The 72,089-nt window shown below is 38.0% G+C and overlaps 1 protein-coding gene and 1 long non-coding RNA gene across 2 annotated transcripts; one reads left to right on the top strand and one right to left on the bottom strand.

Moving 5' to 3' along the window:
• The first annotated feature begins 33,863 nt into the window (after window positions 1–33,863).
• LOC122049141 (arabinogalactan protein 22-like) lies at window positions 33,864–34,419 on the top strand. The gene is made up of 2 exons (XM_042610581.1): window positions 33,864–34,020; window positions 34,173–34,419. The coding sequence occupies exons 1-2, from the start codon at window positions 33,903–33,905 to the stop codon at window positions 34,268–34,270; spliced, it is 216 nt and encodes a 71-aa protein (XP_042466515.1). The 5' UTR covers window positions 33,864–33,902; the 3' UTR covers window positions 34,271–34,419.
• A 12,957-nt stretch (window positions 34,420–47,376) lies between these two features.
• LOC122049140 lies at window positions 47,377–47,990 on the bottom strand. The gene is made up of 3 exons (XR_006130853.1): window positions 47,930–47,990; window positions 47,659–47,854; window positions 47,377–47,486 (listed from the first exon to the last, which is right to left on the bottom strand). It is a non-coding gene; the product is annotated as an uncharacterized LOC122049140 (long non-coding RNA).
• Between the last annotated feature and the right edge of the window lie 24,099 nt (window positions 47,991–72,089).

The following is a 72,089-nucleotide window of genomic DNA, read 5'->3' as shown; positions in this document are numbered from 1 at the left end:
CAGCTCCACCCGATCGGTCAGACCTTCTCGATCGGTCTTGGGACCGATCAGGACCTATGCCGATCGGTCCTCGATCGATCACGCAGAGTTGCCCAACTCTCGATCGATCTGTGGACCGATCAGGACTGTGGATCGGTCCACGCACCGATCCCTCTTTCTTCTCCCGATCTTCTTCACTTCTGATCGGTCACCGGCACCAATGAGTAATTCACGAAACACTTGTTTGGTTACCTTGATCGTTATGATCGATCACCAATCTGTGATTGATCACCGATCGATCCAGTTTAGAGCTCGGCCCTAAACCCTACGGTCCCGAGCGAGCTACCGAGCCCTCTCGACCTAGTCGTGAGAACGAGCTGCCGAGCCCTCTCCGACTTCGTCCGGTCCAGAGAACGAGCTACCGAGCCCTCTCTGACCTAGTCCGGAGAACGAGCTGCCGAGCCCTCTCCGACTTCGTCCGGTCCAGAGAACGAGCTACCGAGCCCTCTCTGACTTAGTCCGGAGAACGAGCTACCGAGCCCTCTCTGACTTAGTCCGGAGAACGAGCTACCGAGCCCTCTCCGCTTCATCCGGTCCAGAGAACGAGCTACCGAGCCCTCTCTGACCTAGTCCGGAGAACGAGCTACCGAGCCCTCTCCGACTTCCCATGCCAAGTTTCCATACTTAGACTTTTCCCGTGCCAAGCTCCCTGCTTGGACTTTTCCGTGCCAAGTCTCCATACTTGGACTTTTCCGTGCCAAGTCTCCATACTTGGACTTTTCCCGTGCCAAGCTCCCTGCTTGGACTTTTCCGTGCCAAGTCTCCATACTTGGACTTTTCTCGTGCCAAGCTCCCTGCTTGGACTTTTCACCAGATGTCTGGTCAACCTTGACCTATCTGGATTTCCCTTGCCTGGCTTCACTCACCAGAACTTTCTAACTGCCTGGCTTCACTCACCAGGACTTTCCCTTGCCTGGCTTCACTCACCAGGACTTTCACCTGGCTTCACTCACCAGGATTTCCCGAATCAGGTCGACTCACCTTGGGTCAACTAGGTCAACCTTGACCAAAGATTGCACCCACAATCTCCCAAGTTTGTATTCTGTCAAACATCATAATACAACTTTTCTACTCTCGTCAAACATCAGAATAGAACTTTTCTATTCTCGTCAAACATCAAAATACAACTCGAGTCAGGTCAACTCGAGTCAGGTCAACCAGGTCAACCTTGACCTAAGGTTGCACCAACACTTTGAACTTGAGTGCACCACTTAACATCTCAAAAGTCGAGCTCCACCTAGTTTTGCAATCACGAATCAACTTTTTATCCTTCAATTGCAATTGTTGCACACACTTTGCAAATTGCACACGTCTTACCTCTGAACGGTTTACATATTCTACACTTTCCCTTATATTACTAATAATATCTTCAATCTCCCTCAACCCATCTTGAATGCACAAGTTCAAGATATGTGCATAACAACGAACATGAAATAAGTTTCCTTCACATGCCAATGTTCTAGATCTTCGAATGGTATCTTTCATGTACCGAATAGCCAAATCATTACTTGTAGCATTATCAACTGTAATAGTGAAAACCTTGTTTTCAATGCCCCACTCTTTCATGCACTTGAAAATGGCATCGGCAATTTGAAGACCTCCCCTTGGTGGTGGAATGTTAATGAAACTTAAAACTCTCTTTTGTAAATTCCAACAAGAATCAATCCAATGCCCAGTGACAACCATGTATTCAATCTTTTGAGTCTTTGACTTCCAACAATCTGTTGTCAAACTTATTTTATCAACGCACTCAAGACTTTTCTTCAACCTCTTTTTCTCAACCTCATAAATTTTCATACAATCTGCTCTACATGTCGTCCTACTAATTTTTTGTCATTCTGGCATTCCACACCTCATCATTAAATTGAACCCCTCTTCATCAAGAATGGTGAACGGATGTTCATGCATCATAATCCAATGAGCAGTTGCCTCCCTTATTTGTTCCATGTCAAATTTTCCAGAATGCAAAGCAAGAATGGATGGTGAAGCTGAATCAATGGCAGAAAATTCAACTTTGTTTGTTGTTCAGCTGCTCGCAAATGAATTTTTCTCTTTACACAATTTAATCTATGCCTCAAAAGACTTGATGTGACCCCTTATTTATCCAATGTAAAAAGAGATTGACAATGTTTACATTTTGCTTTCTTTGATCCATCCACTATGTCAAAATCATTCCAAACTTCTAAATTTTTTTTCCTTTTCTTTGTTTCGAACCTCTCTTCCTCTTTTTCTTCAGCATTTGCTTATGTTTCTTGACTAGCTGTGCCAATTTCCTTGTTGATGTCAAGATTAACCTCATTACTTTCAGCTATGACACTATTTATGGTAATTTGAACATATGACTCTTCTATAGACACAATTGATCAAGAGATAAATAATTGTCAAATAAATTATAAAAAGCTCAAACAATAATAAGAAGAGAAAATACAATCTACAAAGAACTCCATGTAAGTACTTATGAGAAAAAAAATAAGCTCCAAACTTCCAAGGTCAAATCTTTGAAATCAATGAAGGAAACAAACCACAGCACATCAGTTTATTACAACTTCCATATATTGCAAGCACACATATTTTAAAGGTCAGTCATATTACATCTAACAGAAGATTATGAAAACGTGTTAAAAGTTAAATCTTTAGGCTAAGAATTCTAATATAGCCACAACAATAGATAAGATAAAGGAATAATAGGAACAACAGTTATAATAGTAGGATATAAACTAAACATCCTTCAGAATTATAAAGAAGATGAAATCGCATGTCAGAAAATTAAATGAAAAAATCATGAACGATTGGCCTAACCAATAAAGAGATGAACAAAGGAGGCTTAGATCCATTGGAAATTAAAGGGCAAAGAGGGGCAGACAACGCCATGGTTCAAAAAAAAAAGAAAACTAACCTTTGAGGAACCCTAATCTTAGTCTGGTTGCAAAAAAGAAAGAGGGAAACATTGAAGGTTGAGTTGAACGGCAGCAGGGCAGCGTGTTGAGTCTGCTGAATCAATCTCTGTTAGGGGACTTAGGGCTGCGACCGCCACCTTAGGGGTGATTCAGGTGAAGGCTTGAAGGTGTGAAGGTGAACGAAGAGAAATAGGACCGAGAGAAATTGAGAGACCAACAATGAGGGATTTTGACTTTTATCCTTTTATAATTTTGAAAAAACTTTCAAATATTATGATTTTACTTAATATTAATTAGTAAATATTTAATGTACTAAATTATCAATATTTACCTGAATAAATAAAAAGAATATATAATATATTAAAATCCGGCTTGATAGGCTCGACAAGCCCTCAAGCCAGTATTATCTGGGCTCGAGCTTGTCTTGAATAATAAACAAGTCGGCTTGAGCTCGGCTCGAGCTTGGTCAACTCCGAACTCGAGTCGAGCTTTGACTGAGTTGCTCGCAAGCGGCTCGCGAGCGGCTCGCAAGCGGCTCGCGAGCGGCTCGCGAGCAGCTTGACTCATTTACACCCATAGTCCTAACTGGAGGTTAGGTAACGAAAAGTTCTAATTGGAAGCTAGGCAACGAGAAGCCCTAAATGGAGGTTAGGCAACAGAAAATCCCTAGCGAATGAAACTGGGCAGTGGAAGGCTTAATTGGAGATTAGGTAACAGAAAGTCCTAACCGGATGTTAGACAACGGAAAAGTCCTAGTGAGTGAAGCTAGTCAGTGGAAGTCCTAACTAGAGGTTAGGTAACGAAAAGGCCCTAGTGAGTAAAGTTAGATAGTGGAAGTCCTGGCAGGGCTAAGCAGGGAAGACCTAGTTGAAAACTATGTAGTGAAAACCTAGTTGAAAACTAGGCAATGGAAGTCCTAGCAGAGTTAGGCAAGGGAAAAGTCAAGTGGATCAAAGGTTGATTGGACACTTGGTGATCGGAAGTTCAACAGGAGTTGGCACAATATGAAAGTCCAAGTGGATCAAAGGTTGACCGGACACTTAGTAAAGAATCCCTGGTAGGTCAAGGGTGATCGGATGCTAGGCAATGGAGAGTCCCCATGAGTCACGGATGACTTTAGGGTTGGGAAAAAGAACCCTAAACTCGAGTTCATAATTTAGGATTGGACAATCAATTAGCCCAATCGATTGTCACAAGGCCAATCGATTAGATAGACCCATTCCAATCGATTAGGTTGATTGCCTAATCAATTGGAAGATTTTCACGGAGCATGGTAAGGCTCTGAATTGATTGGCTTATCGATTAGACCTTATGCTAATTGATTAGGACAATTGATTAAGGGAGTTTTCTCATCAGAACAGAAGGGTTTGGAGCAATCGATTCAAGCTTCACCAATCGAGTAGGGTAATCGATTGAAGGTCGTTCGCAAGAGCACAGTAGGTGCTGGAATCTATTGGAAAATATATTGAGAGATTCTTACGAGAATAGAAAGCTTCTAAATTAATTAGAAGCTGCTGAATCAATTGGTATGGCTCACCAATCGATTAGATAGGTGAAAAAGAGTTGTTCTGTAGGTTTTTGAACGGTCATCTAATGTGGCAATCGATTGAGGATAAGCCTAATCAATTAGGAGGCGTTGAACTAACCCTAGAAAAGAGGTTTTGCAAAGATTTGAAGCAAGAGTTGTTTAGCCGGTTCTTGAGGTTTTGGCGACAAGTGTTGCTACACTTTCCAAGCATCAAGAGGCTAACCAAAGTAAGAAAAGAGCCAACAAAACAAGGTTCATTGTTGTAAAGTCATTTTCAATTTCTTGTGTAATCTTGTTTGTGTTTTCTTGTTTGTATTCTCGTATTTAAGCTTGTACGAGACTTCTCCGCCTCCAAAAAGGAGGTTTTTATATGTAGCTGTGAGTGAGGAGTGAACCCTTGGATTAGTCATCTCAAGGGGGTGGATACCAAGTAAAATTCAAGCGTTAGCATTGGTGAGTTTTCGTCTTCAAATTTCCACTACAAATCATCATCGAAGAAGCGAACGAAGCTACAACCCCCTCTCCTTCTAGCTCTCTACATGTCCAAACAGAAATTTTGAACAGTGCTTTGATTTTGTACACTGGGATTTTGCATGCTGATTTGTGCTTATTAGTAGAGTAAGGAGGATGAAGTCTGCTGAATTCCAGGAATGGAAACTCTGTTGCTTATTGGAATTTTGGAAGCACAAGAGGATAAGTGAGAGGAAATAAAAAAAAATACAGAATCTGAATGAATAAAAAAGAAAACTGAGAAAAGCTTAAAGGAGGAATTTTCTGGATTTTGCATAATTCGGTTTAATCCTTCATCCAGTGAAGTCTTGGTGTATTCCTCTGATAATTAAAGGATTAGAATAAAGTTTTGATTACTCAATGTTGCTGGTGTTGTAGTATTCCCAGGTGTTCTATTAGGCCCGGCTCAAGGCATAGGCCTATGCCTAGGGCCCCAATATTATTGGGACTCCTTGATTAAATAATTAAGTAAAGACATTAAAAAAAATTAAATTAAGTCATTAATATTAATTAATGATAGCATACACTTTAATAAATATCATGCTAATCCATTAATGACATCTTATTAATTAATTCATTATTCCTATTTTACACATTACATGTATCCTTATTTCCTCATAATTACAATTAGTCAAGATTTTATTTTATTTAATCTTATTTCCTCATAATTGTACTTAGTCAAGATTTTATTCTATTTAATTATATATCTTATAAAACTAATAAACTCTTTCTTTCTCAATATCTCTAAAAAAACCCTAATTGTTCTTTCACCCATGCTTCATGTCTATTTCTTTTCTCCTCATTAATTTTGTATGTTTATATTCTCTCGTCGGTGTCTTTTTTCTTTTCTCATCAATAATTTTGTACGTTTATGCTCTCTCGTCGGTGATACTCTCAGAGAACGCCCTTCTCCTCCCTCACTGATAATATTTATTTCTCACTCTTTCTTTTTCTTTATCGATAATAACATGAATCAGAGATTTTTTTTATCCATACAACGTAAAGTAAAATGCTTCATAAAAAAATTTAAAATTAAAATTAATAAAATTTTATTTACGTTCAATATCTCAAAAAGATTAAATAATTTAACAGTGTTAAAAAAATTATCTAAATATTAGCGAGAAAACTAAATTTTATATAAAAATAATATTTTATTTTTTAAAAAATAAATCATTTTTTTTTAAACCGGTCATTCTCAATCCCAAATTCAAATGAAAAAAACTTAAGAAAACAAATTAAAAATATATTAAAAGATTTTTTTAAATTTATTTTTACCTAAGGCCTCGAGGAATCTGGAGACGACCCTGTGTTCTATATAGTTGGTACTCTTCAAATGGCAATGAAGATGGCATCCCAATCTGAATGGTCACTATAGGTTACTCAAGACTTTGTTAGACTTTTCACTGATGCAATGTGAAGAAGATTCAGTGAAGGAACTTCATTGGCAAGTAGTTATCCAATCTTTCTAAGTTTGCCATGCCTAAAAAAATTGGAATTTCATGGAATCAGAACCCTCAAAAGCTGTATGTTGAATCTGAATGTCTGAATTGATTCCTGATTTCAAAACCCAAGTGCTCTTGATTCAAATGTGTTCTAATTTGGAAACTATTCACCAGTTAGTGGAAGGCTTATCTGAATAGGAAACAGGATGTTGAATCTTGCATGAAGGTAGGAGTTGAGAACCTGATTCTGAAATTGAAAAAAATTCAGGAAACTATAGTGGATTCAGATTAGTGGAACCTGTTGGTGCCAAATTGTATTGTGATTTCTGATCAGCAGCAATCTCAATTTTAACTTCTATCATTTCAGTGCCAAATGAGACTCTCTTCAAGCTGAATCCTTGGTGATTAAAGCTAGAATGCATTTGAATTCCAAATCCTGAAACTAAAGTTGAAAAAAAAAACAGAATTCAGAATTTAACTATTTGACATGATTTTTGAATCTGATACTTGAATTCATGAATTACAGAGATTAATCCCATTCGAGAAGCTTTCTAGCTGATGTGTTAACATTGCTGAAATTCTGAAATGGAAGAATTCCAGGTTGTTCAGTTAACAAGAAAAAAAAATACAGTGGCGCCAAGAGAAGTGATCCCTGCAGATATTGTTGTAAGTTGAGTGTAAGGGGCTGTTTGTGTTGCATAAATTTTGTTGAGTTTCTTACTGATGCAAGGGACATGCAATCCTCAAGATATGTAGAGATAAGTGTCGGTTGCTGATAGGAAAAAAAGAAGAATAGAAAAGTCTGAGAGGAATTGAGAAGTTGAACTGATGTCCATGTGCCAATGTTTTCACAAACTGTTTCAACAAAAAAAAAATGGAGATTGTTTGGTGCCAATTCCAAATTTGGTCTTTGAGCAGCCATCATTCCATCTCTTGAGATTGCAGCACTTAATGAGAGTTTATGCTAAGCTGAATTCTTCATGTAATAGGCTGAGATGACTTAGACTCTAAGTTTTGAAACTTAAGTCTGGTAGAAATTGAAATTCCAGGAATGAACTGATTTCTGAAATTGGTTGGTGAAAATCTGAAAAGTTAGGTTGTGTATGAATTCTGAACTTGTTTGGTGGAATTTTGAGATGAATCATATAGTGTTTCCTTCTCTTCCAAACCAGAATTGTTGGAATCATCTTAAACATGTTGGAACCTGAGTACTTGGTCCAAGTTCCTGAACTTCTAAACTGCAGTTTGGAATCTAGAATTCCAGGGATTTAACTCCATCTGGAGGTTTGGTCCTAAATTCAAAGATTGTAGAGGTGATTCTACCTTAATGACTTCCTAGAAACCCAGAACTTGGACACCATAACGATTATTTAGTAAGTTGTGTGATTCATATGTATATAAAAAAAAATAGTGACATCATGAAGAGCATCATTGAGGAAATAGGGTATCAAGATTTTTGTGTAGTTATCAAATTGAAAAAGAGGTTGGCCATATTTTTGAGTAGTTACCGAGAGAGGTTGTTTCATGCTTAGTCTATTCAAGTTGTAGGAAGTCACCATGCTTGATTGACTAGTATAAGAATTGGATTTATCAATGTCTCGACCCCTTGCAAATTTGACCGTTTTAGTTAATTACTTTTTAATATCTTTGAGATATTGTTAGGGAATTAATTTAGAGATAAATTTTATTTTGTTTCATAATTTTGTTTACTTGCTCAAGATATACAAAAAATAAGTGTAAAGGATTTTAATAATCATCATTTTATTTAGGCTCCTAAATTTATACTTTTTGATCCTCTTTTATGGTAAATTTGTGTTTATCTCATATTTCATTTCAGGAGTGGATTCGTTTATTTTGGACCTTCATGAAATTTGTGTTATGATTATGGATTTATTTTTTTTTAATATTTGTAGTTAACTTTGTAGTGTAGGTACTCAATGTGGCCATGAACCCGAGTCAAACCACAACCGTTGGATCAGATCTAGGTTCATTTCCACTGTCGATGCAGATCTAGATCAAATGAGATCAAAGGATTGGATTAAATTGAGAACCCTACAGTGTACCCTGGATCGCGATTAAAAGGCGAGGCGCGGAACAGAGGAGCCTTCTTCTTCTTCGCCAACCTTCACCGCCGGCCTTTCGACCGCAACCCAGGCCGGAGGTGGAGGGGTTTCCCTTCCTCCGGCGATCCACTTCCTCCATCTCCACCTCTCATCAAGGTAAGGGGATTCCCTTTCTCCAAGCCGGCGACGCCACCTCTCCTTTTCACCGATCTCACCACCACCGAAAAGGAGTCAAGGGGTTTTCCATCTCCCATCGACCAGAGTAAGGGATTCCCTACTTAGTCTCGACTTCTCCACCGGACACCGCCACACCACCAACCGGCCATCCACCGATCGCAAGCCATCGGAAGAGTAAGGGGATTCCCTACTCAACCGGCCTTCTCAAGCCACCATCCAGTTCAGATCATCATCCGGACCTTGGGTTTCCCATCAGATCTGGTTTCCCTTCCTCCACCGGCGACTTCTTCCAAAGATCCATCCACTTCCCTCTCCGATCATACCCCAGCTTCACACATCCAATCACCATCTGAAGCGAGCTTGGGTTTGATCTCTCCAATATGTTTTTCCTTTATTAATGATTGGCTGTTTGATCGGTTGATTGCTTGTATGAGTTCATTGTTGGTTGAATTGTTTAGGATTGCATTGACTCGGGCTTAGTTAATTCACGCTCATATTATGTTCGATGAAATGTGTCTTATATTGGTTCACTTGAAGTCTTGCAATTTCTTTATGTTAATTTCTTGCTATGTTTTGTTTGAGTGTTAGTGACGATTGATATTTGGCTGGAATTGCACGTAGATTATATTAAGTGGGAATGCTTACTTTATTGTTGCATGAATTCTTTTTCGATTATAGCTGAGTATGTTTACATTTCTTTTAGTCCATTACTTCATGTTGTTTTCATTTTATTCGTGTTTGTAGTTGAGTGAATTTCCATTTTTGTTGATTTTCATTTCCTTCTTAGCATTAGAAATCTAAAACCCAAACTTCAATTCTAAATAAATTGATCTTAAAATTTATTATGCACGGCTATATTCCTTTGAGGGACGACCCAAGTTACTCTATACTCTATTAGTATAGAGAGATTCAGTATTAATTTAAATTGCAATCATCCGTAGTATGATATATGGGTGGTGATCATTACTCACTGCTGATAATCTATCTAAATATCTTCATAATGACTCTCCTAGGCTTCTTAAAAGTCTTAGTCATTGTGGTCTCATTAAAATCAACTCTAGAGATTATCTCCCTTGTAATATTAATTTGACTTCTACACTTAGGATTAGTTCCATAATTATATGAAACTCTATGGTACGAGGGCACACTTTCCTTGAACTTAAGTTTGTATTCGAAACTCATCTTGTCCTTAGATGGTTCTTGTCTACCTAAATCTAGGGTTTGCTTCTTTGACCCTTGAACCTTATTTGTCATTTTCTCAAGGGTCTTTTCTAATTTATGACATGATTTTCTTTCTCCATAGCATTAATCCTTTATTTTTCATTTCCGGCTTGATCATTTCTTTGTCTAGGCATATGTCTAGTCTTCTTAGGTTTTTTTTTTTTTTTTTTGCCTAGATGCTTCTTATCCTTAGATTTGGTAAGTCTACTATGAAATATCCTAAAATTATCCTTAGGTCTATCATGTTTTCTATTTTCATGATAATTAGTACTAAAATGATAAAATTTATTTCTATCATGCTTGTTATCTTGAAATAAAGAAATATCATTAACTAATGGTATCTCAAATCTTGCCTTTGGTGTTCTCTTTAAACTTGAGCTTCCTCCTTTGTTTTTAATTTAAAAGTCTCCTCTTTGGATATTGGTTTTGGTAGTGTCCATTTTGGTTGTAAGAAAATCACATGCTCCTTGCCTTTGCATGTCAACATTTTGGCTTCCCTTGACTTGTTATTGTCCTTGGGTACCATGGTAGGTGTCTTTATCTTGGCCAATCATAGACACTTGCTCTTATAGCGTCCTTTCTTTCTACACGTAAAATAAATTATATAATCTTTATTCTTGATAATTGAAATTGATATACTTTCATGATTTGAGCTCTTTTAACTTATGAAGGTGGCACGATCTTTCTCCTCGTCACTTCCGAAAGTTCAGAGTTCCTCTTACACTAGTGTCACTGACCTCTCCTCCTCATTTCTTGAAGTGGATGCTTATTCAATTTCATCCTTGGATGTTGAGCACTTTTCAACCTCTGAATCCTCAAGTTCTTAAGCCAATGAGTTTCTCTCCGTGGACTCATAATCATTTTGTGTAGGTCCTTGGCATCTTGATATACACCTATTCTACACAAAATGTCATTAGAAGCCAAATTAATAAAAATTTTGATTACATTTCATTTGTATCTAATTTTTAGAGTTGCTCCTCAGTCTATTTCTTCTTCTTAAAAGTTTTCCTTTGTTTTCTATTGGGGCTTCAAATTCTTCTATTAGAGCAAACAATTGTTTTATATCCATTATAAAAAAAAATTCCATCCTTGCCTTCTAATGATCAAAACCTCCTAATCCAAAAAGAGGTGGAACTGTAATGTCGTATCTAAGTCCATCTTTGAACTCCATTTATCTCCTTCAAAATCAGAGACATTATCTTCTACCTTTAGCTTTTATGCTCTAAGGGAGGTTAATCTGATGTAGAGCAGATACCACTTGTTAGGACCGATGCAAGCTAGAGGAGGTGAATAGCTTGATCACTTTGGCTCAATTGCGGGCTTGTCGTTTGAATGCGTAGGGGAATACTTAAATCAAACTTGACGTCACATGCACAACACCTTGGTTTTTTAACTTGGTATTCGCCTCTTAAGATGACTAATCCATGGCCTAGTCTTAAGGTGACTAATCTAGAGGTAGAGAAGCCTCTTACAACAAGTTTTCACAACAATACAACAAGAATTTGAAATATAAAAGCAAATACACGAAAGTAAACTATTTCACAAGAATCTTACTTTAGATGCTTTCTTATTGCTTGGAATTGTTAGAACCCATGCGAGCTAAGGGGAGGGTGAATAGCTCTGATTGTTTCTCATCTTGATCTCATGCTTGTCTTTTGAATGCGCAGTGGAAATATGAATCAATGCCGGCGTTACATATTCAACTCTGGGATTTACTTAGTATGCACCTCTTAGGCAACTAATCTAAGGTCTACTCCTATTGATCTCCCTTCACTATGAACTTCTCCTTTTCAGATACCTTCTAGAGGAGGAGAAACCTCTTACAATATGTTCTTACAAGAATTTAATAAGAAAACGAATACATAGACAAATGAAATCGAAAATGACTTTACAATATGGAAGTTGCTTTGGATGTTTTCGTATTGTTTGGAAATGCCTCTTGTTGATCCAGAAATGTACCAACACTTCACCTCAGAATCTCCTAGAATCATCTTGAAAAATATTCTTGAAACCTCTCTTTTAAAACCTTTAGGTCGGGGTTGATTTTTGTCTATCAGTCAACTAATCTTACTCATAATTCAATTGATATGGTCTCTAACATTATTCGAACATCAATCATCATTCGATTGATCGATTGATCGACTAATCAAATTAGTCAAATTAAACAAATCATTTGAATCGAATCAAGTGAATCCAACTCACTTTTGTTCAATTTCTTAAGCCATCAGTTGGCTGATATCTGTAGGATCGAAAAGACGCTAGAGAAGAGGGATGAACTGCGTTCGTCGCTTTTTCGAAAATCATGAGAATATACAATGGAAGAAAGAAAGAAAGAATCAAGTGCTAACATAAGTAATTTTTACTTGGTTCGGAGCTTTCGACGATTCTTACTCCAAGACCCGCACTCGATGTGTGCTTTCATTGGACAATCACTATCAGTTCACAAAGATTTATAGAATTTGAGTACAAGAACTATAAAGTAAATGTTACTAACAATAAAAATCGAAGTAGAGGAACAATTGATCGTCGGTTGTTGGAGCAGCCTTTCAGTGTCGTTGAAGTCTTCTCGGAGCAGTGCACAAGTACAAAAATCGGAGTGAATGATATTTTGGAGATGTTAGTCGAAGTCCTTTTTATAGGCCATCTCCGGATGCCTGGATTACTAACGTGGCGGCTCCTAAGTGAAACTCTATCTCTGAAAGTTTATCCTTCTCCGGCCGCTCAGACAAGTCCAAGCGCTCGGATTGTGACTTAGGTTGGTCAATCAGTGTGCGCTATCTCATCTAGTCGCCCACTGATTCGCCTCCTTACCCGTGAGCCTGGACCACCTCCGGACGCTCGGACCTTCGGGCGTCTGGACTGTGTCCAGGCATCTAGAGCCCCATCACAAGGTTAGCGCAACAAGCAATAATATGGAAAGAAGAGTAGTAATTAAATATTTTAAAGTCTCCAGATTGTCCGGTCCTGACATTGAGTTTCACTAAAACTCTAGGTCGGACCGACGTCTATTGTTCCCTTAATCGGGAACATATCTTCATTGGATCTCTCCTCCAGTTACTTACCTTCACTTACCAATTGTAAACTTACTTAATGTCAGGTCCCTTGACCCACCAGGACTTCCTGCCAGATCTCAACTAATCTGGACTTCAGCTAGTTGTCAACCTAACTGGTCTTCCTCCTACCAGATCTCAACCAATTTGGACTTCATGCCAACTATCAAATCTAGGTCCTCTAGACCCATCAAGTTTATATCTTGCACACTTGGTAAAAGGATTAAATCACAACATAATCTAACTTTAACTTTTGTTATATATCAAAATCTGAGTTTGATTATTAGTGCAACTACACCAATAATAGCAACCATCAGTCGATTGATGTAATCAATTGAGTCGAACAATTGAATCGACTTACTTCTATTCAATTTTGATCGAAATTAGTCTACCAATATTAAGTAAAAATATAGATCTCTGAACAATCTCTGTTTCACACCATAGATCATCTTGTTTTGATATCCGAGTTAAAAGTTATGACCTTCATAAGTTTACTCTGTTAGGACTTTATGCCTCAAGCCAACTTTATGTCGGACTTTCGATCACCAATTGTTTGGTCAATGTTGACCCACATGGATTTTTCTCTTACCAACTACCTAATGGTCTCGGTGTGGTCAATAAGAGGGGAGTGAATTGCCCTGAAATAAATTCAACACTTTCTTTTGCTTTTCAAATTTAGCAAAAATAGACAAATATTAGTTAATCAAAATAAACATAAAAGAAAGTAAAAGACAAAAAAAAATTTACCTAGTTACAACTAGGAAGGTTGTTAGTCTAAGACTTTGAAAGCTCCACTAAAAACCTTCTTCTAGCGGAGTAGCCTCTTATAACAATTAAGTACACAAATTAGAAAGTAGTGAACAATAAAAGCAAGTGTTTCGTTTTCAAGTTGTGTTAAGATGAAGAGGACCAGAGCTCTATTTATAGTCTGCTGGTTAAAAGTGTTTGTTGGCTGACGTGGCATCTCCAGGTGCCTAAAGTGGGTCCGGGCACCCAGTAGTACATTCTATCTTCTTCGCAACGGCTCTTCAATGACTTTAGGATAAAATTTTATCCTTGCCCAATCGCTTGGATTGGTTCGAGCACCTGGAATGTAGCTGACATGGACTCCAACAGTTATCTACAACAACGTCTCGAAGAGGAGGCGTTTGTTTGGTACAGGCGAGTTCGGGCGCCCGGACCTGGTCTAAGTGCCTGGACTTGGTCTAGGCACCTGGACAAAGTCAACACTAAGTTGACTTTGTCTGGTTGCTGCTTCAATCTCTTAGGTGAATCTCCAACCATCCAAAGTTGAGCTCACCCAAACCCAACTCTGGTCTTCTCTTCTCGAGCAGTCTTCTGCTCCAACTTCTCGTCACTTGAAAGCGTCACGCACATCCTTCTCTTTCCACCAGTGTACTCTTCCATAGCTTCTCATCCCTCTTATGCACCAAGTCCGTTGACTCGCTTTCCGTGTCATCCTTCTCATCCGTTGCGTCTTCCGCTTAACTTCTTGTGTTCTTAAGTTCTTGCACACTTAGACACAGGGCATAAAAAATACAGAGTCTAACTTAGCTTAATTGATTACATCAAAACTCAGTCGGAGTACTTACAATTTTTCCATTTTTAATGTGCATCCACCTAATTTAAGTTCAGGTAATAACAAATAATAAAATAAGTAATTATTGCAAGTAAGTACAATAATTTAGCAATAAAAAAAATCTATAATACCCCTAAACTTACTAATTTCTCCCCCTTTAATCACATCAAAAAATAGGGGTATATATCGAAAAAAATCTTAAATTTTTCTAGCAGCTATTGAAATAGTTAGCAAGATTAAAAAAAAAATCAAGAATTATTTTTCAAATATCCAAATTTCTAAAAATTAAAAACCAGATTTGGCAGACAATAATTTAAAAATTATTTTAAAGTGTCAAAAAATCTTAAAAATTTTTGTCAAAATAATCATATTAATTTGAGAACATGATAAAAATTTTAAATGTAGAATATTTTTTAGTATAACCATAGAAAATATTTTAAACAAAAAAAATTATTTTTAAACATAGTTTTTTACAATCCTAAAAATTTTGCTGATTTTTATAAACATTCAAAATACAAAGGTAGTTATCCAAAAAATCATTTTTCAAAATTCATCTTCGAAAAAATTTTAATTTTAAATTATATATTTAATAAAAAGTTTTATAATCGTTGAAAAATCCTAAAAATATTTATACTAACTTACTATTTATTTGTGTAACATAGGAAATTTTCAACAAAAAATATGAATAGTAGATATACTAACTAACTAATTTTGTAAACAGAATTAAAGTTAAAACATGCATAAAAATTTATTTAATCTAAGCATGATTTAGAGACCCGAAACAAGTTTTTACCCACTGGATTAACAAGATATTTTCTTGAAAGATATTTTTATATCACTATTTTATAATTCGACTCTTGTGAAATCTAAAATATCAATTAAGCCTTTAAGAATTTCTAAAATATTGAACATTTGAAGATGAATGATTCAATTTTTCTATTTGATCCTTCAACTTTTAATTTTTAACATTCAATTTATCTTCTAAGAGGCATGATTTTGCTAAGGTAACTCTTAATTCTAAATTCTCTTTTCTTAATTGATCATTTTTTGTTTCTAGTTTACATGAACTTCTAAAAGGCATTTTGACAATTTTATATAATTTATCTGGAGGTAGAGAGCATCCTCACTTACCGAGTTGGTCTCATTATTCGACGCTCCCCCTTCATCCCTACTTTCTTCTGAAGTGTCTCCTCCTTCATTGATGCTCATCTCTAAGGTACTTTCACCGTCTTTCTAGTGATCCGCTATCAGTGTTAGTCCGGCATATGCTTCCAGCTCGGACTTGGATGACGACTCATCCCATGTTGCTTTGAGGTTCTTGTGTTTGGTTTTATTTGGCCCTTTATCTTTCTCTTTCATCTTATTTTTCAGTTTTGAGCAGTTATCTTTTACATGATCTTCTTCATTGCAATTATAGCATCAGATTTTTCTTTTTCCTCGAAGAAGCTTCGTTGCATGTTTCTTACCAAAGTTATTAGACTTAATTTTTTTTTTTTTGAAAACTTCCTTACCATAAAAGTTGTTTCATCTTCGTCGAGTGATGTGTCAGAATCTGTTTCATCCTTCTTGGCTTACAAGGTTAGGTTCTGACTTGACTCTATTTCTTACTCCTGCACATCGAGTCTCATGTAATTCGAAAGTCAAGAATAATTCTTCTTAGGTACTCACCTCCAAGTCCTTAGAAATGTAATATGCATCTACTAAGGTTGACCACTCTTATGTTCTCGAAAAGGCATTGAGCGTATATCGGATTGAGTCCCAATTCATTATCGATTCTCCAAGGTTGTTGAGCTAGGTGATCAGGTCCTTGATCTTCGCATGAAGTTGAGCCACCTTCTCTCTCTTATTCATCTGGAGATTTGTTAGCTGATTTCAGAGGATGTCCCGTCTTGCTAGCTTAGCTTCCGAGGTACCTTTGTGCAACTCTAGGGATATCTCCCAAAGTTATTTTCCTGAGTTGTAGGTTCTGATTCAGTTGCTTCTTGGCCCAGTAGTACTGTAAGGAAATGGAATTCTACTCCTTCTTATTCCAAAGATACTCTTCCTTCTCTACTCGGTGTTGATCTTTGGGTAGTACAAAATCATTTTTTAATGTTAGAAATATATTGAAATCAGTTTTAAAGTATATTTCCATTTTGCGCTTCCAAAGCGTAAATTCTCCTTCAAACATAGTTAGGTGAATGCTGGATTCAACCATTGTCTTTTTGCTTTATATGATGGCTTTGATACCAATTGATAGTCCCAGTGCGGCCGACAAGAGAGGGATGAATTGCCCTAAAATAAATTCAACACTTTCTTTTACTTTCCAAATTTAGCAAAGACAAAAAAACATTAGTTAATCAAAATAAACATAAAAGAAAGTAAGAGACAAGAATATTTTACTTGGTTACAACCGAAGAGGTTGTTAGTCCATGACTTTGAAAGTTCTACTAAAAATATCCTTCTAGCGGAGTAACCTTTTACAACAATTAAGTAAAGAAAGTAGAAAGTAGTAAATAATAAAAACAAGTGTTTCATTTTCGAGTTGTGTTGAAATAAAGAGGACCAGGACTCTATTTATAGTCTTCTAGTCAAAAGTGTTCATTGGCTAATGAGGCATCTCCGGGCGTCTGGAGTGGGGTTCAGGCGCCCCTAGCAGTGCATTCTATCTTCTTTGCAATGACTCTTCAACAACTTCAAGATAAAACTTGATCCTCGTCGGGGTGCTTGGACCAATCCGAGCCCCTAGTGTGTTGCTGACGTAGACTTCAACAATTATCCACAGCAATGTCTCGAAGAGGAGGCACCTGTTGGTGTAGGCTGGTCTGGACTCCTGAAGTCCAAGCGCATAGACAAGTCCAAGCACCTGGACAAAGTCAACACTAAGTTGACTTTATATGATTATTGCTCCGGTCGCTTGAGTGATTCTCCGACCATTCAAAGTGGAGCTCTGTAAGGTCCCACGAGTGGTAAATAAGGAATTAATTCACAACAAATTTCTAAGAATTTTTAAGAATTTTTTTGGATTTAAAATAAACCTATACGTGTGTTTTAAGGAGATAAAACAATTAAAATTGAGGGAAGTCTAAGATAATACCCAATTAAGTTAGGAGTTGATAGATCTAATTACCCTAATTTAGAGTATTTAACCTAGGTATAAATCCCGAATTTTCTGCCTGATTCTCACTGTAGCCCTAAAATCGTCGATTTCCTCTCCACCGGTATCCGGAACCCGACGAAGCACCGCCTCACGCAAGCGATTTCCTCTGAGGACGTCACGATCGGACACCGTGGTCTTCATCCATCTCACCGGTGACACGGAACGACTGGGCGAGGGCTTCCGTCTATAGAACAAAGAAGGAAAGGCAAGTACTCTCCATTATGTGGGTATGAAATCAGGGAGGTAAGGATTAAGTGCTAGGAGGAGTAGATTAGCTTGCTTATAATGATTTCCTACTCATATGAGCTACGATTTGAGGTTTCTGTGATGTTCTTGTTGTTCATGTTGTTCTTGTTATTCTTGTGAATCGCTCTGGATGTCCACAATGATTTTAGATGTTCATGAATTGGATTTGTTTTTGGTTCGGCTTTCTTGATGATTTGAACCTGGACTAAGTTATAGGTGGTTTCAGTTGAGTCTGGATGATGCTCCACACTTCCTTAGTGATTCTATAGGTTTTGGGCAGATTGTAGGTGCATTAAGCCTTGGTCGGAGGTGTTTTCGTTATATCTTATTGCTTCGATAATGCTGATTTGATTTGGAAGGTGGATTCAATTTGGTATTGTTCTGCTTCACTAATTTGCAGTGGATTTTGTGTGAATGTAACTCAAACTTGTTTTGCACTTTGATTAGCTATGAGTTAGTGGATTTTGTGTGGATTTAACTCGAACTTGTTTCGCTCTTCAAATTGCTGTGAGTTTTGGGATTGATTTGGTAGATTTCAAAGTGTTTCCATGGTGGTTCTGAGTTTCTTTGTGGGTTCGGAATTCCAAAATAGAGTGGATTGATTGGAGAACTATACGAAAGTTTCTGTGGTTTCTTTTGATTTAGCCATGATTCTTGTGAATGATCTAGTTGCTAGTAATGTGAATTCGAGGTGGTTCCTGTTCCTTTTGATGGTCTCGGATTCCATGAACATCAATGTGGATTTTGTGATGGTTTCTTCGTATGGTGTTCCTATTCTCTTGTGAAAGGATAAATACGGTGTTGATTTTGGATTGAATGCAAGTATGTATAGGTGCTAGATTCAATTTTAGCTCCTCCATGTGTATGCATGTTCTGTGGTTTAATGTAGAGGTTTTCCTTTTATTTTCTTTAGATGTGTGGGATTAAGGAATGAATAAGTCATGTTTTTTTTTATGGAAAGATCCTGTTCAAGTATTGTTTATATATGTTTGCAAAGCAAGATATAAGTAGGTCATGATTCATTGCATAGGGATGGTTATAGATGAATATGTGTAGGTGTGGTGATAGTATGGGATGAGTGCCCCGGGATGAACTCTGGGGGAGGACTCTTCCAAACTTAACTGATAATGACTGACAATGTTGGCTTCGGCTATATGACTGCATGTTCTCCTAGGAGGTACCTCTAAGGTCATGATTATGAGTTAAATGACTGACTCAAATGGTGGTTACCATATGTGTGGCATATTCATCTTTACTAGTGGTAGAGACTACTTTTCCTACTTCATGTGTTTTCCTTTACGTCGTATTCAAATTTGCATTCCATGCTTTAGCTATTGATCCTTCCTCTTTATGGATGTCATATTTTTCATACTTGAATATTCTTATTGGGTCTATAGACTCATGATGTACATGATGCAGATGAGGGAGACGCCTCCGAGAATATTATAAAGGGCATGCATACAGAGTAGATGAGGAGGCGAGATGGTACTATAACACACTGCCCGAGTACCTTTAGGAGTGCCGTGAAAATTTGTGTTTCTGTGACCTTTCTTGATATGTATGGGATGGGGTGTTAGTGTTTCCATTTTTTTCCTTTATCTAAAATTCCTTGAGTCATGATGCTTCCATATATGTCGAATGTGGCGGTTCTTATCCAGTGGGATTTCTACTATAGTTTTCCATCCCAATGGTTTACAGTTATGCTATTTGACTGCTTGATGGGTAACTATTTGGTTCATAAATGTTGCAATTTATGTTATGGGTTCTATGAAGGTGAGGGAAGTCAAGGGTCTTTTCAGTTGGTATCAGAATAGTCACCTCTAAAGGTTAATGTGCACATGCTATATCGTCAAGAACTCGGCTACTTCTGCCTTCAAGTTTGTAAGATTTACTTTACTATAGTAATGAAATCAACTTGATAATTTGGCTATGATATGAATACTATATGAATATGCATGTGTGAAGTAATGATGAGCTTATGTTGGGATGTACAAGTTATGGCTGCCAGAACGAACAATGATGAGATTGGTGACCAGAACAACCAGTTCTTAGCAGGGCTTACTGTGCTCCTACAGGAGCAGAATCGCATTCATGGAGAACAGATCTAGCAACTGTTGAGAGCTAGGGGAGATGAAAATTCCCAGAGCCGCCCCACAGCCAATGTGAACCCAGTTTATAGACAGTTTAGGGAGCTTGGGTCGGTAGAGTTCAAGGGCACTACAGACCCGATCGTTGCGAAAGGATGGATTCGGTCACTAGAAACGATCTATGACTTCATGTAACTCATAGGCGCTGACAAGGTTAGGTGTGTCATATTCATGTTGCATGACGATGCTCAAATATGGTTGGAAGGTACACGCTCCGCAGTAGATCTGACTATCTTGACCTAGGATGACTTTAAAGAGATATTCTATGGGAAGTATTTCACCACCGTCAGCATAACTCGATTAGCGAGAGAATTCCTAGAGCTTCGGCAAGGGGGCACGACAGTGGCCAGTATGTCAAGACTGAGAGCTACAAATCGACATGATGTCAGGCTGAGTCAAGTTACTACATTCAGAGAAGCGGTGGAGCAAGCTTTGATGTCAGAAAGGGAGAGGAATGATATGATCAGGGAAGCACAGAACAAGAGAACATGTTACCCAGGGAGGGAACAGCAAGGGCCAAGTGGGAAGAAGCATGTTCCCGCTTAGTTTCAAGGTAAACAGCAGCAGAAACCGACACAGCCCCGATAGTGATGCCAGAGATCTCGATCAAGTGAAGGCACAATTCCCAAGGTTGATGACAGGGTCCAGTGTTCCAAGTGTGAGAAGGTTCATGCAGTTCAGTGTTTGATGGGTTCAAATGTTTGTTATATGTGCAAGAAGATGAGGCATTTTGCTAGAAACTGCCCCTAGTTCAAGGAGCCGACTAAGGGAAGGGTATTTGCAATGACACAAGAGCAAGTGGATCTGGATTCTGCTATTATCATAGTATGATATCTATTACCAGTCTACCTGCCCATGCATTAATAGATTCTGGAGCTACCCATTCTTTTATATCTATGGCCTATACTGCAAAACTAGGCATTACACCCGATCGAATGGTTATGGGATAAAGCGTTTCTTTACCATCTCAGGAAGAACTGCATAGCAATAGTATAATAAGGAATTGTCAGTTGTTGAGGTAAAAGCATACGATGTATGTAGAATTTATAGTTCTAGAAATGGCAGATTTCAATGTGATCCTAGGAATGGACTAATTGACGTGACACGAGGCTATCATCAATTGCAAGCAACGGGCAGTAAGGTTGAAGCTATTAAATCAGGAATCCTTCATTTTTAATGCAACTCCAAGACTAATCTCCCTCATATCATCACAGCATGTAAGGTCCAACACATGTTAAGTAAGGGGTGTAACAGATTCCTAGTCAATATCATGGTTAAAGCTGAGATGTGTAGACCAAGTTTGGAGGAGGTGGAGGTGGCACAGGACATTCTAGAAGTGTTCTTAGATGACATCACAGGATTGCCCCTTGTTAGAGAGGTGGAGTTTGGGATAGAATTGATACCTGGAACCACTCCAGTGTTTAAAGCACTGTACTGATTGACACCCACAAAAATGAAAGAATTGAAAGAGCAACTGCAGAAGCTACTGGACAAGGGTTTCATCTGACTGAGTGTGTCACCATGGGGAGCGCCGGTGTTATTTGTGCTTAAGAAGGATGGGACAATGTGTTTGTGCATAGACTACCGAGAGCTGAATCAAGTTACAGTTAAGAATAAATATCCACTGCCCAGGATTGACTATCTGTTCAATCAACTACAAGGGGCAACTGTATTCTCAAAAATCGACTTGAGGTCGGATTGCCATCAAGTAAAGGTGAAAAAATGAGGGTGTCCATAAAACTGCATTCAGAACTCGTTACGGTTACTACGAGTTTCAAGTTATGCCGTTTAAGTTTACTAACGGCCCAACAGTCTTTATGATTTGATGAATCGAATCTTTTTGCTATCGTCTTCATTGATGATATATTAATTTACTCTCGGAGTCAAGAAGAACACCATCGACTTCTAACTGTGGTGAGGACTTTGATGAATAGATGATTATACGTGAAGTTCAGCAAATGTGAATTCTAGTTAGAGCAGATTCCATTCCTGGGGCACATAGTTTCATAGAAAGGTATAGAGATGAATCCCGCTAAAGTAGAGGCTATCAGGAATTGGGTTACACCAAGGAATGTTACCAAAATCCGAAGCTTCTTAATGCTGGTAGTCTACTATCGAAGGTTCTTCCAGAATTTCTCACGGATTGCCCTACCCCTGACTTTGCTGACCAAAAACCTGGTAAAGTATGAATGGACGAACCAGTATGAGAGAAGTTTCAAGGAGCTAAAAGAAAGATTGATGACAATACTAGTGCTTGCAATTCCAAGCGGTTCTGGACAGTTCGTGGTGTACACAAATGCCTCCAAGAATGATTTTAGGGTTGTGCTGATGCAGAATGGGAAGTTCATTGCCTATGTTTCATGTTAGTTGAAGGTGCATGAGCAAAAATATCCCACACATGACCTAGAATTAGCGGCAGTCATTTTTGCTCTAAAGATATTGAGGCATTACCTTTTTGGGGAGCATTGTGAGATTTTCACTGACCATAAAAGCTTGAAATATATTTTCACTTAAAAGAAATTGAATATGAGATAGAAACGATGGTTGGAGTTGGTGAAAGACTACGACTACCACATTAATTATCACCCAGGTAAGGCTAATGTGGTGGCAAATGCTATGAGTCGTAATTCCGCGACGCTGTCGCAATTGACCACTTAGCAACAATTGATAATAGAATTCCAATGAATGAAATTGGAGGTGTTAACATCCAATGAGCAGATTAGTTTGTCAACACTAATTGTTAGATCAAACCTATTGGATCGGATCTGGGTAGAACAAACATCTGATCAATAGTTAATGGAATGGAAACGCAGGAATATAGCAAGGGGTCGTGCTATCTACTCGACTGTTGATGGGGTTGTGCAATACAAGGGTCGTATTTGGGTGCTTAAGGGTGGGTCGCTCAGAGAGGACCTCCTAATTAAGTCACACAGCACTCCGTACTCTGTCCACCCTAGAGTACAAAAATGTACAAAGATATGTAGCTATTGTATTGGTGGTCAGGCATAAAAAGAGACATAATTAAAGTGGTTCACGAGTGTCTTACTTGCTAGCAGGTGAAGGCTGAACATCATAAGCCAGCAAGACTACTAGAGCCGCTTCCGGTTCCCACTTGGAAGTAGAAAGTGTATGACCGAAAAGAATTTAGATATCTCCACAATGATATGATATTGTCCAATTTGGGCATAAGCCCTCATGGTTTTGCTCTTGGGCTCTACCCAAAAGACCTCATGCCAATGGAGATATCTTTTCTCTTATAAACTCATGATCTTTTCCATGTGTTTTCAATATGGGACTATATTTGCAACTTTGCAACCCCAACAATCCCCCCCTCAAACAAAAGACCACAGGCTTCCCACGTCCGATCCTCGACCCACCAGGTCTTCCTGCCCCTCGGTGCACCCGACCTACTAGGACTTCCTTACCTAGCGTCCTCTTGACCCGAATATAGGAGCCCCCACTTTCTTTGTTCGAGGTTAATATTGTACCCACATTGCTCAATCAGATCATAGCTCTTGTGCATAGTTGGCGGTTAAACCTTCTGGCAGTCCGGACTCTGATACCAATTGTAAGATCAAAAAGAATTTAGATATCTCCACAATGATATGATATTGTCCATTTTGGGCCTAAACCTTCATGGTTTTACTCTTGAACTCTACCCAAAAGGTCTCATGCTAATGGAGATATTTTTTCTCTTATAAACCCATGATATTTCTCATGTGTTTTTAATATGGGACTATGTTTGCAACCTTGTAACCCCAATAGGAAGATGTGGCTATGGACTTTGTGGTGGGATTACCAATCTCACCTAGGGGATCAAATGTTGTATGGGTTATTGTGGATCGACTGACAATGTCAGTACACTTTCTGCCAGTAAAAATCACTTTTACTATGACGCAATATGCAGAACTATATATACGAGAAATAATATAGTTACATGGAATTCCAGCTCAAATCATGTCAGATAGAGATCCAAAATTCACATCCATATTTTAGGAAAGTTTGCATCATGGGTTAGGTACAAAGCTCACTTTTAGTATCGCTTTTCATCCGCAGACTGATGGTCAATCCGAACGGGTGATTCAAATTCTGGAGGATATGTTACAGGCCTGTATGATAGATTTCAAAGGAAGCTGGGAGTCAAAATTGCTACTAGTAGAGTTTACTTACAATAATAGCTATCAAGCCACTATAGGTATGACTCTGTTTGAAGCCTTGTATGGAAGAAAGTGCAGGACACCATTGCATTGGAATGAAGTAGGTGAGAGAGCAGTTTTGGGTCCGGACATTGTGACCCACATAGTGAATCTGGCGGCTAAGATCCGGGACAAGATGCAATCAGCACAAAGTCGCCAGAAGAGTTATGTCAATCAACGTCAAAGAGATTTGGAGTTTGCAGCGAGGGACCATGTATTTCTTAAGATGTCACTGATGAAGGGGGTGTTGAGGTTCGAAAAGAAGGGGAAGCACAGTCCAAGGTATATTGGGCCTTTTGAGATTTTGGATCGGATAGAAACTCAAGCATACCGAGTTGCGCTGCCTTCGAATCTGTCAGGAGTTCATAATGTCTTTCACATATTTATACTTAAGAGGTATATTTCTAACCCCTCTCATGTGATTGGTCATGAGTCTATGCAATGGACGTCGGATCTGTCGTACGAGGAGGTGCCGAAACAAATCCTTGATTGCCAAGTGTGGAAGCTGAGGAACAAGGAGATCAAAATGGTGAAAGTTCTATGGGGGAATCAGCTTATGGAGGAAGCTACCTAGGAGACTAAACTGGATATGCGCAACCGCTACCCTGAACTATTTGGTAAGTCAAATTTCAAAGATGAAATTTTTATAAGCAGTGAAGAATTGTAAGGTCCCACGAGCGGTAAATAAGGAATTAATTCACAGAAAAATTTCTATAAATTTTAAAGAATTTTTTGGATTTAAAATGAACTGTATGTGTGTTTTAAGGAGATAAAATAATTAAAATTGAGAGAAGCCTAAGATGATACCCAATTAAGTTAGGAGTTGATAGATCTAATTATCTTAAGTTAGAGTATTTAACCTAGATATAAAACCTGAATTTTCCACCCGATTCTCACTATAGCTCTAAAATCGCCAATTTCCTCTCTACCGGTATCCGGAACCCAACGAAGTGCCACCTCACGCGGGCAATTCCTCTGAGGGCATCACGATCGGACGTGGTGGTCTTCAGCCATCTCATCAGCGGCACGGAACTATTGGGTGAGGGCTTCCGTCGGTAGAACGAAGAAGGGAAGCAAATACTCTCCATTATGTGGGTATGAGATCAGAGAGGTGAGGATTAAGTGCTAGGAGGAGTAGATAAGCTTGCTTACGATGATTTCCTACTCAGATGAGCTATGATTTAAGGTTTTTGTGATGTTCTTGCTGATTCATGCTATTCTTGTTATTCTTGTGAATCACTTCGTATTTCCACAATGATTTTGGATGTTCGTGAATTGGATTTGTTTTTGGTTCAGCTTTCTTGATGATTTGAGCTTGGACTGAGTTCTAGGTGGTTTCAGTTGGTTCTGGATGATGCTCCATACTTCCTTAGTGATTCTGTAGGTTTTGGACAGATTGTAGATGCGTTAAGCCTTGATCGGAGATGTTTTCATTATATCCTATTGCTTCGGTAATGCTGATTTGATTTGGAAGGTGGATTCAATTCGATATTGTTCTGCTTCACTAATTTGCAGTGGATTTTGTGTGAATTTAACTCAAACTTGTTCTGCACTTCGATTAGCTGTGAGTTAGTGGATTTTGTGTGGATTTAACTCGAACTTGTTTTGCTCTTCGAATAACTGTGAGTTTTGGAATTGATTTGGTAGATTTCAAAGTGTTTCCATGGTGGTTCCGAGTTTTTCTATGGGTTCGAAATTCTGGAATAAAATGGATTGATTGGAAAACTATGTGAAGGTGTCCGTAGTTTCTTTTGATTTAGCCGTGATTCCTATGAATGATCTAATTGCTAGTAATGTGAATTCGAGGTGGTTCCTGCTTCTTGTGATGGTCTCAGATTCCATGAACATTAATGTGGATTTTGTGATGGTTTCTTCGTATGGTGTTCCTATTCTCCTGTAAAAGGGTAAATACGGTGTTGATTTTGGAATTGAATGCAAGTATGCATAGGTGTTGGATTCAATTTTAGCTCCTCCATGTGTATGCATGTTCTGTGGTTTAATGTAGAGGTTTTGCTTTTATTTTCTTAAGATGTGTGGGATTAAGGAATGAATAAGGTCATTTTTTATGGAAATGTCTTGTTCAAGTATTGTTTATGTGTGTTTGCAAAGCAAGATATGAGTAGGTCATGATTAATTGCATAGTGATGGTTATAGATGAATATATGCAGGTGTGGTGACAGTACGGGATGGGTGCCCCAGGATGAGCTCCGGGGAGGGCCCTTCCAAACTTGACTGATAATGACTGACAATATTGGCTTTGGCTATGTGACTGCATGTTCTCCTAGGAGGTACCTCTAGGGTCATGATTATGAACTGAATGACTGGCTCAAATGGTGGTTATCACATGTATGACATATTCATCTTTACTCATGATGGAGATTACTTTTCCTGCTTCATGTGTTTTCCTTTACGTCGTATTCAAATTTGCATTCCATGCTTTAGCTACTGATTCTTCCTCTTTATGGATGTCATATTTTTTAAACTGGAATGTTCTTGCTGGGTTTATAGACTCATGATGTACATGATGTAGGTGAGGGAGACACCTCCTAGGATATTATGGAGGGCATGCACACGGAGTAGACGAGGAGGTGAGATGGTACTACGACACACTGCCCGAGGACCTTTAGGAGTGCCGTGAAAATTTTTGTTTCTGTGACCTTTCTTGATATGTATGGGATGGGGTGTTGGTGTTTCCATTTTTTTTCCTTTATCTAAAAATCCTTGAGTCATGATGTTTCCATGTATGTCGAATGTGGTGGTTCTTATCTAGTGGGATTTCTACTATAGTTTTCCATTTCAATGGTTTAGAGTTATGCTATTTGACTACTTGATGGGTTATTATTTGATTCATAAATGTTGCAATTTGTGTTATGGGTTCCATGAAGGTGGTGAGGGAAGTCAAGGGTCTTTTCAAGCTCACCCGAACTCAACTCCGACCTTCTCTCCTCGAGCAATCTTTCACTCCAACTTCTCGTCCCTTGGAAGCGTTATGCGGGTCCTTCTCACTCCACCAGTGTATTCTTCTATAGATTTTCGTCCGTCAGAGATGCATCGAGCCCATCGACTCGCTTCCCATGCCATCCTTCTCGTTCGTTGCATCTTTCGCTCGACTTCTTATGTTCCTAAGTCCCTACACACTTAGACACAAGACATCAAAAATGTAGAGTCTAACTTAGCTTGGTTGATCAGATTAAAACTCACCTGGGGTACTTACACTACCTGTTAAATTTACGATCACCAAATGTCTGGTCAACCATGGCCCACTTGGACTTTCTTTCTCGTGTCAACTCCATATTGGACTTCAGACCACTAAGGGTCCAGTCAACCATGACTCACTTAGACTTTTCTCTTGCTAACGTCCTATTAGACTTCTGATCACCAAGTATTCAGTCAATGTGACCTACTTGAACTTTTCATACTTTATCAAGTATCGAGGCAATTTGGACCTACTTGACTTTTCTCTCAATCAACTTAACATATTGATCGACTATCAAGTATTTGATCAACCTTGACCTACTCGACGTCTTACTCAACCAAATAATATATTGATTAAATATCGACATCCCAACTTGAGCTTGCTCAACTTGGTCAAACCTTAACCAGGAGTTGATTGCACCAACAGGAATTACCTCTTGATGGTCTGAAAATGCAACAACACTTCGTACTCAAACCTTTAAGAATTGGCCCGACCCCTTCAATTTGACTCGAAACCCTCTTTTAAAGGTTGTTGCTCGACCTAATTTCCGCCTACCAGTTAATTGGTAGACTTCATCAATCGACTGCCACTTTGGATCCAACCATTTAAATCTACAGAATAGCTCTTTTTTACCTTTACCATCAATTAGTAGACTTCACCAATCGATTGGCAATAACAGTCGAACTGAACAATTGATTATGTAACATTCTGTTTGCTACTACAATGCCACCAATCGATTACACTAATCGATTGGTAGCAGTTCAACCAGCCAATTCAACTAGCCAACCTTCTTTCTCATTTGGAATCTCGAATTCGGGGTAAGAAATTGATTGCTACTTCTTAGCAATAGATTGCTACCTCTATTTTAGCTTTTTTAAGGCTAGACTTTTGCCTCTCCTCGCCTCGCTTAGTAGCCGATTGATCACAATTTAATAAGACTTCTTTTGCTCAATATCTAGTCATCCTTAACCCGTTGAAACTTTTTATTATCCAACATCCAGTTAAATTTGACATGTTGGGACTTCATCATTGCCTAGTATCCAGTGGATTTCAATCTATCAGGACTTCATTCATCTCATGTCAAGTGTTCGGTCAATGTTGACCGACTTAGACTTCACTTCTTATTCCAAGTGTCCAGTCCTTTATAAGCCACTTAGATTTCTATCTTGTCAATCCCATGTTATATTTTTGATTACCAAGTATCCGGTCAATCATGATCCACTTGGACTTTTTGTCTCATGCTAACTCTATGTTGGGCTTCCAACCGCTAAGCGTCCGGTCACCCATGACTCTTGGACTTTTTGTATCTTGTCAAGTATCTAGTCAACGTTGATCTACTTGACTCTTCGATCAACCAACTTAATATATTGATTGACTATCAATTATTTGATCAACCTTGACTTACTTAACGTCTCACTCAACGAACTAATATATTGATCAAATATCAAAACCCCAATTCGTGTTTGGTCAACCTTGACTAGAGGTCGATTGTACCAACAATAAGGAATGAGGACTAAAGCTTATGTTAATTAAAACATTCAACTTGAGATCTTACATGTCTTAGACGTCCATTACTTCTTGACATGCTTCCTCTTCCATGCCCTCTTGTAAATATATTATCTTATCCTCTTCCTCTGTTGTTGAAGGTTTTGAAGTTTTTCTTCCTTGTCTTCCACATTCACCATCGTAACTTCTTCCTTTTTTGCCTTTTTGATTGTCAAACTTGTCTTCATTCTCCTTAAAAGTGAGTTTGGTTTGAAGTCCATGCTTTATCTTTCTTGACAAGCTTCAAGCGATCTCCTTCAAACCTTGAGTTCTTCAATGGCAACTGCTATATACTTAAACTATGGTAGTAAAGAATGAGGAATCTTTTCCATCATGTGCTAAAGGCGATTCTCTCACCCCCAATGCCCACGTCAATCCATCCCTAGGTTAACACGGAGGAGATAATCACAGGTGGCTACTAACCATTAGTGCAAGTGGCAAGGCATGGGAGAGGGCATGCTCGGACGTGCCGAGTTTTGATCCCAAGACTTCATATGGTAACTCCATGTCTTAACTACCGCACCGCACCAAGGGGACAGAATCTTTTTCATCATATTTGTATTTATGATGACTTCTTCCCTTCAATTATCACCACGACTCTTGTGAAATAATTACATATAGTTTCATTCTCCTTTGTATACAATGCTTTAAAATCACTTCACAAAAATGTACACTTTTCACTTTCTGTTCTCCTTGCATGATAATTTATACATGTTTCCTTCATACATGGCTTGAAAGATGAGGGAGATAGCTTTTGTGTCTATCTTACTTGAACTCTTCAAGGCATCTGATCTTATTGAGAATTTTTCTCCTTAATGGAGAGCGGATATGAGAATATTAGCTGTTAGCATGGGCTTTCATGTACGCTTTCCTGATTTTCCCTGATGACTAGTGAAAAACTTTTGTGAGATCAGGTCGATCGTTCCAGGTTCGACGTTAACTGTCTTGGTTAATTATTATTTTTTTCAAAACACCTTATTCGGATGTATCTGGTGGTCCCTATAGGGATTAGGGAGAGTGATGGAGGGTATTTTGGTCATTTCACTGGATATCCCCTTTTTAGAGTTTTCTTGGACTCGGAGGAGGAGGGGAGGGGAGGGGCTTCGTTTTCTCCATTGCACGCACACCACCACTCCACATTGCCTCTAGCGGCCACCGCTTGAGCTCACTAGGACACTAACCGCCCCTATCATCGCCAGCCCTGAGCAGCCACGACTAGCCCATGGGTCGTCGCTCCCCTCCTTTTGACGTCGCCTCCCTCTCCCTCTACACACTGACAGACCACAACGCTCATAGGGACACCTCGTCACCACCTCCACGTGGCCTCCAACATTGTTGCCACCTTCTCATAGGCACACCAGCAGCCCACACGCCGCTTCCAAGGACGCCTCCCTGTTCCCCTGCAAGTTGACAGCCTATAATGCACACTGCCGCCTCTCACACGCGCCTCTTCCCCTCACACCGATAGCCTCATCGCCTCCAGCCAGACCTTTGCCGCCGACCACGAGCAGCCACAGTCGGCCCGTGCCACCGCTCTCCTCCTTTCTAGCGCCACCTCCCCCTCTCACACACACTGACAGCCCACACACCCTCCCTCCTCTCACCAGCAACCCCTTCGTCGCCTCCAGTGATCGTCACTTCTTGATCTGCCACCTCCAGCAGCTATCACTTCCCGATCCGCCACCTCCAGCGATTGTCGCCTCTCGATCTATCCTGCCATACACATTCGACATCGATTTGGCATCTGATCTATGCTGCTGTCACTTTTGATGCCAATCCGGCATTTGATCCATGCTGTTGTACACTTCCAATGCCAATCTAGTATCTGATCCGCATTATTGTATGTTTCTGATGCCTTCCAGCAGGCGCGTCGTTGTTTCCAGCCTTCACGGCACTCTCATGTTCTGGCCTCCGTGTCGCAATCGTGTTCTAGCCTACGTGCCACTGTTTTCGGCCTTCATGCAACTGTCGTGTTCTAGCTTATGCGCCAATGTTATATTGCGACTCAGCCAACTTAGAAGACAATTCATCGCCTTTTTCTCCCTCTGGACCGTAGTGATTTGGTCAGCATTCCAGTCAACTCACCAGTATTCCATCTATCACAACTTCCAGATGGGATCAACATCCCTTTGGACTTGCGACAACGTAATCTCATCCTTTGTCTCGTCAAATCCATTATTTTTTATCTCCCAAAGGCATAAGCTCTAAGCAAAGCCATCATTTTAATGTTTCAATTTGCATAGTCTCCCTTTGAAAATTTGAGACTCGAGGATCATTTCGTTTCATCTGTTGTCTTCTACTTTAAACTAAATTTGTCCCGATACAATTTTGTTGAAAGGCATGGACTACTAATGAAGATGGCATGTGATATTCGAACAGAACATTCAAGTTTAATTTTAAGAGAAAAAGTTTTAGTAGAGAGGAAGATCTCGCTTCTTATTCTTAAAACTCACTTTTCTTTAAGTTACAAATCAAGGGAGGAGAAGCCTATGGATAGTAATTGAGAATCCTAACATCCAACTACTCGATTTATTAATCACTTACTCCTAACTATTCAATATGCTAACCACCTAATTTTCAACCAACTAGTGCCCTGGGACTATGGTACAGTGATCAAGTCACTCAAACGATTAATTAGAGATTTAAAATTTGAATTCCAACTGTGATATGCTGAAGGAATTTTTCCTCAGCATAATGATAAATTTAAGAAAATTGACCAATTGGATGACCTCCATAAGTATTTTTAATTTATTATAGTGATCAATAGAAATTTTTTATAAAACTAAACTTTTAAAATTAATTAGTTTGAAAAATTAAACTCTTAGTTAGATATAATAGCCACTTTCGAGTACTCCAATTTAAATTTTATTATTAAATGTAAAATATATCTGGTACTAAAAAATATAAAGTGAATAGTTGAGAAGATATTAATGAAGTGAATAAGCTGAGGATAAGTTTAGCTGAAGGTGAAATCAGGACTCAGAGTGTGTTTGGCTGAGCTTATAAGCTCTTTAAAACAGTTTATAAGATGTTTTGGAGCTTATAAGCTCTTCAAATTTATTTGGTAAATTTTTTTTCAAACAGTTTATAAGCTGTCAAAATAAATTGTTTTGGAGCTTATAAGCGGTTTTTAAAAAAAGTATGGAAGACCCTACTTTTTTTAAAAAAGATTTTATTTTAATAATTTGTTTCTCTAAAATATCCTTATATAATTTCATAAATCCCCATCTTATCCTCCATAAATTTTTATAAGCCTAATATTTTTTTATCTCCGTCGACTTTTCTTCCAACATTGTGTCATCTTCTCCGCCAACGCCTATTTCTAATTTTCTCTCCCCCGGTGCAGAAATTCACTCAAAATCTTCTATTAATAAAAATCTCAAAACTCTCTATTAATAGTATTATACCCTTTTTGGTAATTTTATTAATAAAAAGATCTTATAATACCAAACACATCAATATCTTTAAGTTGATTGTAATAAGTTCGCCCAAACATTTAACAACTTATTTTTAAAATAAGACCTAACAACTTATAAGCTCCTAAAATAACTTTATACGAACTTATAAGCTGTTTTTAATAAATTTAGTCAAATACCCTCTTAGTCATCTTCGATCTAGTTGGATAATGTGTCAAAGGCCAAGGAAGTTTGGTTGACTTTGAAATTTAATGTTTCGATACTGTCTTGCTCAATGCTAGTGGTGTCTGACCGTATGTTGACTGACTCATCCCACCAATGACCTTGTGTGGAAATCCTCCATTCAAAAAAGACAAGGGATTTCTATTGCACATTGATATCGGGATGCTGAAATTAACGCTGAAATGAAAATTTTTCATTTCAAACTTTAAATTTCTCTTACCTTTTCAAAATTCACTCTTCGGACTTAGATAGAGTTATCCATTTAAGTTGGATATATCAGATCAAAAATTTAAATATTTACATAGATTAGATTAAAATTTTATCAATTTATTTAAAAATATATTTAAATAGGTCCGTCCATACTAATTGAGAGTCTAAGCGAACCAACCCATGATAGGCCTGTGTTGGTCTACGGATTGAGAAGAATTCTTTTTTAAAACTTAAGACTAAAGTGAAAAATATAATGAACTTATGAGCACCTAATTTGCAACCAAGCTTGAAATAGTCTACCGATGATGTATTTTTGATGGGTCAATTAGCCTTGTTATGGTTAGTCCGTCTACTCTAGACATAGAGTTAGGACTATAAATGAATTAAATGTAAATTTTGATGGTGAGAGCATATATATATATATATATATATATATATATTAGGTTAATTATATGATTAAATTTGAATTTTTATTAAAGTAAATAAATAAACTTGTATACTTTAAATAACACTTTTATCAAACTTAGCTGTTATGAAGCTTCGAATTCGAGATTGTTTAAAACTTTTAAATTTTATTAAACTAAACTCAAGGACGAAAAAATCAAGTCAAGCTCAGCTTATTTTAATTCGATTATAACAGCACAAAGCCCTACTCAAAGCTTGAAATCCCTACTTTATAAGGTATTATGAATAAATAAGCAAACCTGAGGAGTTGAAATGAAATGTTCGCTGTTCAAAATTCGAATCATCTTCCGCACCCTTTTTTTTTTTTTGTGTAAACACTGTTGTCTGTTGACCATCGAACGGGCCCCACTCCGGTCGGGGCAATTCAAAGACGAGAAGAGGGAGGAATGGACCCCACCCTGTGTCCGGTGGACCCCCGGAGCGCAACGGTTCACATGGGCGTCTCTGGCCAATAATACCGTTCAAACTTAAGTCCACCTACTCGCCCAGAACACGCAACAGCAGGCCCATCCAATAGCATTGTGCCAACGCAAACGGTAGCCTCCTCCTGCTTGCCCTCCTATAAATCACCTCCCCGACCTCGATCGCGATCTCATTCTCGCTTCCATTTACAAATGGCTTCGCTTTCTTCGGCGGCGGTGGCCTTCGCCGTGGTTTTAGTCTCCGCCGTCGCCCCCGCCGTCCTCGCCCAGTCTCCGGCATCTGCGCCGACGCCGGCCGCAACCAGCGACGGTAAGTCGCCTCTCCCTCCTCCCCCCAAATTCTTATCAAATTTTTAAAAAGCGCCTCTCCTTCTTCCGTTGCAACATCATTAGCTTCTGCGATTTGCGAATCCTTGTTTATTTACTTTTCGATTGTTCAAAAAAAACAAAAAAAAATTGAAGGGACGTCGATCGATCAAGGAATCGCGTACGTGTTGATGGCGGTGGCGTTGGTGCTCACCTACCTCATTCATTCATCGTCGTCCACCGCGTGGAATTAGGTCTTCTAAATTTGTTTCTGATGGATCATGATGAGGGGATTATTAATCGATGTTAATGGCGATTTATATATGTTGAGATGATGTGACTCGATCAGGTGATTTGCTTGGAGATGTATCGTTTTTATCCATTTTGATTTCATTATCGTACATATCGTTTAACTTGTTGGATGTAGCTCAACATTGATCATGGGTTTCGATACTAGAAAAATCAGGCATTAGCCGACGGCGGCAAAGATTTTTTGGTAGCATCAAACACTTGCACAAAACCGACGATGGCCCTAAAAGAGGAAGGTTTTCACTAGAAAGCCTAAACAAAGAGAGCATATTTTGATAGCATCGACTCAAAGCAACAAAATTGATGATATCTTTGCAAAAATAATGATAAATTAAATCGGATGTTTGCAAAATGATTTTTTAAAAAAAAAACTTCTTTTTAGGTCTCTCATCAAATCAAAAACATGAAAGAAAAATATTTCTCAATGACTAATATAACCTTCAATAGCCTCTACATACCTCCTTTAACATCTCCTAGGCTTTGGAACACCTCGAAAGGAAAAACAAATAAACAAAAAAAAATTGTAGTCCTCTAAAAATTCTAGCCAAGCTTTCTTATCGAAATCAATGAAATAGGATTTAAGGATTCTTAGTCTTGCTTGACCAAATGTTAGGTCCTTCACTATTCCACTTCACATATCGTATTCATCTAGATCGTCCTTATCTTCGACCAAGCCCACATGTAATAATGAGGATGGCGCGACTCAACCGTGGAGGGAGATCTCTTGGATCTCTCCATCCGTAGATAATTGAAAAATCTTCTTTTTTGCTAATAGGGTGTCTTAATATTTGTTGTAGGGATGCCTTCGAATAATACATATCCTATCTTTGAGATCACCTATTACGACCCACAATATAGTAGTTAATCATTAGTAACCCTCCGAATCTAACTGAGTAAATTTAGATTCTTTATCTTTAGGACAAAGACTATTTGCCCCTAGATGTCATGTAAATTTAGATTCTTCACCTTCACCTTCACCTTTGATTTACCTCTAAAACTTGTCTTGCTCACACATATATCAAAATTCTAATGCAATTCCCCTTCAATGAAAACTTGCATCCCACCAACTAAATCTAAATGTCAAATATTAGGTGTATTCTTTATCAATGAGACGTTAAGAGCATCGAACATCATCTTTGGGCTTAAGTGTCTACATACCATTTTATGTTTTTTGCTTTCTTCTATGGACAATTCATTAAGTCTTTGGGTTCATAAGTCTCTAATTCCACATGATGGGGTTAGAGACTATTACAACATTACTTAGAATTTTGTTTCACTTATAGATCTAGACAACGCTTGCACAAAGTGAACCCACACCTGCTGAAACAATGAAAAAAACTTCACATTTTAGTTCCCTCGACATCGAATGCTTTCTCTTTGAGAAGAAAACTTCTTATTTACAAGCAAACAGCATGATCTCTTATCATCTCCACTCTCAATTCTTGATTTCTTTTAAGCTATAGAAATCCATCGAATATAATCTTTACCTTCTAAGAGTGCATAAATTGTATTCCGAATTTATCTTATTGACAAATAAGGAGAAACGAATCAGTAGAAAGTCATCTATCTTTAGGATTAGTCAAGCAAAGGCTGACACCTGGATTATTAAAATAAAATTCTAAAATTTATTTCTTTTGAATTTTCCTCCCAAGTTCCAATCCCCATTTTGTTCCCTCGAAAGAAAGATTCATTACAAAAAAAATCCAGCATTAGAGATGGACTTTTTCCGTCGCTATTCCATCTCTAAACAAGATTAGTGATTGAGTAGCGACGCAATAATCACATTGTTAGGATTTTTATCGCTGACTGTATTGTAGAGACAGAATTTAATATTCCGTCGCTAATTAGCTACGGAACATAAATTCCGTCTTTAAATTTAGAGACTGAATATTATAGCCGTCACTATACATTTTAATGGTGTTAGTTTAATTTTAGCAATAGTAATTTAATAATCGGTTGCTACCTGGAGAAGGTTTTTGTGTTTTTTGGGCACTTATTAGCAATGAAATATTACTGGTTCGTCGCTAATTATCATTGTTCCAGGCAAATTCTAGGATCACTTAGCGACGAATAGTAACGGACCAGTAATATTCCGTCACTATATATCGTTTTGCTAGGCAAAATATGGGATAAATTAGCAACGGGCCAGTATTTATTCCATCACTAATAGCGACGGAAAAATAATATCTGTCACTAGATATCGTTTTGCTCGTTTTGCTAGGCCAAATCTTAGATAAATTAGCGATGGAATAGTATTATTTCGTCGCTAATAGCGATGGAAACATAATATCTGTCGTTAGATATCATTTTGCTAGGTAAATTTTGGGATAAATTAGCGACGGAATAGTATTATTTCGTCACTAATTAGCGACGGAATAATTTATTATTCCGTCGCTAATGCCTAGAAATTTTAGCAGCCAACAACTGTTTCTACATTCCTCCCTGTTTACATTTCATATCAATCTAAACCATCATATACGACGGTTTTCAAAACACAAACACAACTATAAGCATAATACTACAACAACAATAATTCAAGCACAAAATTAAAACTATAACTATAATATCCAACAACAATAATCCAAGCACAAAACAAAAACTAAATATCCAAGTAAAAAACAAAGATAAATATCCAAATATCTCCAACAACATAATGTATAATACCATGGACGGATCCAGAGATAAATTTTAATGAGGAATAACAGAATATTTTTTACAACATAATAAATATATTTAATAACAAAAAGTTTAATTTGACATCATAAAAATATAAAATACTAAATTAATAAATTATAATTAGACTATTGCTTATTGAGGTATTGGTTAACACTTGGTGACATATTAGGTGGTCGTTGGATAAGAAAGAGGAGGCAACTGCGTCCTGCGACTTTTCATCTTTTGAAAACGCTACAATATTTGCTCATTTTCAACTGTTGAAAAGATATCCTTCTCGATATATACGACTAGATTATCATTCATCCACTTATCTCCTATTTTGTTACGTAAATCAGTCTTTATTGTCTTCATCGCAGAAACGACTCAATGACTTTGCAAAACAAGCCAAAATGACAAAAAAAAAAAAAATAATAAGAATAACAAAAAAAAATTAACCTTGAATTTTGTGAATGACTTTAGTGGTGGTGGCCTGGTGGGGGGCTTCTCAATAAGACAATGACTCTGCAAAACAAGTTAGAAGTAGAGAAAACAACGCAATGAGTTTCTGTTTATGCCCACCAACAAAATATTGTGTTCCAGATTCTAAAACTCTAGTTCTAGGCTGCGCAAATTATAATGAGCACTCACTAGTTTATTTATTTCAGTCAGATATTAAATTAGGAGACAAAGAAGATAAGATACTATTGCAACTTGGTTAACATAAATATGGTTATAAACAGATGATAATAGATAGCGATGTCATCAACTGGTAAAAAGTAACAAAGACCATCATAATGTCTTCCTAAAACACTTTTAAAATATCTCCTGTATGATGCAAATTGCAAAAGGGGATAGTTATGTTGAGAATGAATTTATTACTTGCTTATTGACTCTCTCTTCCTGTCTTTACCTTAAAACTTAAGTGGCTATTAAACTAAGTACTCAAACTCCAATGGATGCACAAAATTGCTCAAATGTGGTACCTGCACTATATCTGGAGATCTAACAAAATCAATGACAGTTTGAACAGCTTCTTCTTTAGCTTCATTCATAGAAGAGGCATCCTCACCAAAACCAGAAAAGGTGGCTAAATACCTTGTCAGGAAGGCAAAAGAATCTTTTACCAAACTGCAAGCAATTAACAACTGTCGACGGGCGACGCCACGGTAGACCGGCGGGCAGCGGGCGACGGACCGGCCGGCAAGCGGCAGACTGGTGGGCAGCGGACTGATGGACATTAGACGACAAACGGCGAACGAGATGGCAGACGGGCGGTGGCAAAGAAACAAAGTGCGAAGCACCGAGAAGTGACGTGGAGTCGCGAAGAGGGAGAGCAGCGCAAGTACAACAAAGAGAAAAATAAGTAGATAACCTATTGGGCTTGGCCTACATCTTTTAGCCTGCAAAGTGAGGCCTATGTATTTTATTTATAAAAAAATTAAAAAAATAGATGAAAAGCTTCTTCAGTTTGTGTTTATGTCGATACCGAACTTCTCATGCCAGTCGCCACAGACTCCTCCTTGGCTCCTTCTCCGGCCAATCTTGGCGAGTGATCCTTGATTCCTTGCTGCTGACTGCTGTCCTTGCAGTAGTCGTACACTAGATAGTTCCGCCTCACCCAGACACTCACTCCATCGCCATGTGCTGGTGCTGCTGTGCTGTGCTGTGCGCTGAGCCCAGCTCCAGCCGGTGAGGCCGCCACCGGTCGGCACTAGGCCGGCGTGAAGGCGGAGCAGCCCTCGATCTTGAACCCTATGTACCTCGCGTCCTCGCCACGAAAGGCTGGAACCTCCGAACCTGTACTCCACCTTGTGCTTGCGTTTGTGTCGAATGTCGAACTTCTCATGCCATAGACTCTCCTTGGCTCCTTCTTCGGCAAATCTTGGCGAGGGCTTCAGCCCCCTCCAGCCTGTATAGTACTATAACATCTAAATTTCAAAAATACAATACAACACCTCCTAGCAAAGAAAATCTAATCCAAAATTAGCAAGTGGTAATCAATCTTGTAGAAATTTTTTAATACAATAGATTAATAATAAAACAAAGAACAAACTAATGCACAATTATGAATAACATATTAAATTTAATAATATGAAATTATTTTACATACCTGAATGCTAGTTTGGATATCCAATGATGATGTTGTATAGAATAAATATCAAAGTTCTTGAAAAATATAATACAATGTTAGAGATAGTTTCATTAGTGAATAATAAAAAAAAGTTAAACATCAAGACTGTTAGTTAGAGTCCTAGAGCCAATCATATAATGATTATTGTATGGACTCATTGTATCATATTCCTATGTATATAAAAGCATTTGTTTGGTTATTATACTTACTTGTATTGGTGTCAAATAACTAAGTATAGTAGCGTCCTTGAGTAGAAGGTTCTTATCTATATCAATCGATTGGTTGAATCGATAGTGAGATGATATAGAGAACACTACTCTTAATCATTCCTAGTCAAGTATTAACATTCATGGACAATGTCAATGCGACGAGACTAGCATGTAGGTCAACTCGATGACTTGATCTCACAAGTCATGGATATAGACACTAGTAGAATTTTAGCCTTTTACTTCGCCACTCTTTACTTCGGCGATTGTTAATAACGAAGTAATATATAACAATTAACTTCATTAATAATACTAGCGAAGTAAAATATTATTTTTTACTTCAGAATTTAAAAAACAAGAGCTTCACTATTAATTTTAATAATATTTTACTTCGGTACATTAATTTTGATAAAGTAAAAAAAGTTTAAAATATATATATATATTTTTGTGTGAAGTAAAAAGATGAACCAGATGGAATTAATTAGACTTCTAATTTTTCATCTCATAATTAACATTATAATTAACCGTTAAAAAAATAATTTCCCATCTCACTTCTTAATTAACATTATAATTATTAACCTTGCTAAAATAAATCATGTAACCTTAAAAATTATCTTCCCATCTCACTTTTTAATTAACATTATAATTATTAACCTTCTAAAATAAATCACGTAACCTTAAAAATTATCTTCCCATCTCATTTTTTTAATTAACATTATAATTATTAACCTTCTAAAATAAATCACGTAACCTTAAAAATTATCTTCCCATCTCACTTCTTAATTAACATTATAATTAAATTTGCTATAAAATAAATAATGAAACCACGGCTCCACCTAAAAAACGAAACCACTTAAAAACTATTCCAAGCCCTAGCGTGCGTCTCCACGGCTCCACCTTCACGGCTTCACCGCACATCGCCGTTTTTTTCATCTCCATCGAGCTTGCGCGCCTCCGACCTCCGCGTCTCCAACCGCGCCTCTGTTTTTTCTTGCATCTCCGTCCTCCACGTCTCAAGCCTTGCATCTCCGTTCTCCGCGTCTCCAGCCTGCGTCTCCGTCCCTAGCTGTGCGTCGTCCAGCTGTGCATCACCCGACACTAGGTTTCTTCCTTCTCCACCCCTTCTTTCCTACGTTGTGTCATTAATGTTCTTCCTATAGATATCTCTTCTTTTTATTTTGTTTGGTTGTTAAAAAAATAATGATTCACCCAATCGCAACTCCTATCTTCTTCAACCTTGTCATTCTGCTCTTGGTCTCGATTAACCTTAGAATGAATGAATTTGAGCAGGCAAGTCTTTGTCACTGGCCTATTTCTCACTTTCTATTAACGTAAGAGTTGGAATCTTGATTATAAAAACCCATTTTTTGGGGAAATATAAATTAGGCCTATTTCCTCTCCATTTGTATGTTCCTTGTTCACGTTGCTGTGTATTTCATTCTTAGATTTTATGGGTTCATTAACCAGAATGAACATTAGAAAGAATGACATTACATCCCCATTGAATGCTATGGGTTCATTAACCAGAAGTTGTGCTTAAAGGATGCCAAATGAACAATGCAATTAGCATATAGATGTGATTGTTTTATGAATTCTGTATTGAATCATTTCTCTTGAGCACTCATATTAGCTACAATTCATTATTTGTAATTATGGTTGGTAAGAATAAGATATTAAGTTTTTATACTTTGCTGCAACCTATGAATTTAATTGTCAACATCCATCTTATGCTTTTGTTTATTAGATTTGAATTGGTTCTTCTGATGGTTTATGACTGTTGCTCAGATGCTTGAACATTTTTATTACACGGCATATGCTTACACCTCCAAATATGCTAACACCTGCAATATTAATTTGTTTGCTTACAAGTTATTCTTTATTAAGGTCATGGTTCCAAATAATAGGTAGTCAACGGCAAAGAGATATGCTTGTTGAAGTTCCTAATATCTTAATTTCATATCATGGCAATCCACTTCTATGTCTTCTCATAAGTTTATTATTAGCTTGTATAGGATATTGTTGGTTTTACTGCGGTTGCTGCTAGGTTCTGTCACATGATTCATGGATTTCTTCCACTAAATATCTACCTTCAATATGCATGGCTTTTCCTATTTATATATAAATGTGATTGTTTTATGAATTCTGTATATTGAATCATTTCTCTTGAGCACTCATATTAGCTACAATTCATTATTTGTAATTATGGTTGGTAAGAATAAGATATTAAGTTTTTATACTTTGCTGCCACCTATGAATTTAATTGTCAACATCCATCTTATGCTTTTGTTTATTAGATTTGAATTGGTTCTTCTGATGGTTTATGACTGTTGCTCAGATGCTTGAACATTTTTATTACACGGCATATGCTTACACCTCCAAATATGCTAACACCTGCAATATTAATTTGTTTGCTTACAAGTTATTCTTTATTAAGGTCATGGTTCCAAATAATAGGTAGTCAATGGCAAAAAGATATGCTTGTTGAAGTTCCTAATATCTTAATTTCATATCATGGCAATCCACTTCTATGTCTTCTCATAAGTTTATTATTAGCTTGTATAGGATATTGTTGGTTTTACTGCGGTTGCTGCTAGGTTCTGTCACATGATTCATGGATTTCTTCCACTAAATATCTACCTTCAATATGCATGGCTTTTCCTATTTATATATATGTCTGTAAATTTTCATTCATTATTGTGTATGGGAATTAACACATGCATGTTCTCAGTTTGAATTGGGCTTCATTTTTTTGTTTTCTCTGATAATGCAGTTCATTAAAATTTTATAATTTTTTAATTTCATCTTCTTTGAAAGAGTTAGTAAGTTGTATAGTAAAGTAACATCATATGCATTCTTATGAATAATACTTTTGATTTGATTTGATTGGTAAAAGGGAATTGGATGATCTTTTACCTTTATTTTTTTGCAAAAATAAATAATATTGTTCTACCATCAGATAAATACATGATTTAAGCATATCATTGAATTGATTATGTTTTATGATCTCCTAAGTGTTGGATTCTATAGTTTTATGCAGTATTTTTTTTAGTATAAAACACTAAAAAACTATTGCTTTTTTACTATAATATTTGTTTAGGTTTTGTTCAAATTCACATTGAAGAAAGATAAAGTCCTTGAAGTAGTTTGAAGAAGATCTTTGTTATAAATTTTTGGGATTTTGCTTGTATTGAAATGGATAAATCTTGGATTCAATCAGATAGAAGGTCCAAACCATATCAAGGATGTTCTTGGTCATCGTGATGTTCTTGGTCATCGTGACAAGTTCAAGGATATTGAAAAGACATTACCCATGGCATGCAAGTATATCTACTCACATGTTGTTAGATTGATGAATGAATCAGAGACCATATACGTATAGTTTAAGGACACTATGTTTGGACGTCCTAAAAGTATTCGGTTGCTAAGAGAAGATATCTTGTGTTTTATGGAGATGAGAGAGATAGGTGCCAGACAAATTTTGATTTACATGGGGTATGTTATGTCTAACTTACAATGTTTGTTTGCATTTTAATATTTTATTTGGAACTTTCCCACACTTTGAAACATTTCTAACCAAGTTATATAATCTTTGAGTGCAGTTACCTCTATAAATATTTGAGTGATGAAGACAGGGCTGATTATGTTTCATTTGTGGATCCCGGCAACATACCTACATGCCCACTTAGTAAAGATGGTCGCGACATATCACAACATATTGCCGATCAGTTGAAAGCAGTGTGTAGAGACAGCATCTGCCTCATCCCATATAACACTGGGTAATATTTTAATTATTTATCAATTCTTACTACATATTAGTCAATGTTATATTTTTATTTTAGCAGGTACTATTGGATCATGACTATTGTCAATGAAGATAAAAATATGATATATTTATTGGACTCTATGTCTAATAGAAACCGAGACGATGCATGGAAAACTATGGTGACAAAGTAGGTAGTAGATTGTGTTGATTTTGAATGCATTCACTTATAAATATGAAAAATATAACTTTTTTACTTTTTAAAATGTAGTGGGGTCAAGATGTACAATGCCTCAAAGGGTATTGCTAAAGCACAAGGTTTTAAGCAATTGACGGTATGTATTGTACATATATATTAACACATGAATGGATAGTTCTTATTATTTGGATTGTAATTGTTGCATTACTTTTTTGATTACATTATAGGGTAATCTAAAACAAAGTGGTTCTGTTGAATGTGGATATTGTGTGATGAGGTACATGAAAGAGATAGTTGAATGTGAAAATCCACAGTTGGAGAAGATGGTGAGTTTCTTCTTTATGATATATAATGAATGTAATGATTTTATAAATCTAATGCATTTTTGTAGATTTTATAAATCTAATGCATTTTTGTATTTTTTGTTTTTTACATAATAGTTTGCAGGAACAATCAAGAATCAATATTACAACCAATCTCAATATGATGAAGTCAGAAGTGAATGGAGCGAATTTATCTACTCATATCTAGATGCCTAAATGGGTCTTGTAGGTTAGGATAAATATTTTATTTTGCATTATGGATATTTGGACGTACATACCTGTGGATACACTTTTGGTTTGTGGATGTATTTTTTAGTTATGCTTGTGGAGTTATGGATATATATATACTTGTGGATTGATGGATAAATTTCTGGATTGTTATGGTATTTGTCATTTTGTTATATATATATATATATATATATATATTGTTTAATTTTGATGAAGTGAAAAATATATTTTTACTTCGTCACATTAAAATTGTGTCGAAGTCAAAGGTAACATTTACTTCACCACAGTTTAATAATTGCGAAGTTGTATCTTATCAATTACTTCGGTATAATACAAAACAATGAAGTCTTAACAATCAATTACTTTGTTAATAAATATAAACTATGAAGTAACATAATACTAACTACTTCGATTAATAAAAAATATGGTGAGGTTATAGATTATATTTACTTCGCCAATCAATATAAACCGTGACGTTACATATCATCTATTACTTTAGCACATTACACAACCAATGAAGTAATAGATATTATTTTACTTCGGCAATCCATTTAAATCATGCAGTTATATATCATTTTTTACTTCGGCACTTTACAAAACAAACGAAGTAAAAGATGTTTTTTTACTTCAGCATCGGTCCAACTTTGAACCGGGTTTGCCTCCTTGAACTGGTCAAAGACTTCGCTTTTTTCCTGGATACGACTTCGGTAATAGGATGAAGTAAAATAGTACCCTATTACTTCACATGCGTCTACTTCGGTAATTATCTATCTATGACTTCGGTGAATATACGAAGTAAAAAGCCAAAATTCTACTAGTGAGAGATATCAAGTTGACACATGGGTATGCATTAGAGAATGTATACTGAATGACCCGCCATGAGAAAGTATCATAGATCGTTATATGAGTGTCATATACTTTCTCATGTGGCTATTAGTATGACTATTAGTCCTTGGACCTGAAGTCACCATGCAATACAACAAAAATCCTCATAGACATCGGTTTTCCACCGGTGTCTATTACATTTTCGACCGATGTCTATGAAGGCGATGTAAAAGGTCTGCCATTTTATATATCGGGTTAAAACCGGTGTAGTATCACTTAACGACACCGGTGTTCGAATCGGTTATTAACCGGTGTAGTATCACTTAACGACACCGTTTCATCAACGGTGTAAAACCGATGTAATATTATATGTTAATAACATCAGTTTTGGCAGCGGTATACGACCGATGTAATATTAGTTAATGACACCGGTTTTGCAGCGGTGGAAAACCGATGTAATATCAGTATTTTTTAACAGCACAAATTTGATTTCCGAAACAGTGAAAAATCGATAGTAACCAAAAAAATATACAAATATTCACAAATTACACAAATATTCTTCATTCAACAATATCCATAAAATACACAAATATTCACAAATTACATAAATATTCTTCTTACAACAGTATCCATAAAATACACAAACATTCTTTTTACATCAAAAGCTAATAGATATCAGAATCAAGGTAGAACATTCTTTTAACAACACATCAAGGTAGAACATCGTGAGTAAAAAATCAAGCTGAGGCTACATTAAATTATGAGAATCAGAATCTGTTCAACTTGCTATACTGCTCCATTCTTCTTGCGCCTTTCATTTCCCTAATCTCATCGCTTTTCACCTTCAAATGCCTAGTTTTCTGAGTTAAAACATCCACTGTTCTAATCTGTCAAACAAAAGTATCATTTGGTCTATTTAACTACAGCAAAGAACAAAAACAAAAAAATTATACATGCTACAGAAGTCCTAGAATATCACCATCAGAAAGAAATTGACATGGGACAATATACGCAATTTACATTTCATGCAAATGCATGCATCATCCAAAGTTTTCAAAAATCAAATACCTTTCCTACTCAAATGTAATCTAGCATACATTCAGCCCACTCAAACCGCACTTCATCAATTTCAACTCTGGAGTACTTGAGATTTGTAAACTGTAAAAACACATAAATAATATATTAGTAAACCAATACCAAAAATCATAGTTGAAAATGCAATAAGAGCACCAAGTAACAAGATGACTAATTGGATTGCTTAAAAAGATAAACATTCATCAATTATCTCAACCACATCATATAGTGATAGATCTATGAATAGCAAGTTCACATCTAACCCTTGCATCTTTTTGGGAGGCAATCTAATTTGATAAACGAGCAAAAAGAGATACTATAGTCAGATTGAATGCAAAGGCAAAGAACACTATTAATACATACTGCATGTAAGCTTCTCTAGGTTAAGTAGAAAGGGATCGAGTTCATATGTGCTCCTAGAGGACCAACAAAGCTATATAATATCAAGAGAGTTACCATAAACAATCTCCATCTCTTTTCTACAAGAGGAAAAATCATATAGGCATCAATTGTTATAACAATCTTAGTTTCCTGAGAAGCTAAGATAAAAGTGCTTTTAGATTGCGATTGGCTGCTTCTCGTATACTATACAATGAAATGACAAGAAGTAATTTAAATATCAAGGTTTAATGATGTCAAATATGCATTGGATCTGAAATGGCTCTTTCCAATCGTTTCGATTAGCCAAAAATAGCAAATATGCATAGAAGAAAAGGAAATCAACGTGTTTTGCAGTATAATCACTAGTTGTCTTTGGTATTTTCTTCATGTTACAAGCAAACATGAGTAAGGTTAATAATATACCAGAAGTAAACGACAAGAAGGTTGGAATTGCTTTTATTTATTACAAGAAGTAAACCAAGCCTCCATAAATACTACATAACAACAAATAACTATGATAATTAACAACAACAAGCTTCTTCAACAAATATTGTTTTATCAAGGACTTAATATTTCCTTTGTAGGAAAAATAATAATATTTAACAGGCAATATCCCCTATTAATATTAGCTTGCTGCTCTGGATGGTTGACAATGTACATATCAAACTTTGTCCTCACAGTAGTTCATTCATAGTAAAATGATGGAACCAACAAGAGGCAAGGGCAGTCGCTAGTACACGATGACACTAGAAGGGTCGGTGTTAATAGTACTACTACTGTCAGGGACTTTTGTCAGTTTTTGTAAGTTTAGACGAGTCGGCATCGATTGAATGTCAGCTTCAACATCATCCATCTCGCACTAACCCAATCCTAACTCGGCCAAAGTGCAACGCCCCTCAACCAAACTCAGCAGACTCATAAGGCACCTCGACTCGACTGCGAACGCCTTAGGCAAACTAAACATGTCAAAACTCAGTTTCAAATGAACTCAAACCTCTTATACTCATCCAATCCAAATAAGAGCTCACATTGTCATCAAATCCTACAGGTAGGATTTTGTATAGGTAGCACAACAAGCATTATTACTCAGCATTAAATCATGTATAGGTATGTGCTCAAATACTCAGCATTAACAATTGAGCTCAAATACTCAGCATTAAATCCATAAAACCACCACATTTTAAAACAGTAAACTTATATTTACAGAGTGCTATTACAACTTGCTAAGTTGTTAGTAACGGGGCCAGCAACAGGATACCTTTTCTATATTATCCATCATTATTCCTTTAACCTCAGTTATATGAGCTTTTAGCTTTGAAAGTTTGCTCATTTCCTCTGGATGATTTATACAATACTCCATATGCTCCTTCAGCCTTGGACTGTAAAAAGCAGTCACATGTTAAAGTATGACCAAACAACTACAACTAAACTAACAAACTGTAAAATCTTTTAACTGAAAATTCCAATCAACCCTGTGAAGATCATCTCATGTTATACCAAGGGCAAAGAAATTGATAAACTGGAAGCTTAAGTGCAACAATGTGTACATACCCAAATTCCCTATCAAGACTGTAAGCAGTGCTAAATCTGTCCCCAAACATATCAGCATCTTCCTCATCAATGAGTGGATGGGAGTTGTTACCACTGATACTTTGTCCATAGCGGTGCATGAAATCATCCTTGACACGTTCTAGAAACACAAATGGAACACTTCTTCCAGCTGCTTCATCAGCTACCACGAGGAACACTACACAAAAGAAAAGCAGGTATATGAAAAAAAAATATCCAACACGGTACAGAAGTAAAATTTCATTTACTGTACCAAATTCTTTGTCAACTAGGAAGTTGAATGTGCGGCAATCATATGAGAAGGTGAATTTCATATTATTTTGAGGCAAATTCTGTAAGCATTGGACAGCAATAGTGCTGAAATTCCCTGAAAAGGGAGTGTATTCAGCAAGCACAACACTCCCTTTAGCCACAAAACTATAAATTAACGGTGGTTGGCTCATGTTTCTTGAAAAATTATCCAATTAATTGGCAAAAAAAATATATCTTCGCACCTGTAGATGAGAAACAAAAGACAATATCTCAACTTTCACAAGCAATAAAACCAACAATTAGGGAGCAGCAATTGTGAATTCTCAAGAACTCGTGGCATACAGATCTGCGCACTGTCAATGGAAATCAACTGAAGATGGCAACATCACAGCAGAAATAGGAACGAAGAAAATATATTAATAATAATAATTTTGCTAAAATCGCCCAAAACAGTCTTCCAGGGCAAAAATTCCAAGGAAGTACAACCCAACACCTAGCCAAAGGCTCAGACAATCACCATTAAAATAATATTACAATAGAGGAGAATATTAAATTAAGAATTACTAATATCAATACGTATATATAACAATTGTACCCTTAATCAATTAAAACAAGTTCACAATCATAAACAAACAAATCATAAAGCACCAAACACATAACAACAATAGAATACGACGACCAACAAAAACAATCAATCTAGAAAAAATATTCTAACTGTATTAAAATTAAAATAAACTGGAATTGAATAAGAAGAAGAGATCAGGCACACCTTTGCTAGCAATCTCATCGACATGGTTATCCTGACCTTTGCTCTTGATGTTGAACCATTTTTTAACAAAGGCCTTGGACCAAGACAGCTGCTCCCAAGAAACTGAGGGAACAAAGCATGCCCAAATCAACCATCTTAGAGAGGAAGAAAACAGAACTAAAGAAGAGAAATATATTATTTTTTTATCTTGCAAAAAAAAACCTTGCTTTTCTTTGGATCATCATCTCTCATCATTGCAGCACTCCTTCATGCAGTGACTGTAAGTTAGCTCGCCAAACACTCCAAAGGACCTGCGACAATCTGAACCTCATGGGAAGAAAGGGGTCTATTGAAGAGGTCTAGGGAAGAAAGAGGGTCAAGAAATACTAACTCGCAAGGAGAAAGAAGAAAGAAGACAAAGCTATGCATGGGCTAGAACAAGCAGATGTGATGTAATATTCCTAATGTGCTACATTACTCACGAGCTTCGCACATACAATAGATCGAAGACACAGTCGGATATCCAAATCAGAAGGAAAGAGATTACAATGGATAACTTCTGAACTAGATAAGAAAATCTATCAAATATGCAGTGAAAAGTTTAAAGGTGTCAACTAGCCTAGTCTATCTGAGCCATATAAGTCGTCAAAGCCTTGAGTTTAAATCTATTCCTCTCTTAAACAAAAGAAACTAAAATAAAACATTAGTATTTTGATCGCTATAGCAAGTTTGAGAATGCTAACAAAATTGTGCATCTTGTGGCTTTCAGTACATATTGTTTAGGTTATTGTAGCTTCAAATGAATTTATTTATGCTTGCCTAAATGATGCAAATTGAGTATCAACCTCAAGTAGCTATAATATTACAACAGAAGCACAGTGATTTTGATATGCTCATCTAAGGCCAATTTAGTTGCAGCTGAAGAGAAGAAGATGATCTCTTTACAGAAAACACTTACTTTTGGGCATCTTTAACCAAATTAAGTGCAAAGTTCTCCACAGGTCCAATGGAACGGTCACTTCTAATAGGAAAAACAATTTGATCAAACTCTTTAGGCACCCCATCATATGACATCTGCAAGAAACATATATTGAATTACAACAAAGCAGGTTAGGTTAGCTATTATGCTGAAATGTGGAAAGTGACAGTCTTTTTCTGAGACGACCACAAAATTGACATACAGCTAATGCATCATAATGTAGGCCATCGTATATCAGCATCACCCTTTCACTGTAGTTCTTCTCCTATTTCCCAGTCACAAAGAAAGGGGGAAAACATAAAATCCCTTGGCTACAGAAAAGAAAAAGTAGTAGATTCAAATCTTATGATGATACATTACCTGGCCATACACATCACACCGAGTCGATCTTATGAAGACACAGTCGGACGAGCTCTTCCTGTACCTACTCGTTGAGCCGGCCGGAGCCGGATTGCACGAAGTCGACAAGCTCCGACAGCGTCTGCCACTTCACCTCCTTCTCGCGGGCCGACTTGAGCGTGTCAAAGAAGTCGAAGAACACAGAGCAGATCCGGAGTTTGCGGAGAAAGAGCGCCTAGCGCTCGAGTACGGACACATCGCGGAAGAGCGGGAGGGACTCGATTTGCCGGACGGCACCGGGGGCTGGGGAGGAGTGCAGTTGGCGGGGGGAGCTGGGATCGGCGCCTGAGGAGTGGGAGGCAAAAGAAAGCGCCTGAGGAGCGGGATCGGCACCTGAGGATTAGGGTTTCAATTTATGGTGGGCGAGGAGAAGCCCAAAAAAAAGTGCGCTAAGAAAGTCCACCAGAATTTTGGTTCATAGACATCAGATTTTAAAAACCGTTGTTAAAATCGATGTCTATTAACGAAAAAAAGCATTCATAGACATCGCCTAAAAACTCGATGTCTATGAGCGAAAATCTGCACTCATAGACATCGGTTTTTGGAAAAACCGGTGTAAAATACTCAAAGACATCGATTTTTACTTAAAACTATTGTTGTTCCACCGATGTCTATGAGGGTTTTTCTTGTAGTGATGGTTCCCTACATAAGGAGTTACATACTTTGGTTTCGTCAAACGTCACCTGTAACTGGGTGGACTATAAAGGTGATTACTGGGTATGTAACAAATTATGTGGAGGGATGTGAGTGATGTAGATGGGATCTATCCCTCCTATATAACGGGAGTGACATCGTTATTCTTGATAGAGTGAGACCACTAAGTGCATGGTCATGCCCAAATGAGTCAATATGAGATATTGAGCTCATTTGATTATAGTGAGTCTACTTGGAGTTCAAGATTTAGATTGATTAGAAGATGACACGGTCTATGCCTCACATTGATCAATCTAGGTGTCAAGGATAGAAGGACACTTGTCATATATTGTGAAGAGTCACAATTAGTAGTCACAAGGTGATGTTGGATCCCAACATTCTTGTAACTTGGGTAGTAATGATGTGTTGCTAGATACCACTCATTACTTATGCTTCTAAATGGGTTTAGGAGCATTGTCAACGTTACAAGAACCTATAGGGTCACACATAAAGGGCAATTAGATGGAGATTAGGTTCATTTGATGAACCAAGAGGATTAGGTTCATGTGATGAACCAAGTTGGATTAAGAGTAATCCAAATTAAACTAATTGAGTTGGACTCGATTTAATTCATGTGTTTAATGGATCTAATTTAGATTATGTTTCATTGAATCAATTTAATCAATGAATAGAGATTCATTATATTAAATTGATTTGAATCAAATGGTTAGATTTGATCAACCATGGGAGAGAAGTGGTCAAGTTTGACTTGACTTGAGAGGGAAGATGAAAGGTCAAGTTTGACTTAACCATTGCCACCTCATTTGTGAGTTGGCATTAAGTGGGCCAATGATGATGTTCCACATCATCAAGGTTGGCTTATGTGTGTGTCACATCATGAGGGAGATCAAGAGTTGTGACTCTTGATATCCCATGGAGGTTTAAAACCTCTTCTTGAAGTGGCCGGCCACTTAACTTATTGAGTGAGAGTTTCATTTTGTTTTGTAACTCCATCTTCTTCCTCCTCTCATCTTCTTCTCTCCCTCTCCTCCACCTTAATTAGCCGAAACCTTCAAGAGTGCTAGCACACTCTAAGGTTTCTTCTCCATTTTTGCTCGTGTGGATACACTTAGAGGGGTGTTCACTTGACACCCTTGAGATCCGACAAATTTTGGACGAGCGGGATAAGCGAAGGGCTTCACATCAAAGGTATAACTTCTCTACCATGTAGATCTAGTGTAGATTTAGGATTAGACAACATGTACACGAAAATTTTAATCTTTGCACGGATTCGGTGGCATGAAACTTCGGGGTTTTTGCGGTCCAACAGTGGTATCAGAGCCACGTGCGAAGCGTGTACAAGTTTCATTTTTGTTTTTATGAAAAACATTCAGATCTGTAAGTTTTTGTATATTTACAATTTTTATATATTTTATGGGTATTTTTCTCGTATAGGCGAAGCAACAAGTGTTTGGACACTTGTATGCTTCGACTATCGAGAAAACCTTTCCGAAACGGCAAGGTTTCGCCCAAATCGTTTTGGGACAGCGGCTTAAGGCACTGTAAGATCGTCGTAGGACACTCGTGATATTCATTTCATGAGAAGGGGCGCTGCCCCTAACCCCGCAAGGGGTACTGTCCCACGATCGTGCCCGAAAATCGCTAAACGGGACCGTCAAAAAATTTGGACTCGTAAAATTGTAAAAATAGTAGTAAAAATTATAGAAATTTATGGAAAATACATAATTTAGTATTCTGTATAATTTTATGATGGGCATGGCCCAAAACCCCAATTAGATTGGAAAAATTGTGTTGTAATTCATAATATGGCATGCGTGCCATTTTGTGTGCTTGTGCGTGTTGTATATGATCGCGACTTGCGCGTCGTGCCTTCCTTTATTTTATATTCCTGTTGTAAATAATTTAGACTCGAATGTAACTCGAGTTTCAAATTTGTAATGTACAAAAATTGAAGCGGTGGAAGGTCCACTCGAGGAGGAGTTACGAGGAGGGTGCGAGCAACACATGGCAGTCAAAGGGAGGAGCTTGGAGAAGTTGTTGACCCTAGGTTGACCGTCTGATCTTCTCATTGGCTTGAGAAGATCGTAATAGGGTCATGACCTAACAAAATTTAATTAATTGCTTGTGTATGTATGTGATGCATGCTAGTGTAGAGTAATTAATTAGTGCTTTAACGATTAGATTAGATCTAAATCGCGTATATGATGCACCACAATTAAATTAGATCTAAATCGCGTATATGATACACATAAACCATTAGATTAGATCTTAATCGCGACAACTCAAAAATGCCTACCATGCCATGATACCCATCACTACCTCAATCACATGTTGTTGTCGAATCTGCCAAAGCAGAGCAACGCATATTATCTTGGTAGGGTGCGGAGGGACAATCTTGGTCCCGCCTATCAACGCATGGGTGAGTACAAACTCAATTAGATTGAGTAAAACTAGTTAAACTCAATTGGATCGGGTTTAACTATAGGCATTTTCCAATGGTTGGTAGATAGGTCAAAATCACATTTATATTAACTCTTGGGTGATTTAGCCAAAGCTAACTCAAGTTTTAATATACATGCGGATCTTGATTCTATAAACAAGAGTTACATAGAGATGTAATTGGTAATTAGTTACCTACCGATCATACTAAGTCTTGGGTGATTTAGCCAAAGCTAACTCAAGGCGTAGTATGATGTGAATCTTATCCCGTAAGAATTATAGCTAGTTGGTTAGAATCTAGTAGGTGTGGTTTGACCACATCCATGACTTGATTCTACAAAAGTTCTATAATTCAGTGGGGGCATCATTTAGTTAAAGGCCTAATTAAATGATTAGTGCAATATAATATTTATTTTCTGCATTTTCTGTTGTAGATTGTCATGACGTCAAACACGAACACCTTCTCCCTGCGTTCTGTCCTCGATAAGGACAAGCTCAATGGAGCTAACTTCCTGGACTGGTACAGGAACCTGAGAATTGTTCTCACTCAGGAAAGGAAACTGTACGTCCTAGAGACGCCCATTCCCGAGGCACCTCTTGCCATTGCCACGCGGGCTGACCGTGATGCTTATAAGAAGCATCAAGATGACGCATTAGATGTGTCATGTCTCATGCTCGCGACCATGAACTTTGAGTTTCAGAAGCAACATGAGTTGATGGGTGCTTATGATATGGTTGAACATCTTCGTCAACTATATCAAGGACAAGCTAGGCACGAGAGATTCGAGATCTCTAAGGCACTATTTCAGTGCAAGATGCAAGACGGGACTCCCGTAGGTCCATATGTACTCAAGATGATTAGGTACATAGAAAACCTACAGATGTTGAGATTCCCCCTTGGCCAAGAGCTAGCCACTAATTTGGTCTTGCAATCCTTTCCAGAGAGCTACAGCCAATTCGTCATGAACTACAACATGAATAAAATTGACAAGCCACTGCCTGAGCTTCTGATTATGTTGAGAACTGCTGAGATCAAACTTAAGAAGGTTAAGCCCAACTCCATTTTGATGGTGTAAAAGGGCAAAGGCAAGGGCAAGCCTAGGGAAAGTCCCAAGCCAAGGGCAAAGGCAAGGCACTGAAACCCAAAGGAGGGGTCGCCAAGGCTGCTACCTGCTTCCACTGCGGTCAGACCGGGCACTGGAAGAGAAACTACAAAGTCTACTTGGAATATCTTAAAAAGAAGAGAAGTGAGACTTCTACTTCAAGTATATATGTTATAGAAGTTAATCTCTCTATTTCTTCATATGGGTATTAGATACCGGATGTGCTTCTCACATTTGTACTAATGTGCAGGCATTGAGAAATAGCAGGGCATTGATGAAGGGCGAGGTGGACCTACGAGTAGGCAATGGAGCACGGGTTGCTGCTGTTGCTGTAGGGACTTACTATCTATCTCTGCCCTCTGGACTTGTACTAGAACTAGATGAATGTTGTTATGTATCTGCTCTTACTAAGAACATAATTTCAGTTTCTTGTTTGGACAACAAAGGTTTTTCATTTATAATAAAGAACAAATGTTGTTCAGTTTATTTAAATGATATGTTCTATTGTAGTGCACCTCTGATGAACAGACTCTACATTCTAGACTTAGAGAACCTCATCTATAACATAAATACCAAGAGGTTCAAATCAAATGAAATGAACCAAACATATCTCTGGCACTGTCGCTTAGGTCATATAAATGACAAACGCTTATCCCAGCTCCATAAAGATGGTTTGCTGGACTCATTTGATTTTGAATCATATGAGACATGTGAGTCATGCCTACTGGGCAAGATGACCAAGACTCCCTTTAGTGGACACAGCGAGAGAGAGAGCGACTGACTTGTTAGGACTTATACATAGTGATGTATGTGGACCTTTCAATATCGCTGTTAGAGGTGGTTATAGGTACTTCATTACATTTACTGATGACTTCAGTAGATATAGTTATGTGTATTTGATGACACATAAGTCAGAATCCTTTGAAAAGTTCAAAGAATTCAAGAATGAAGTACAAAACCAGCTTGGCAAGAGTATTAAGATACTTCGATCAGATCGAGGTGGAGAATACCTTAGCCATGAGTTTCGTGACTATCTAGCTGAGTGTGAGATTCTATCCAGCTCACTCCTCCTGGAACGCCACAATGGAATGGTGTATCCGAAAGGAGGAATCGTACTCTATTAGATATGGTACGGTCTATGATGAGTCACACAGATCTTCCTATATCTCTTTGGGGCTATGCTCTAGATACAGCAGCCTTCATACTCAACCGTGTTCCATCTAAGGCTGTGATAAAGACACCATATAGGATATGGACTGGGAGAGATGCCCAGGTGTATTTTATGAGGATTTGGGGTTATGAGGCTTACGTTCGACGTCAAGTCTCAGACAAATTGGGACCCAAATCTGATAAGTGATATTTTATAGGATATCCCAAGGAAACGAAGGCATATTACTTCTACATTCCCAATCAACACAAAGTAGTTGTGGTTAAGACTGGAGTTTTTCTAGAAAGGGACTTTGTTTCTAGAAAAACTAATAGAAGTACGTTCAATCTTGAAGAAGTTCAAGATATGGACCATAGCACTGAAGCCTTGATGGAAGTTGAACTAGAACCACAAAATATTGTGGATGATGAGATTGTTCCACAAGGAATTGAGGAACAAAAACCAGTTCAAGTAGACATACCTCTTCGCAGGTCTGGTAGGTACGTCGTCAGCCTGAGAGATACTCATTTCTCTTGTCTGACCATGATGATGCTATGCTCATTGAGAATGAGCCTACCTCTTATCAGGAAGCTATGATGAGACCAGATTCTGAGAAATAGCTAGAGATCATGAGATCCGAAATGGAATCCATGTACACCAACCAAGTATGGACTTTGGTTGATCCACCTGAAGGGGTAAACCCCATTGGGTGTAAGTGGGTCTTTAAGAGAAAGACTAACATGGATGGACTTATATATAAGGGTCGTCTGGTAGCTAAAGGTTTCAAGCAAATTCATGGTATTAACTATGATGAAACCTTTTCTCCAGTAGCGATGTTTAGGTCCATTCGGATCATACTTGCTATTGCAGCATACCACGATTATGAGATCCGGCAGATGGATGTCAAAACTGCGTTTCTGAATGAAAACCTGCTCGAGGATGTGTACATGACACAACCTGAGGATTTTGTAGATCCACAGCATACTGGCAGAGTATGCAAGCTGCATAAGTCCATTTATGGACTAAAGCAAGCTTCTCGGAGATGGAATCTTCGATTTGATGATGCGATCAAACAGTTTGGTTTCATCAAGAATGAAGATGAATCTTGTGTCTACAAGAAGGTTGTAGGGAACACAGTTGTCTTCCTTGTATTGTATGTGGATGACATACTACTCATTGGGAACGACATCCCTTTGCTGCAGTCTGTAAAGACTTGGCTAGGGAATTGTTTCTCAATGAAGAACTTAGGTGAAGCAACCCATATTCTAGACATACAGATCTATAGAGATAGATCTAAGAGATTGTTTGGCCTAAGTCAGAGTACATATATTGACAAGGTATTACTACGGTTTGTCATGCAGAACTCTAAGAAGGGATTTCTGCTGATGTCACATGGTGTGAGTCTTTCGAAGACTCAAAGTCCCTCTTCTAGAGAGAAGAGAGACCGCATGGATACGATCCCTTATGCCTCAGTCATAGGATCTATCATGTATGTCATGCTATGTACTCGTCCTGATGTTTCGTATGCTTTGAGCATGACGAGCAGATACCAGTCAGATCCAGGTGAAAGTCACTGGATAGCAGTCAAGAATATTCTTAAGTACTTAAGAACGACTAAAGAATATTTCTTGATATATGGAGGCGATGATGAGCTAGCTGTAAAGGGTTACAGTGATGCCAGCTTCCAAACTGACCAGGATGATTATAGATGACAGTCTGGGTTCGTGTTTTGCTTGAATGGTGGTGCTGTGAGATGGAAGAGTTCGAAGCAAGACACAGTTGATGATTCTACAATAGGGGCCGAGTATATTGCTGCATCAGAAGCAGCAAAGGAGGCAGTTTGAATCTGCAAGTTCATTACTGAGCTTGGGGTGGTTCCTAGCATAGCCGATCCGATAGAGCTCTATTATGACAACAATGGAGCAATTGCACGGGCTAAGGAACCTCGCTCACACCAGCAGACCAAACACATACTACGGCGCTTCCATCTCATTCGTGAGATCATCGATAGAGGAGATGTGAAGATTTGTAGAGTACCCATAGAGGCTAATATCGTTGATCCCTTTGTTAGGACCAAAAGTAGCTAGAGGGGGGGGTGAATAGCTCGTCGCGTGCTCGTCGCTCGGTGTGGCTTGTTTCTTCAAGGATATGCAGCGGAAATTACAGAAACAATCACACACGCTAACAAAGTTGGTTTACTTGGTATCCACCTCACAAGAGGTGACTAATCCAAGGATCCACACCACGCACACACCCTCCACTATGAATAACACTCCTTTATGGTAACTACCAAAGGCGGAGAAGCCCTACAACACTCTCAATACAAGAAGAAGAAAGGGAAATACAAGTTAAGCAAAAGCTTACAAGATATGCAGTAAAAACCCTAACCCTAACTTCTTCCTCTTGCAATAGATCCGCCTCTTGACTTGGAAAGCCTCCAAGAACCTTCAAGAACTGGCGATCACGTGCTTGTAGAGAGCTGTGGAGGAGCTGGAATGAATCTGAGAAGAGCTCGTAAAGAGATGCCGAAGACCACGCTCGCCTGCGGCTTTAAACCCGACGCAACGGTCGGATCCCGATCGATTCGAATGTTCCGAATCGATCGGGGAGGCTTTGGATCGATCCACGGATCGCCTCTGTGCTCAGGAAACGTGCCTGGATCGATCCACGGATCGATCCAGCGCTTATCGCGCGAAGCAGCATCGTTCCGATCGATCGGCTGATCGATCGGGACCTCTGGATCGATCCACGGATCGATCCAGAAGCTTTCTGTTCGCTGGGAAGAATCTGGATCGATCCACTGATCGATCCACGGATCGATCCAGAACTTGGTTTTTGCCCAAAACCAAGTCCCAAACCTCCCTAACCAACATCCGGTCAACCTTGACCTGTTGGTACATCATGCCTCGCATCTGGTCACTTCCTTGACCTGCTTGGACTTCCACCAGATGTCTGGTCAACCTTGACCCATCTGGACTTCCTTCCTTACCAAGTATCCAGTCAATCCTTTGACCTACTTGGACTTCCCAACACCAGATGTCCGATCATCCTTGATCCATCTGGATTTCCTTCCTTGCCTGGCTTCACTCACCAGGACTTTCACCTAGCTTCACTCACTAGGGTTTTCCATCTGCCTAGCTTCACTCACTAGGACTTTCCATCTGCCTAGCTTCACTCACTAGGACTTTCCATCTGCCTAGCTTCACTCACTAGGACTTTCCATCTGCCTAGCTTCACTCACTAGGACTTCCATCTGCCTAGCTTCACTCACTAGGACTTTCCATCTGCCTAGCTTCACTCACTAGGACTTTCTATCTGCCTAGCTTCACTCACTAGGACTTCCCAGTCAAGTATCCGGTCAACCTTGACCTACTTGACTCTTCTTCGATCAATATCTTATTGTCAAACATCTAAACCCAAACCAAGACTCAGCTTGGTTAACCAGGTCAACCTTGACCTGAGGGATGTTGCACCAACAATCTCCCCCTTTTTGATGTTTGACAATACCACAATAACACTTACAATCCCACATGTAAGTTAGGCTAATCCTATAGCCTCCTTCTTCATGCCACTAGGTAATGAACCCATAAATTAAGCTTTTCATTCTCCCCCTAAGAGGGCAAACTCCCTCTAGGTAATGAAAACCTAACTTACTTCCTTTCATTCTCCCCCTATTGGCACACATCAACCTCCTACTAATAAAACACATCAACCCGTCTTTGGACACACATCAACCTATGCTCCAATTTTGGGCACACTTCAACAACTCCATTTGTTGAAGACTCTCCCCCTGAAGAGTTGCTCATCGTGATCACAATTTCACTCATTGTGATCAACTTAATATCGAAGGTCCCATACCCTTCATTATCCTTAACTTCTCCCTCAATGTTGACAAATACCCAACCTTGAGCATTTACAACTACTTGAGTTGCCACTTGAAATGATGAGGATATCCACTCCCCATTTTTCCCATTTCAAGTTTAAATGCTCAACCTTGAGCAAGTTCACAACAGAAGGTTAACCACCTTCCAAGGTTCATGAAAAATAATTTTCATGTCTTTAAAGAGTCCCTCCCCCTAAAGACATGGTGGAAACTTCTGTCATTGCACCAACAATGACTTGGAATCCCTAAACCTTTAGGAAACCCAGATTTAGAAGTTTTGAGGTTCAAATGTTCAAAATTTGAAACAAACCTCAACCTAAACTTCAACTTAGCCTTCCTTTACCATTCCATCCTTGTTTTCAACACGAAAACACCCTTTTATGTATACAAATGTATTTTAAGGGTTTGGAATGAGTACCTAGACTAAAATAGGTTCAAAGTGCTGAAATCGAGCTTTCCCACCAAAATCAGCAACTTGGATCGATTGAGTTGGGTTCCAATCGATTGAACCTTCTCGAATCGATCCACCGATCGATTCAGACTACTGGATCGATCGGCTGATCGATCCAGAGCTCTTCTGTTCGCGAGCTCGAATCGATCCATGGATCGATTCAGCACTCAATCGATCCATGGATCGATCGGAACTCTGATAGTTGCTGAAATTCCACTTCAGTCAACTTCAGAAACCCCTAGAAAATTCTACAAAAATCCAAAAATTATGAAATTTCGTGTAGACATTGTTTAGGGCATATATTATCAAGAAAAATTGTTTTCTATGAAAATACATCATATTTTCAAAGATTGACACAAACTTGAAAACTTGCAAAAACTTTAGTGTTTTCTTTAAGTTTGTGTCTAACTATTCAATGGTGATTACTATCAAAAGATAGCCTTCACCAAGGTTTTCCAAAATCATTTTGAAAACTTTTTCAAACCAATATCCCACCATATTCCTTGGGCTTAATGCACATGACTTGTACATTAGCTTTCCCAATGATGGGAAAATACATAACTATGTGTTTTGATGAACCTAAAACTCAAAAGAATGCACTAAATCAACATCTTGAGTTTTGTTCATCATCCTAACATCTCACTTGTATCTAATGTGCACTAAAACACATACAAGTCATCTTATAGGTCTTGTGAGATGTAGATTTTGGTTTTGCCCTAATCTAGGGATCATGCATATCTATCTAGGCATTTTAGATATATTAGACACCCACCTAGGATGTCACTTGTTAATAAGTGTTGTTAAATGCCTTTTGTCCTTAATTACAAGGAATTAAACTTAATGCATGATAATGTTATGACATACATCAAAAAGAAATAATTTTCAAAAGAAAATATCCTATAATTACATGATGTATGAATGTCATGACATGGTATTTTTGGATTTTTCATAATAAAACATGAACGCAAAAATAAACATGATGTCATGACATATGATGAGCAAACAATCATGGCAAGATTTAGCATAAATAAAATATACCTAGATTAACTATCTAAGTATCCTTAAAACCTTAGCTAAACTTACAACTTAAACCTAGATTGCCCTAAAGTGCTTCAAGAAAATGCCAAAACCTAAATTGGCATTTCTAATTCCCTTGATTAATTTATGCCAATTGAAATTAAGCATATTCCTCAAATGTTGGCATATTTCATTTTTCCACAAGAGTAGCACTTTTATATTAAGGTCCGGATTGCCTTAAATTTTCTAAGAACATACCAAAATCCCAACTTGGTAGTTCTTATGAATTTCCCAATATGTGCCATTTAAAGATTAAATCACTTTTTCACCACTAGGCACATTTTACTCTTTCAAGGAGTAAATAATAGTCCCATTTCATTTTCAAAGGTTAACAAAAACCTTGAAAATGCTCCTTGAGTGTCAATTTCCTCAAAGTTGGGTTAACTACCCTTCTAATCGGAGTTGACACTCTCTAACCCATTTATGGGGTAGAGAAAATGCTCCTAGGAACCCAACACCTATTGGTGCTCCTTGGGTGCTCTAGGTACTCACTAGGGATAACTTCCCTAGATACCTTCCTAGTGACCTTGTTGGGCTTCTTAGAAGCCTTGGTCACATTTTCTAGGTCAACCCTAGGGATAGCCTCCCTTGTGACCTTGTTAGTGACTTTCTTAGACTTCTTAGAAGTCTTAGTCACTTTGGTTGCAAAAATACTCTTAGGGATGACTTCCCTAGTATTTTTGACTTGCCCACTAGACCTAGGGTTTGTTCCATAACTATATGGAACCCTATGATAACTAAGCACATCCTTCTTAGCCTTTGGTTTGTATCCCAAACCTCTATGGCTATTGGATGGCTTTGATTTTCCTAACCCTAAGTTATGCTCATTTTGCCTTAATAGGATATTTTCCATCCTTTTTAGGGTCTTTTCCATTTTATCAAGTCTTGACCTCAAGACTTGATTTTCTATCATTAAATCCTTAGATTTTGGGTTTTCATTAAGTCCATGAGCATTTTGGTTTCTAGGCTTGTATCTAAAATCCTTAGAATTATTGCCTAGATTTTTACCTACATTTCTAACCCTAAGAGTGGTAGTTTTAGCATGAAGAGCTACATGTTTTTCCTTAATGCTATCATGCTTCCTATGTTCATGGTAAATAGCATTGAAATGATATAAATTTGACCTAGCATGCTTTTTACCATAATGTAAAGGAGTAGGCTCAATAAAAGATACCTTCTTCTTTACCTTGGAGGCTCCCCCTTGACTGGTGCCTCCTTGAGCCTTGACCATCTTCTTCCCCTTGGGACATTGACTACGGTAATGTCCCTTTTGTTGGCACAAAAAGCACACAATGTGCTCCTTGCTCTTCTTTGTTCCGGGGATGGTCTCCTTGGGCTTCACCTTGCCCTTTTGTGCCACTTGGCCCTTCTTCTTGGCCAATTTAGGACACTTGCTCTTGTAGTGCCCACTTTCCCTACACTCAAAACATATTATATGATTTTTATTATTAATTGAAATATTTATACCTTTGCTTGTAGGGGTGGCACTTGTTTTGGATGTAGAAGCTTCTCCATTTGATTTTTCTTGACTTGTGGAGGTAGAAGCTTCTTCCTCCTCTTCTTCTCTTGACCCGGATGTAGAAGCTTCTCCTTCTTCTTGATCCGGTGTCACCAAGGATTGCTCCCCCTCAATCCTAGAGGTGGAGGCTTCATCATCTTGAATATGAAACAAGGAGTATGCTCCCTCCTTGTTCCCTTCGTTGCATTCCCTTGAGGATGAAGCTTCTTGGATTTCCTCTTCTTCGGAGGTTGAGCATCTCTCAACCTCGGAGTCCTCCTCTTGGTCTTGCTCCAAAGAGTCACCCTCTTTAGATACTTCTTGATTCGGTACAGTGGAGGGGATCTCTTCATGAAGCTTGGCCAATTTGCTCCATAAATCCTTTGCATCTTCAAATTCTCCAATTTTGCAAAGGATGGTGCTTGGCAATAGATTGACCAAAAGCTTGGTCACTTTGTTATTGGCCTCGCACCTTTGGACTAGCTCCGGGCTCCATTTGCTTTTCTTTAGAACTTTGCCCTTGGAATTTGTTGGAGCTTCGAAGCCTTCCGTAAGAGCAAACCATTGCTCTATCTCCATCATAAGAAAGTTTTCGATTCTTGATTTCCAAGAATCGAAGCTTGTGGAGGTGTATGGTGGAGCCACCCTCGTGTCAAATCCAAGTCCATCTTGGAATTGCATCTTGAAGTTGAGCTTGTGAATTCTTTGACTTTGATGAATTTGCTTCAACTTCTTCACCCTCTAGCTTTTCTTGTTACGCTTGACCCTTCCGGCGATGATTCCGGTGAAGAGCGGCCTCGCTCTGATACCACTTGTTAGGACCAAAAGTAGCTAGAGGGGGGGTGAATAGCTCGTCGCGTGCTCGTCGCTCGGTGTGGCTTGTTTCTTCAAGGATATGCAGCGGAAATTACAGAAACAATCACACACGCTAACAAAGTTGGTTTACTTGGTATCCACCTCACAAGAGGTGACTAATCCAAGGATCCACACCACGCACACACCCTCCACTATGAATAACACTCCTTTATGGTAACTACCAAAGGCGGAGAAGCCCTACAACACTCTCAATACAAGAAGAAGAAAGGGAAATACAAGTTAAGCAAAAGCTTACAAGATATGCAGTAAAAACCCTAACCCTAACTTCTTCCTCTTGCAATAGATCCGCCTCTTGACTTGGAAAGCCTCCAAGAACCTTCAAGAACTGGCGATCACGTGCTTGTAGAGAGCTGTGGAGGAGCTGGAATGAGTCTGAGAAGAGCTCGTGAAGAGATGCCGAAGACCACGCTCGCCTGCGGCTTTAAACCCGACGCAACGGTCGGATCCCGATCGATTCGAATGTTCCGAATCGATCGGGGAGGCTTTGGATCGATCCACGGATCGATCCAGAGCGCCTCTGTGCTCAGGAAACGTGCCTGGATCGATCCACGGATCGATCCAGCGCTTATCGCGCGAAGCAGCATCGTTCCGATCGATCGGCTGATCGATCGGGACCTCTGGATCGATCCACGGATCGATCCAGAAGCTTTCTGTTCGCTGGGAAGAATCTGGATCGATCCACTGATCGATCCACAGCCTGGATCGATCCACGGATCGATCCAGAACTTGGTTTTTGCCCAAAACCAAGTCCCAAACCTCCCTAACCAACATCCGGTCAACCTTGACCTGTTGGTACATCATGCCTCGCATCTGGTCACTTCCTTGACCTGCTTGGACTTCCACCAGATGTCTGGTCAACCTTGACCCATCTGGACTTCCTTCCTTGCCAAGTATCCAGTCAATCCTTTGACCTACTTGGACTTCCCAACACCAGATGTCCGATCATCCTTGATCCATCTGGATTTCCTTCCTTGCCTGGCTTCACTCACCAGGACTTTCACCTAGCTTCACTCACTAGGGTTTTCCATCTGCCTAGCTTCACTCACTAGGACTTTCCATCTGCCTAGCTTCACTCACTAGGACTTTCCATCTGCCTAGCTTCACTCACTAGGACTTTCCATCTGCCTAGCTTCACTCACTAGGACTTTCCATCTGCCTAGCTTCACTCACTAGGACTTCCATCTGCCTAGCTTCACTCACTAGGACTTTCCATCTGCCTAGCTTCACTCACTAGGACTTTCTATCTGCCTAGCTTCACTCACTAGGACTTCCCAGTCAAGTATCCGGTCAACCTTGACCTACTTGACTCTTCTTCGATCAATATCTTATTGTCAAACATCTAAACCCAAACCAAGACTCAGCTTGGTTAACCAGGTCAACCCTGACCTGAGGGATGTTGCACCAACACCCTTGACCAAGGCTTTGGCACAGAGAAAGCATGATGGTCACACTAGGTCATTGGGCCTTAGAGCCTACACTGATTGGCACTAGTGCTAGTGGGAGATTGTTAGTTAGAGCCCTAGAGCCAATCATATGATGATTGTTGTATGGACTCATTGTATCATGTTCCTATGTATATAAAGTCATTTGTTTGGTTATTATACTTACTTGTATTGGTCTCAAATAACTAAGTATAGTAGCGTCCTTGAGTAGAAGGTTATTATCTATATCAATCGATTAGTTGAATCGATAATGAGATGATATAGAGAACACTACTCTTAATCATTCCTAGTCAAGTATTAACATTCAGGGACAATGTTAATGCGACGAGACTAACATGTAGGTCAACTCGATGACTTGATCTCATAAGTCATGGATATAGAGATATCAAGTTGACACATGGGTATGTATTGGAGAATGTACACTGAATGACCCACCATGAGAAAGTATCATATATCGTTATATGAGTGTCATATACTTTCTCATGTGGCTATTAGTATGACTATTAGTCCTTAGACCTGAAGTCGCCATGGTTCCCTACATAAGGAGTTGCATACTTTGGCTTCGTTAAACATCACCCGTAACTGGGTGGACTATAAAGGCGATTACTGGGCATGTAACAAATTATGTGGAGGGATGTGAGTGATGTAGATGGGATCTATCCCTCCTATATAACGGGAGTGACATCGTTATTCTTGATAGAGTGAGACCACTAAGTGCATGGTCATGCCCAAATGAGTCAATATGAGATATTGAGCTCATTTGATTATAGTGAGTTTACTTGGAGTTCAAGATTTAGATTGATTAGAGGATGGCACGGTCTATGCCTCACATTGATCAATTTAGGTGTCAAGGATAGAATGACACTTGTCATATATTGTGAAGAGTCACAATTAGTAGTCACATGGTGATGTTGAATCTCAGCATTCTTGTAACTTGGGTAGTAATGATGTGTTGCTAGATACCGCTCATTACTTATACTTCTAAATGAGTTTAGGAGCATTGCTAACGTTACAATAACCTATAGGGTCACACACAAAGGGCAATTAGATGGAGATTAGGTTCATTTGATGAACCAAGAGGATTAGGTTCATGTGATGAACCAAGTTGGATTAAGAGTAATCTAAATTAAACTAATTGAGTTGGACTCGATTTGATTCATGTGTTCAATGGATCTAATTTAGATTATGTTTCATTGAATCAATTTAATCAATGAATAGAGATTTATTATATTAATTGATTTGAATCAAATGGTTAGATTTGATCAACCATGGGAGAGAAGTGGTCAACTTTGACTTGACTTGAGAGGGAAGATGAAAGGTCAAGTTTGACTTGACCATTGCCACCTCATTTGTGAGTTGACATTAAGTGGGCTAATGATGATGTTCCACGTCATCAAGGTTGGCTTATGTGTGTGTCACATCATGAGGGAGATCAAGAGTTGTGACTCTTGATATCCCATGGAGGTTTAAAACCTCTTCTTGAAGTGGCCGGCCACTTAACTTATTGAGTGAGAGTTTCATTTTGTTTTGTAACTCCTTCTTCTTCCACCTCTCATCTTCTTCTCTCCCTCTCCTCCACCTTGGTCGAAACCTTCAAGAGTGTTACACACTCTAAGGTTTCTTCTCCATTTTTGCTCGTGTGGATACACATAGTGGGGCGTTCACTTGACACCCTTGAGATCCGGCAAATTTTGAATGAGCGGGATAAGCGAAGGGCTTCACATCAAAGGTATAACTTCTCTACCATGTAGATCTAGTGTAGATCTAGGATTAGACAACATGTACACGAAAATTTTAATCGTCGCACGGATCCGGTGGCATGGAACTTCGGGGTTTTCGCAATGTAAAAAGCGGTTTTTGCGGCCCGAAAGTCCCAACAAAGACACCTATGGCAATCTACTGATCAGGGAGGTTATTAGGGTCCCCGAATCTCCTGAGAGACAAAACGATGCGGCGTTGTACTCATCTGATCCAAGAAGGTCTGCATATCTTGCCCAATTTGTGCAAGATCCAATCAGGCTTGCCGCTTCACTTGAAATTCTCTCTCCAAACTCGAGAGTCATGTCTTCAAATTTGTATTTTCTTACTCTAAGGCATCTACTCTAGCAAATAATCCGAATGCTCTAGATGATGTGTTGGGACGACCCCCTGACCCTAGGAGTTATCTCCTAATCATATACGACTCTTGCCTAGGGCCTAAGACCGTAGAGGGTGGAGGTCTTTTTCCTTCCACTGACCACATCATAATAAATTTCATTTATCTGGGCAGTGGATAAAGTTTTCTCCTCACCTCCCTCTAAACTAGGTTGAGATGTCTGTGCAACCCTAGCAGCAATTTGTTCCTATTTACATTAAAAAAATATATTTTTATTAGATATTTATTAAAATTATAAGTCATCATTGTTAATAATTAAAGTGTATATTCTTACATCTAATTCCGATGATCGACGATTTATAAAGTTTCTATTTTTTGACTTGTGTATCTTGATAAATATCTCTCAACAAATAGGAGGTCGATGTAGCTCTTGTTCCTGAATATTAAAGAATGTACATATTTCCAAATATTATAATCCATTTATAATCCAAGTGCAAAATTCTTATAGAATTTTTTAAATTGTAAACTCACCAAGTCTAAGGAATGCTCAACGATCGATCGAGATCCAACGGTATGCTTTGTCACTTCGGTACTAGGGCCAGCCAGCTCACTCTTTCTATTGGCTCAAGTTGTCATTGCATTTCCCTGCCATCTATCTGTAGTCCAAATGGCTCGCCATGCATCCCAAATGTCCTCGAGTACATACGATGGTTTTATTCCTTTTTGTCTTGCTTTGTATAGCATGTCTTTGTAGAATTTGGCACAAGCTGCATTCCATGTGGCATAAAATTTCGCCTCGTACCCTGTCTCCATGTATATCTTTTTTGCAATAATTTGTTCATGAATTATTATAAAAAATATTAAAAAAATCATGACAATTAAAATTACTTACCAAAAACTTATCGTAATAAAATTGTTTCATTTCCGGGTCTACCCGCTTCCATGTAGTACCAACAGGGCTAAATATCTCTTTAAATTTTGATGTGATATAGGCAGCTACTCTATGACCATCTAGGGTAAAATTGCATTTAACAAATAAAAATATTAGAAATATTTAATACAAATAGATGTAGTGAATAATACTAATAACACCAATACTTACCAACCCCTGATAATTCGCAAAACAATCTAACCACCAGCGTTAGACATGTCTATATCTACACAATTACATTATAACACATACGATTGCTCACTAGTTTTAATCATAAAAACATAATGACTAATAGAGTAAGACTAGTGATATAAGCAAGAATATTTAGATCTAAAATAGAAATTTAGCTTAACATTAATGAATAATAGAGTATAACTAGTGAGATGTAAGAATTTTAATTAGTAACATTAACATTTTATAGGTCCTTCTCACTAGACTCTGTTAGTATAATAAACTCCTCACTGCTGGACATTTTTCCACCATCTATCTCCTCATAAGGTACATTAATCAGTTCATTGTCTTTTTTTTCAAAATATCATGTAGTTATTAATGCAACAATCAATTTTCTCTACAGGCAAACTTAAACCCCCTCACCAATTTTTTTGTATTGTAGAAGCTATCAGGCATTATGTTATCAGCAAGAAGTAACTTAGACATCAATTGGCATATGTCATCGTAACATCTTTCTAAAAAATGATGCTCTGTCTTGATGTTCAATAACCTTACAGTAGCTGATAATTGGAAATGATTAGACAGAATCCCTTCTCATACTTCTCTTTCACTAGCCTTTAACATGTCATACATTTGTTGAACTTCAAGTGTTGGGGTATTTCATCTATATTTGAATAATCAACAGCATTCATAGCGTCATAAATCATTGATTGCATTGCATTTTCATTAGATGATGATTCTCCTAAAGGAGTTGTGTTAGATAAAGAAGCAACCGAAGTTCCAATACAGTGAGATAAATAAGGCTCTCTATGACAGTACCAATTGTAGTAATTTGGAACAAATCTTTTTTTACAAAGATGTACTTTCACAATATCCTCATCACAGAAAGTTTTATTTCTACATTTGGAATGATTACACAGACAACGTAACGTGGCACCATCCATATATTCTGGATGAGTCTTTGCAAAGTTCACAAACTCTCAACTCCAATAAAATATTCATCTCAGATAAATCTATTTTCTAATCTATTGTACATCCAATCTTTGTCTAGCGCATGAGGTGCTGCCACAATGTGGCCTCGGGTTCGAATCTCGGCAAAGCCGAGGTAAATACCTCCCTTATGTGCTAGTCATTATTCCAAAGGTTAGTAGCCAGCCGTGATTTACCTCCTCCGTGTTGGTCTTGGGACGGGTTGGCGGGGGCGCTGGGGGCAAGCATATTCACTTTTTTTTGCCACAATGTATATTGTATCCTAACCGTCATAAAATTGATTACATCGTAAGTGTGCAATTAATACAATAGAGGTACTACACACATGCATGATTCAATGTATTCACAAACCATATCATGGATAAAAAAAAATAGGTATATAATTAAGAAGTTGTCCTTTCAAAGCAATGATACTAGGTTTAAATTCTATAACTTGCTAAACTAGATTAAAAGAAACCAAAATATATATAATTCTACAACCTAGAAGTGACAAATTCCTGGCCGGGAGCTCAAGGGTGGCCAAGAGGGTCGGCTAATCTAGTGGCAGCATGAGCTGTAGTCAGCCCTGAGTTAGCCCAAGCCCGCTACCATGATCTCAAGGCCAGCCAGACTCGCTTGCACGAGCTCAGGGCTAGCCAAGCTCCCTGCCACAACATTGGGGCAGGCCAAGCTCGGGCCAGTTGAGGTTGTGGCCAGCGGAGGTCGCCGCCGTGAGCTGGGGGCAGTAGTGGTCATTGTTGAGAGCTCAGAGCCAAGTAAGCCATCGCCATGAGGTCCCATCTGACCAAGATCGTCGCCCGTTAATTGGTAAAACGGAAGAGAGGGAAAGAGAAATCATACCGATAGGAGGAGACGACGCCGAAGGAGACACGCGTCGGAGATGAGAAGGTCACTAGAAGAGACGGTCGCCAGAGGGGACAATCACCGGAAGGTTCCACTAGACACGCACGGTGGAGAGGCAGACGGAGGTGCACACACGATATGCCCTAAATTACGATATTGGCGACGGAAATAATAGTTCGTTGCTAATTAGCGACGGAACTAATTATTTTCGTTGCTAATTAAAGACGGAACTATTATTTCCGTCGCTAATATCATGATTTAAGGTTAGATCTGTCTGATTAGAGACGGAAAAAATATTCCGTCTCTAGTTAGAGACAAAATTAAAATGTTCGTCTCTATTTAAAGACATAATATTTATTATCCGTCGCTAACGTTTACTTATTAAACTTTTTTTATTACAAACAATCAAAATAGAGACGAAAATTATAATCCTGTCTCTAACTAGAGACAGAAATATAATTTCGTCTCTAATTCCATTTCTAAATGGCAGTTTATTTGTGGTGATTGATGGTAAAGATTAGCAAAGCATATTTTCTGTTGATCCATGAGCAACATCAGCTTCGACACCTTCTGTTCAATCTGAGTCCAAATAAAAGAAGTGGGATAAGTGTTAAAAGGTAAATATTAAGTCTTGATCTAGATGGATGGATGCAGTAAAAATATGTCACATCATATTTGAGGTAGTTGATCATACTTTCTTCTAGTGACATAATTGACTATGTGAGAATAACATGTGTCGGAGGATTCGTAGGGAGGTACTTGGTGAGACCCCTCGAATGTCTAAGTAGTGCTAAAAAAATATAGAAAATGAGATGAATTTAAAATTTGTGTAGGCCTCTCTTTTTCATTATCTATGCTATTTAGATAGTCTTTAAGCTCTCAAATCTTAACGGGTTAATGGTTTTGGATTGCGATTTGCGGGTACTGAAGATGCAATATTATTAGGAGTAGCAGATTCCACCATTCAAAATGAATGATATAATTTTATCTTTTTTTATTTCTATTATTTTTATTTTAATGTGGGTTATTAAATTCATTCTTTGTGAGTGCCCAATCTCATCAAGAAAGAACGATGAAACCTTTTTTATTTTTTATTTTTTATTTTTTATTTTTTATTTTTTATTTTGTGGAATTTCTTGAATGATGCAGGAGTAGAGTAGAAAGACAGAGTTGATGGAGAATCCTATGGAGAAAAGCTAAAGTTGATTTTAAGTCATGATTCTCAATCAACTAACGTATGATGTAAGTTTTTCTTTTATATTATTATTATTATTTTTATTTTGGGTCAAGAATGTGATAGGTGGAGAATTTGTGGGATGAGAAAAGAAAATGTGGCTAGAACTTTAGAAAAAAACACCATTTCTCTGTAGAATCTGAAGACTTTATGATCATAAATATTTTGTTAAAGTCTTAAAAGAAGATGCACCTGTCTACACATCAAATTATACCCCATATAAATCTCAATTCCTAGACTAATCAAATATTTTGATCCAAAGGTGTAACACCTCACTATTTAGTGGACTGACATATTATTTTGTAACAGTGAGTTAATTAATCATAATTATAAGTTTATATTATTGGATATATATATATATAATCTATTAACAGTGAATTGATAATAGAATTGAGTTGATTGTTATAAATAGGACATCGTCCTGTAAGATTGAGTAATTTTGGATCTCCATATCAAATCTTTTCAGGATCATGTGGAGACGCAAAGGGAATGCCAAATCCACTATGTTCAATTTCATTGTCTATTTTGTTTCTTTTATATTTGTGTTGTAATTTTGACCATAAATCTTTCCTATTTTCTATTTTATTAAATTCATGTTTAGAAAACGTCTATCACCTCGTCTAAACCCTTAGAATCGACTAAACTATATAGCTCGATCCTCTAACTAGACTCTACATCTAGGGTTAGCCAAATCACAATACTTAGGGTATGTTTGGTATGCACATTTTTCATTTTTATTTTCTGAAAACGTACGTTTTTTAGAAAATAATTTTTTATCATTATCTGTTTTTCTAGAAAATACTATCTATTTTTTTATAAAATAGATACGAAAAACATAAACCAAATACTATTTTTCAGAAAATACGTGTTTTTCAGAAAATGAAAAATGCGCGTATCAAACACACCCTTATATAGTTAATTTTATTCAATTAAATAACCTGAACAGTGAAAATTTTAAGTAAAAGGATTAATGTGAAATTTTCCCTCAAATATTTAGGACCACACTAAGTCTGCCTTTTGTTGTGTTGAAGGAAATTACTAAAATTAGTGGAGCAAAAACTAAATACAAAGTTTTGTCTAAAAAACGAAAAAGAAAAATAAAAATTAGAAAAGGCCAAAGGAGCGTCGTCGCCCACATCATTACGCCAACGCCGTCCTCCAAAACCCCGCCTTTCGTCTTCTCCCTCCATTTCCTTTCGAA

The sequence above is a fragment of the Zingiber officinale genome, chromosome 2B, assembly GCF_018446385.1.
Source record: "Zingiber officinale cultivar Zhangliang chromosome 2B, Zo_v1.1, whole genome shotgun sequence".
Lineage (NCBI taxonomy): Eukaryota > Viridiplantae > Streptophyta > Magnoliopsida > Zingiberales > Zingiberaceae > Zingiber > Zingiber officinale.
Note: the sequence above shows the minus strand (reverse complement) of the source record. Positions and strands in the feature narration are given on the sequence as shown.

What these genes read in the sequence shown, in the direction of transcription:
- LOC122049141 (XM_042610581.1), top strand. Translation starts at nt 33,903, where the DNA reads ATGGCTTCGCTTTCTTCGGCGGCGGTGGCCTTCGCCGTGGTTTTAGTC. An exon ending in GCCGGCCGCAACCAGCGACG is followed by an intron (nt 34,021 to 34,172) that starts GTAAGTCGCCTC and finishes AAAAAATTGAAG; the next exon opens with GGACGTCGATCGATCAAGGA.